Below are 72,089 nucleotides of genomic sequence, written 5' to 3' on the forward strand. Positions count from 1 at the left end.
AGCATCGTCTTTGTTTTGGTCTTCTGTCGCCGGACCTTTCTCGACGCCGGAGAGCTTGTGGACCGCCATTCGGCGCTCTGCCTCTTTGTTTGAGGATCGTATTGAAAACACCATGTTTCGTCTTCAACAATGATGCTGTCGACCAATGCAGCATCCTTCTCTGCCTCAGAGAGCAAATCAGCGCTCGCTGACGCCCGTGTGTCCTTCTGGTCCTGTGTGAGGGAGTGCGGCTCAAGTCTGGCATTCAGCTTTCGTTTCACCAAGTTCTCACGCAAAGTCTGTTGATTTTGATAGTGCGAGGCTTTTCTTGTCTTCAGTCAAAGAAAACTGCCTATATCTGGCTGCAGTGATATACGCAGTTGCCGGCAGCACAGATATCGCCGGACCCTTTAAAGAAGCTCGTGCTAAACAATCAGCTATTTCATTAAGTTTGATGTCTTGGTGGCCTGGTAACCATACTAAATGAACTAACTTTAAGTGGGGAGGAGCTAATGTATAAAACGTGTTTAAAGCTGTCAAATTAGTAGATGCGTTAAGCGTGCTGCATACAGAAAGTGAATCTGTGTCAATAATAACTTGGCTGCTTGTCTGGAAGGTTGTTTTCTGATTAAAGTTCGCTTTCTTCCTCTGTTTTGAACCAGTTTTCGAGACTGTGCTTCGTGGTAATGCTCTAAATCTTTCATCTTACCCGGTGTCAGAGCTATGTTCTGAAGTCTATGGCTAAAACTTTCCAGTTGTTGTTCGCAGTGTTCCTTGAGTATATTGGATACGTTCGTATTGCGTGTTTCTTGTGGACGATGCGCACGGGCGCCCCGACGAAGAAGACGAACTGCTTCTCGCTCTCGAGCTGTCTGGTGTTCTGATTACTAAATTGCACATTAAACGTAGTTTCAGAATGCATATCTAAAAGTTCAGATGCTCAATTCTTGGCCAATCCACCGAAGTGGGTACGAGCCATGTGCTGAGGACATCATCATCATCATCATCATGTCGAGCTGTCGGCTGAACTGGCCAGCGCTGCAGTTATCCTTTATAAATATGTTTTATAAATAGTCTCCAGATCTTAATCCTTCGTTCGCGCAACATTTTAGTGGAGAGTGCCGTTCCCCGTCCTCGACACGGAGCTCCGAAGCAGCCGCACCGTCTTCCTTTCCGCCATGGTTCCCGGTGACGACACCTCGTCTGCTTCTACTCCTGCGACCCCGACTACAGCAAACGTCACGGTTATCAATCCCCGCGATCCTGGCATACTCTCTGGCGAAGATAATGTCGACGTTGAGGATTGGCTCAGCTTGTATGAGCGTGTTAGCCGAAACAACCACTGGGACTCTACCATTATGCTAGCGAATGTCCTATTCTACTTGGGTGGAAGCCCTCGTGTCTCGTTCCAGACAAACGAGGACGAGATCTCTAGCTGGGATGCTTTCAAAGAGACGCTCAGCTACCTCTTCGGAAATCCGACCGGTCGGCAGCTGGCTGCTAGAAAAGAGCTTGCTACCCGAATTTAGTCTTCTACTGAGTCGTATGTCTCGTACATACTAGACGTGCTCGCTCTTTGCCGTGAAGTCGACGAGAAAATGGCCGAGGTTGACAAAGTCGGCCACGTACTCAAAGCGATCGCGGACGACACGTTCAACTTGTTAGTCTTCAACAATGTTCCAACTATCGACGTCATTGTCAAGGAATGCCGCCACTTTGAGATCGCCAAAAGTCACCGCGTCATTCTACAGTTCTCCCGACTCCTTAACACGACTGCGACGCCATCTTGCGTCGCCCTTACCGCTTCACCACCCTAAATGACATCGTCACAAGTATAGTTAACCGCGAGCTCAAGGTTACGAGTCCTGCCCCGTTCCATCAACGCCCACTTGACCCCACCATTGACCAACCAGCCCCAGCGATCACCCTATTCAGGAAGTTATGCGGCAAGAATTTGCCAACCTAGCTTTTCCTGCTGCCTGCTCCGTCTGCCGACTTGACGCCCGAATGGTGCCGATAGCTGCGCGTCGTAACGATCTGTACTCCCCTCCCAGATACTGCAACCCTACATAGGGAAGAACCCCGGACGACAAGCCCATTTGCTTCCGTTGCCTCCATGGCCATGTCACTCGCCACTGCCGCACTTCCTGGACATCGCCATATTCGAGCTACTTTTCCCCGACCCCTCGGCCATATGCCGACCCCCGCCGCTACTCGCCTCGCCGTATGCCTCCTACCTCTGACGTATCTGTTGATGACAGTCGTCCCGCTGGCTCGCCGTCACCTCAGCGCCGTCGGTCCCCGTCGCCCCAGCCACGCCGCTATTCTTCGGCGACCAATTATGGACCCTCCCTGACTGAAAACTAGACCATGCAGCTCCTGGGGGCAGTGCTGCATTATCTTCGTCATGTGGAAATATTCCACTGATGCTCCCAACGAACCAGGACTTACTTGATGTACGCGTCGACGGTGTCCCCTTGGACACCGTCGTCAATTTTGGCTTGACAAAGGAAGTTCTACCCCAAGGCATATCGGTTGCAACGCAGCGTGCTATAGGAGATGACCACCTCGCGACGTTTTGAGTAGATGTCTGCTACGATCCTTCACCATGTCCACAGGATACTATTATCCCTGACGCAACATTTCGTGTAATGATTGCTGCGGACCTATTGCCTGAACGAGCAGCAGCTCTGTGTCGCCTTTTGGGTTCCTACCACGACATCTTCGACCTCAACAATCGACAATTGGGCCAGACTTTAATTGTAAAGCATAACATAAATACTGGTGATGCCAGTCCTATTCATCGCCGGCCATATCGAGTTTCTGCTTCAGAGCGTAAGGTTATTCAAGAGGAAGTGAACAAGACGCTCGCCAAAGGCACTGTTGAACCCTCGTCGAGCCCTTCGGCGTCGCCCGACGGCCTTGAGCGTCGCCCGACATACGCCCCGACGGCTAAGTAATAAGCACGTGCTTAGTGCCCGAAGCTGGCAGGCCACTTCGTTTACTGGGTCGACGTTGAAATTCAGAGAGATAGATAGGTTGTCTCGAAATGGCCGACATAGGCAAATAATGTTAATCACAGTAATAGATAGGTAGCCTCAAAACGGCTGAAATAGGCAAGGCATGCTAACCGCACTAAAGCTCAGATTAAATATTGAAGAAATGTGTGTAATCCAGTAGCAGCTTCCTCGCGTGGCGCGTCGCGCCAATATATTACCCCCGCATATTATTAGACCACGATCCCAGGAACTCAAACACCACGCTTGAGTTCCTCGGCGAGCCCCTGATATGTGTTAAGACGTCGAAACAACGTGCTGATGCGGGCACAATGCGCGCATCAACTCGCAACACTACAGCCTTTTTACTTTGGGTAATATTTGGGAAAGGAAAAATGATGAAAATACCTTTCCGCAATTTACCATAGGAAATGCCAAATTAAGGAGAACTTTTGCAAAGAAGCGCACCAAATTTGACTGTTGCCATGTGCAGTACCTGGCACACGCGCAAGATATCAGGCAAAGAAAACTAATAAATGGTGGTTTATTCATCATCATCATCATCAGACTAATTTTAGGGCCACTGCGGGACGAAGACCTCTCCCTGCGATGTCCAATTACCCCTGTCTTGCGCCAGCTGATTCTAACTTGCGCTGCAAATTTCCTAACTTCATTACCCCACCTAGTTTTCTGCCATCCTCGGCAGAAATGAAATTATTTCTAATGAATGTCAGAAATATTTGGTTTTTCTGAAATAATAAAAAACGCGCCATATTCCTAGAGAAGCAATGAGCGGGGTCTCTTTTTCTCACTTTGATGTGGTTTGCCCAAAAGTGCTTCCTCTACACGTACTTACGCGTGCAGCTGCTCCAAAAGGTACATTTCGTGAGTTCCCACATGCATAGCAGGCTAATTGCGATCTAACATTTGTCTTATCGCGCATCGTCCATCGTCACTACGTAGCCATTTGGAGCGTCGCACAGATGCCTTTTATCAGTCTTTCATTCCTAGGACTTCGCAAGAATTGAACCCCATCCAGGCTCGGCTGTCGGTATTGAAGAAAATGCCAAATTTCGTATGGCCACAGTAGATCGGTCAAGTAGATTGGTCAAGGGCACGTATGATCCTTATTCTGCCCTTTCTGCGGCGCTTGTAACAAATTTTCTGTTCTTAGTCACTCCCCTGAGTAATACCTACGGCCTTCAGGGTACATTAAAATTAAAGAACAATAAGAAACAATATTATAAAGGAAGCCAGCGCGTCATTTACACTTGGCCACGCTCGTCTAACCAGAATTGAACGGTACCATCATCATTGTCAGTGGGTGAATGTCGGGGGCACGTGACCGTGCCTGCGATGAGAAAGAAGACTCGATCCTTTCCTTCGGTGAGGCTGCCGTTCTCGCCTCGTTTTAGGTTCACGTTTCTCACCGGAAACAGGCTTTTCTAAAAGCAGGGATCTAGAAGAAAGCAAGAGACCCTTTGCAGGACCAAGCTACAAAACACTCGCGCTTAGCGCAAGGCGTCGATACCTTTACCGAACGTCAGCCGTCCAAAGTGTGCAGCACGACATGTCGCAACACAGCGGGGACCACTTGGCTGATGAAGACCAGCGTCCACCGATGCCCCGTCCGCTGCTGACCACCCTGATGGGCTGCTGGGTTGGAACGCTGTGCATGGGCACCGTGCTGGGCTACTCGTCCCCGGCCAAGTACAGCCTGGAGCACACCTTCAAGGACGGGCTGCACGGGTTCGACCTCAGCGCCAACGACTGGTGAGGGAGAGGCGCTTACCTCTGTAGACATACCGCATTAGCCTCACATACATAAAGCAACGGCGTTGTGAAGCTTTTCACACAATTTTTCATGCAGAGACTTGCGTTAATCACAAAATAATTTTGTGATTACCGCTGTCTGTTCTTGCTCAACCTTTGCAGAGAGGCCGCATTTTAAGGTTCCAATCGTTCAGTAGGACATTTGACACCGTTAATTGCCGGTACTGTCAAGAAAAAGCTATGAATTTGATTTCGCCTGCGCCTCGCGGATGCAACCCCGAACGATTCATGGAAACCAATTTAAGCAACCATACTTTGCCGTACTGCAGAGGCCGGAAGCGACAAAGCTGCTATGTGTCAAACATTACTTACTCTGAGGGGTGCACACGAAAGGAAATTCGTAGTTTTTTTTTTTAAAACAAGGTCTGACTTCATGCTAGTTAGCTTACGTCACCCTGGTTTGGCGTATCTGGGAACTGGGTATCTAATGACCGCTTCCAGAGCGTCGGAGCACGTCGGAAATGGTATCTAAATGTAGATCGGAACGAGAGAAACAGAGATTATTAGTCGAATATTAGGCATAATTTAAGGTCTGGCTTAAGTAGAGCTAGTATAGTCTAAAATTACCCCATTGGACTAAATATTGGTAATGGTTGCACCGCCGTAGATACAGACAGGTTGAGGACATGTCACCGTACAGCGCAGTTTTGGAAAATGGAGCAAATCCGCTTTGACTACACACAGCTTGGCCAAGGCAACGGCATCTAGAAGGCGGCGTCGCCTGTGCCCATAAGAAGCGAGACTTAATTGTAGAGTAGGCAAAATTTACAGTACCGGCATTTTAATACTATTATAGTTGAAAATTAGCTATCTTGCGCCGTAAGCTGCACAATATCAGGTGTCTGCTCACTTGTCTTCTTCTCAAGAAAAAAAAAATGAGTGCAGCTTGCACTAGTGGTGCAACGCGTAGATGGGGATCGGCCAAGGTTTACGAAGTTTTGCAAATTTTTTTCTATGTATTACTATGTTATGCCAATGTTTTACCGAGTTTTGCTATTTATTGCTATATTATGCTAAGATTTTACCGGGCTTTTGCTACGTATTGCTATGCTATGCTGAGATTTTAACGAAGTTTTGATATGTAATGCTACGTTATGCCAATATTTTTGCAAACCTTCATTTCTCCGGGGTCGTTTTCTGCGGCAAACACTTCGGGCAACACTTGCACGGTGATATTGCGCTTCTAAATGTCTCGAACCGAGTTCATAGTAGACAGGTTGACGTCAAACCACCGCCGATCGCAGACGCGGCAGGCGTGACCAAACTCGACATTCGAGAAATCTCGCTGAAATCGGCCGTTCGCGCCACCCATGGACTTTTACGTTTTACGCAGGAAGTTACTCATGACACGGTAGCCCGGATCAATTTCTCGGCGCTTGCGATCACACATACAACAGCATTCTCTGCGAAGGCGAGGTACTCGGAATCTTCCGCTCTTCGCTGTCGCTTTGACGAAGATTCACCAGCATGGTATTACGGGTTTGATCGCAGCTGTTGCAATCGTTCGCGAGCAGCGGTGCGAATGGCTTCCCGTCGAGCATTTTCTTCCTCGGGGGTTACGTATTTCTTCGGCCGACCCATGTTTTTTTTAGGCGGCGCAGACGATGTGCTCGGCGCAGAGACACTAGGCAATGTGCCGCCGTCGCCGCGTCACGGAGCTTTATACGAAGGTCGCGAAGGAAGCGGTGCGCAGTGACGTCATAGCTTTTTTATTTCGCCGCATGCACGGCTGTGGAAGCTTAGCGATGTACGTGAAGTGGCGGTGCAGCGTGACGCGGCTATGCGCAGACATGCCAGGTGGTTACTAGGTGACGCATAGTGACGTCAGAGCTAGGCGCAGCGTGAGCAAGGCGGAGCTAGGCCATGTGGTTGCTAAGCAACGCAGTGACGTCATAGCTCGGCGGAGTTTCTGCAAACAATTTGTAGCCGAACCTTGAGCTTAAACAGCTACGCTTTTAAAAAAGTAGGGTCAACCGGGCGTCAACGCTAAAGAAGACAAAACCCGCCGTGGTTGCTCAGTGGCTATGGTGTTAGGCTGCTGAGCAGGAGGTCGCGAGGTCGAATCCCGGCCACGGCGCCCGCATTTCGATGGGGGCGAAATGCGAAAACACCCGCGAACTTAGATTTAGGTGCGCGTTAAAGAACCCCAGGTGGTCTAAATTTCCGGAGTCCTCCACTACGGCGTGCCTCATAATCAGATCCTTGTTTTAGGCACGCAAAACCGCATAATTTTTTTTCTAAAGAAGACAAAGTCGACGTAATTATGCGTTAAGTACGATACAAATAAGACCGCATAAGTGAATTATCATGAGAAAGAGACACAAGGACACAGCCTAGAGACATATAATGAACATTGAATGGAATAATTATTCCAATCGCAATGTGCGTCGACCTCGCCTTTTTTTAGGGTCGATACTTGTTTGACCATTTGTTTATTAAAAAAATGTCTGCGAAGTAACAGTTCCAAGTGGTAAACTCTGTGATCCGAATCAAAAATGCTATCTTTCGCTAAATTCAGCAAGTATAAAGCAGCGGTCAACACGAAATATTTCTTTTAACGATTTTCAGAGGGAAGCGCTCATACCTGTACAAAAAAAGGGATAAAAAAGAAGTCGTTGAGTACGTGGTGGCTATGACGCGTTTCCGGCTCCTTCAACTCTGGATATTCCTTTCCGCTACTCCAAGGGAGCGCTCCGGTCGCTGATGCTGCGGTTTGTGCACCATCATAACAAAGATGTTAGTTGGAAGATTCACGTGGCAAGTACATCAACCAACAGAACAGGCTGGATTTAGGAAGGGATATTAGACAATGGATCCCATTCATGTAATCAATCAGGTAATTGAAAACATATACAAGTACAAACAAGTATAGCGAGCGTTTCTTTATGGCTTTTATAGATTACGAAACGGCGTTCGGTTCAGTAGAAATACCAGGAATTGTGGCGTTATTGACTCCTACAATTAACCCACGGCCCTCAGTTCCCAGCGGCTGCGGAGCACCTGACCAAAGCGGCGGTCAGACCTGCGACGCGGCAGAGGGTGCTAAGAATCTCTGGATCCGGACAGGCCGCCACTGGAAAGTGAACTTGGCAACGTTAAACAGGCGCACCCTGTCGTGTTAGGCTAGCTTAGCAGGGCTATTTGAGGAATAATCGGGCATTGCCTGGGATATTATTGGCCTTAGTGAGGTTAGAAGAACTGGTGAGGCTTATGCAGTGCTGACTAACGGCCACATGCTCTGCTACAGAGGTCTTCCAGATAATAGAGAATTCGGGGTAAGATTTATAATCCATAAGGACATAGCGGGCAACATTCATGAATTGTACAGCATTAATGCGAGGGTAGCGGTCGTCGTAATAAAGCTTAATAAGAGGCATAGAATGAAGGTAGTGCAAGCCTACGCCCCAACTTCCAGTCACGATGATGAATAGAACAGTTTTATGAAGATGTTGATTTAGCAATGACAAAGGTGCAAACTCAGTATACTGTAGTCATGGGCGACTTCAATGCAAAAGGGGGGGGGGGGGGGGTGGACGCAGGCTGTTGAGCAAGCAATTGGCAACTACCGCATCGACTCTAGGAACGCTAGAGGAGAGACGTTGGTAGAATTCGCGGAAAGGAATACGCTCTGGATAATGAATACCTTCTTCAGGAAGCACATAAACAGGAAGTTGACCTGGACAAACCTTCATGGAGAAACAAGGAATGAAATATATTTTATACTCTCTGCCGATCCCAGCATAGTGCAGGATGTAGAAGTGTTAGGTAGGGTAAAGTGCAGTGATGATAGGTAAGTGAGGTCTAGGGTTTCTCTCAAATTGAAGAGAGAGTTTAAACTTAGTCACGAAGAAACACGCCAACCTAGACGCAGTAAGGGTAAAAGCAGACCAGTTCAGGCTGGTGCTCGCAAACAAATATGCAGCTTTCGAACGGGACCATGAAGACAACATAGATGTAATGAATGAAACCGTAACTAGGCTGATCTCAGAAGCAGCAATTGCAGTGGGAGGTAAAGCACCAATGCAACCAGTAGGTAAGCGCTCCCAAGTAACAAAGGATCTAATAAAGAAACGAAAAAACATGAAATTGGCAAGGTCGAGAGATTAGATAGAATTCGCTCAACTGTCATAACTCATGAACAAGAAGAAAGTAATGGATATTCGAAATTATAACGTGGAAAAGAATAAGGAAGCAGTAAAATATGGAGCAGCATGAAATAAGGGAAAATAAAATAGTAAAAGCAGTGGAAGAATTCTCTACTGACCTGTACGACGCCCAGAGCAGCCAACCTACTTTCATTCGAAGTAGTGATGAACAGGATACAGAGGCTCCTTCTATAACTAGCCATGAAATTACAAGGGCCTTGTAAGACATGACCAGGGGAAACGCTGCCGGAGAAGATGGAATAACAGTTGATTTATTCAAATATGGAGGAGATATCAATCTTGAAAAGCTTGCGGCCCTTATCCCATCTTTTTTTCGGCACTTATTAGCAATAATTATTGAGCCATCAATACTTATTAAACACTTAACAACTAGACACACCCACCACCACCAACCCCACACTTTAAACACATACTTTGCACCAACTGAGGTGTTCAAATATTCTTTTTTTCCACGAACTATTAATGACTGGAACTTGATGCCGTCCCCAATTGTACCTACTACTGATTGACATGTGCTCTTTTTTTCTTGTGTTTATTCAAATGCTTAAGTACACACCCTGCTTGGACCTGTGCAAGGTCTGCAGTATTGTATAAACAAAAAAATAAAAAATACGCAATGCCTCACGACTTTATATTATATTATTCCATAACATTATATTATTCCATAAGAAGGGAGACGTTAAAGAATTAAAGAATAATAGACCCATTAGCTTGCTTTCTGTATTGTACAATATATTCACCAATGTTTTTTTTTTCAAATATAATCAGGGCAACATTTCACTTCAGCCAACCAAGAGAACAGGCTGGCTTCGGGAAGGGATATTATGCGATGGATCATATCCCTGTCATCAATCAGGTAATAGAGAAATCTGCGTAGTACAATCGACCGCTGTAAATGGCTTTGATAGATTATGAAAAGGCATTTGATTCAGTAGAAATACCAGCAGTCATAGAGGCATTGCGTAATCAAGGAGTACATGAGGCATACGTGAATATCTTGGCAAATATCTACAAGGATTCCACAGCCGCCTTGGTTCTCCACAAGAAAAGTAGAAAGTTACCTTTAAAGAAAGGGGTCAGACAAGGAGACATAATCTCTCCAATGCTATTCACTGCATGCTTAGAAGTATTCAAGCTCTTGGACTGGGAAGTCTTAGGAGTGAGGATCAACGGCGAATATTTCAGCAACCTTCGGTTAGCAGATGACATTGGCCTACTCAGCAACAATGGAGACGAATTACAAAAAACGAATTACAAAAATGAGTGGGGTTGAAGATTAATATGCAGAAGCCACAGATAATGTTCAATATCCTGGCAAGAGATTAAGAATTCAGGACCGCCAGTTAGCCTCTAGAATCTGTAAAGGAGTATTTTTGTCGAGCTCAATTACTCACAGGGGTCCCTCATCATGAGATGGTTATTTACAGAAGAATAAAAATGGGTTAGAGTGCATACGGCAGGTTTTGCCAAACCCTGACTGGGAGCTTACCACTGTCGTTGAAAAGAAAAGTATACAATTAATATATTCTACTGGTGCTAACATATGGGGCAGAAACTTGGAGGTTAACAAAGAAGCTCGAGAACAAGTTAAGGACCGCACAAAGAGCCATGGAACGAAAACTGTTAGGCCTAACGTTAAGAGACAGGAAGATAGCGGTGTGGCTCAGAGAGCAAACGCGAATAGGTGATATTCTTATTACCATTAAGAAAATAAAATGGAGCTGGGTAGGCCACGCAATGCCTAGGATGGATAATCGGTGGGCCATTAGAGAGACGGAATGGATACCAACAGAAGGGAAGCGCTGTCGAGGACGGCAGAAAACTAGGTGCGGTGATGAAGTTAGGAAATGTGCAGGGTCAAATTGGAATCAGTTGGCGCAAGACAGGGGTAATTGGAGATCGCATGGAGAGGCCTTCGTCCTACAGTGGAAAGAAACATAGGCTGATGATGGTGATGATGATGGCGTTATTCCGTAGTCAAGTAGCAGATGAAGCCTGTGTGAATGTCTTAGACAAAGCTTATAATGATTCACAGCTACTTTAGGTCTTCAGAAGATTTGCGGAAAGATAACATTGAAGACTGGAGTCAGGCAAGGAGACACAATCTGTCCAAGGCTATTCATTGCATGCTTAGAAATATTAGGACTGAAGATCAAAAGCGCATATCTCAGCAATCGGCGGCTTAAAATGGCTATGTTCTATTCAGCAACATCGAAGATGACTTGCAAGAAATTATTGGGGACTTTAGACGACAGTGCGGAAAAGTACCGTTGCAAACGTATATGCAAAAGAAATCCTGGGGTTTTACGCGCCAAAACAACGATCTGATAATGCAGAAGAGAAAGGTAACCCACAGTATTCTGTCAAGAGAACGAGAATTCGTGACTAGCAGTCAGCCTCTGGAATCTGTGGAAGAGAGATTATCTAGGCCAATTATTACACGGCAACCCGATCAAGCGAAGGAAGTTACAGAATAAAAATAGGCTGGAGCACATATGCGAAACATTGCCAAGTCATGGCCGGCAGCTTACCGCTATTCTATCTCTGCTAACATATGAGGCCGAAACTTGCAGGCAAACATCGAAATTGAGAAGAAACTAAGCACCGTGCAACGAGTGATGGAACAAAAAGTCAAAGGCCTACGCGGCACACACGGCACAGTCAGAGCGTAAGCTGGTGGAGTGGCTCAAGAGTAGCTTCAATTACGGCACCACGCACCAGCAGGGTCTTCGCGGCAAAGTCTTTTCGCCTCGTTTTGACGAGAACGATCTGAACTGTCCGTCTGGCGTCGACGGCGAGCTGCGGGTTGTAATGCTCTCTGCACAGCAGTCTGCTGAGCCCGATGATATCTGGTTTTAGCCGCGCACGTAGTTCTACGTTTGCAGGTACCTTAACTAGGTGCGCCAAGTGCGCCTGCCTGTTTTAAGGCATTTGCCGCTACCTGATAGTAAGCGCTTGCATGGCTCAGTGGTAGAGTATTTGACTCCCGCGTAGCGGAACGGGGTTCGATCCCGGCGGGAGCCGGGTACTTTTTTTCGCGTTTCCGGCGATAGCGTTTACGGTCGCCGGACACCATTGGTGGAGGCGGCGGAGGCGGCGGCGGACACCATCGCGAACCGAAACTGCTATTTGAATGAGCCCATAACAGCTTACGCTGTAAAAATAAGGTCATAAGACGACAGCTTTGTGGATTGGAGAGAAAACGGGGGTAGCCAATATTGCAGTTGACATTAAACAGAAAATGTAGCTGAGCAGGCCATGGTCGGTAAGGCGGATAAACGTTGGTCTATTATAGTTACAGAATGGGTCCCAGGAAAAGATGATGTAGTGGAGCATGGCAGAAAAGTATGTGGTGGGATGAAATTAGGAAATTTGCAGGCATTAGACAGAATCAGCTGGCGCAAGACAGGCATAATTGGAGATCTCTGGGAGAGGCCTTCGTCCAGCAGTTGCTGAAGCCTTATGATGATATCAATGATGAGGATTATAGTGATACCGGAATATACACTGGCTAGCTGTGCTGCGACTGGCTCTCGTTGATTGTACATTGTAGACTATAAGTGCTCCGTTTTGGAGCACAAAACTTAAAAAAGGGGTCTACAGAAGTGCACTCCCGTTAGTGTACTGTACGTTTCCCAATCCAGAAGGCATGGTTAATATCTCCAAATCTGTGGCGAGAGTGCGCGTGCACCGCTAGCATTAGATGAACTGGTTTTTGTTCTTTTGGCCGCCGTTACCGCCTCCCCCCTTTATTTGTTTTGTAAAATGTATTTAAAGGCTGCATGGAACCCATTCCATTCGGTCTAGGTTGCAACCACCAAGTTAGGTTGTAATGACTATCAGTACGACTCCGAGCGACATATCGCTAGTCTGGGCCGTAACCACTTAGTGGTCCAACAATAAAACTTAATTTTGTCGGTATCTAGTGACAGTTATGCGTGGCTCTAACTCGAGAAAAGCAGAAGAGTAAGGCGCTTGGTACTTGGTTGATTATCGTCTGTGATGTTTAGCAAGCTCGGAATATGACATTATAAATATTTTTACTTCAATATATAATCAAGTTTCTCATCTCCAACCTGCCGCTTGATTCATCAACGTCGATTAACAACTTGAAGACACTTGGTCAACATCAAAGAAGAACGAACAAACTTTACTTACGCTTTATACTGCCCATACAAACAGCAACCTTACTTCGTGTAATCTTCTAATACACTGCAATCGCTATCAATGCCTCACCCTTAGGGCGAAAGTGCGAATTTTGTTTTACATATGCTGCCCGGCTGGCTTGCTCGTGGCGTGCAGGTACGACCCCCTGATGACCATCGGTGCCGTTCTGGGTGCAATAGTGAGTGGCAGCGTGGCTGCAGGCGCTGGGCCGCAAGAGCATGCTGACGGTCATCTCCCTCGGCTTCATGTGTGGATGGACGGTGACGTACCTGTCACGCGGAAACACCTTTCACATCTATACCGGGCGCTTCCTCACCGGCTTCTCTATGGGTCTCGTTTCGCTCGTGGCACCTTGTTACGTCGCCGAGGTCACGCTGCCCCACAACCGCGGCACCATGGTAAGTACGGGAAGGGGGCATGGTCGAGATTCTGCCACCGCGGTTGCGTTCCGGCTGTCGTACCATTGCGTGAAATACTTCGTACATGTTATGGTGGGACGCTCTTTCGACATTACGTATTGCTACAAAATTCTGAACGGTAAGGCGAATTTGTCCGTTTCGATTTAGATTCAGCATTTCTTTTCTTGGGGCAGGAAAACTCGATTGGTATGTATGGAGCAAGTCAGCGTTCTTTACAGATTTGTAACAATTCCCTCACTGGTGGATCCTTCTTTCTTGCACCACCGTCGAGGCTGGAATTCAACCTGAGATACAAGTGCGGGTGTACTAACATGAGCCCGTGGAGAGGCCAAACTCGCCCAGTTTCAGCAATACACTCAAGCGTCAGCATGCGTGCGTTTTTGTTAGAATAATGTACTGCGCATAAAAACAACCGAACAAAGCGATATTGACAGGAGGAGCGGAATATTGTACTGCGTTCTTCCTGTCACTATGATCTTGTGTGGTTGTGTTTTGCCCGCAGACGAGTATGCTAACATATATGCACCAACTAGCCCACCAAGCAGATCGAGCATTTCTTTATTTTCCCGCCATGTGTCTTTAATAATCCAGCGAGAATCGTTCGCTGGGCATTGAAACAGGCAGAGCTAGAACATTATTGATGCTGCTTCGATGATCTTGATGCTTTGGTAACTAACGGCTGACAAGGCAATTTGTGCCCACAGCGTGGAACCCAAATGGCTTTGCAGTCCGCAAGAGTATGAAATCAATCCCAACAGCTCTTGATTACGAACGAAAAGTCATAGTCACTGAGCCACCACACCACCAAGACTTCGCAGGCTCGCAGCTGTAGTGAATGGCCGCGCGTTTTGGCTTACGCGAGTGGTTGCATGGACGTATTCCTTATCTGCGCAAATGCGTGACCGGCGTGGCCAACGATTGCAGGGTGGCATGCTGCAGATGACCATCACAGTGGGCATCTTTTACGCCTACTTGTTGGGTCGCTTCCTCGCCTGGGATTATCTTGCCCTGGCCTGCATGATACCGGCGGCCCTGCTCTGCATCTGCTCAATGTTCTGCGTGGAGTCGCCGCGCTGGCACCTGCTGTCGGGTAGGAAGGTCAGCGAACACCAACTTTATTTGCTTTCGAAATTGAAGGATAATTGATCAGATAGTGCTACCTGATAATTATTAAAAAGGCGGCTGCGGCTTAGCGCCGCTAACCCTGGATATGCAAACTGAAAGCTTGGTTTAGCCTGGTTAAGTCTTGGTTTCACATGCTTAACCTTTGATTTAGCTGTAATTATTATAATTAGGTATACACTCACCGTTAAGCCAGGTAAAAATTATAAGCCGACAAGTGCAAGCGTTTTGTGAGCCGAACGGCTCGCTCTTCCTCAGTCTCCGACGCTAGCTTCTCGCGCTTGGCATTCCGGACCCTTTCCAGTGCAGCAGATCGCCGGGCAATATTGACGGGGTTGTCAGACGCCACTTACGGACGACGGCTCAAAGCCTCCTGCTCCCGAGCAACGCTCAGAGACGTAGGCCCGGCCTCGGTCTCATCCTGCTCCCGCGTTCGTGAGGGATTCGAAATCCCTCTCGCTTAGAGCACTGCACGGGCTCGGGCTTACCCGAAAGCCCGGGCCGGGCCGGTTAGAGGAGTTTTTTCACGGGCTCGGGCCGGGCTCGGGTTTTTTGACGCGGGCCCGGGCCGGGCTCGGGCTTTCTGCGAGTTATTCTCGGGCTTCTCAACTCTGAAAAAGATGTATCTTTTGGTCTCGGGCCGGGTTCGGGCCGGTTTCGAGTCGGGCTCGGGCTGGGCTCGGACTTAAGATAAAGGGGTGGCGGGCCGGGCCGGGCGGGTAACGTAGAATATTTCCGGGCCCGAGCCGGGCCCGGGTCTCGTCATAAATGTTTTGATCGGGCTCGGGCGGGCCGCCCAATCTAAAAACGGGCCAGGGCCGGGCCCGGGCTGCAAAAATCGGCCCGTGCAGTGCTCTACTCTCGCTAGAATCGGCACGTCGACGACGAGCACTTTCCCAAGTGCGTTCGCGGCGGCGTTGCTCAAACGCGTTAGGAAACGTCGTCAGTTGCACATGAATGGCTCATACCCCCTTATGCAATGGCTCAAACCCCAGTAAAAGCTGCCTCCCCATTACGACGACAGAAAAGTGAAATTATACGCTGGAATGATCAGCGGCAACGCAGCCAGCTGTGCAAGCAGACGACGACGACGAACGCGAGTGCAGGACACGGTGTAAGAATAAGGAGAGGTGTTGACACTCTCCCCCCAACGCGCGCGAAAGCGCCGCTCGCTCGCGTCCAGATTATGTTCGGCTTGGTTGCAGCTGGTTCGGCGCCGTCGTAGAGGGCGCTGCGGTATGCGGTCCCAGCCTCGGCGGGAAGGCGCGTGTTTCGCTGTCTGTGTACGCTTTGTGCTTGCATGTGCGGCCGTGCTGTTTTGAAGGCACACTTTTTGTTCACGCGCCTTTCATCATCTTGTGCTTGTGTATTGTCGCCACGGGCCCTCGACCAAGGTGGAAGCGTCCTTCTGAGAGCTTGAAATGGGTAGAAAGTGCTTCGTCACGAACTGCAATTCTGGATACCGAACTTGTGCGATGCGTGTGCCTCTATTCAAAGTGCCGTCCGACAGCGGTCGTCTAGAGCAGTGGCGCCGTGTAAATCTGAGGGCAGACCGAACTCTAATGCCTACCGACCATGTTTGCGCCAAGCATTTTTCAGAGGATATGATATCGACGGCATATTACGCGGAGCTCGATAAAATGGTGCTACTTGACGCGCCAAAGAGCCCTGTTCTGTCTGCAAATACAGTTCCCACCTTATTTCCGAACTGTCCAAAGAACCTCACACGGTCAATTAAACCTCGAAAGCCGCTGCGGAAGAGAGAACCACCTGTGTGCCACGAAAACTGCTGTGTGCCACAGCAGTCTGTGTAAATTTTGCTGCATGATAAGATATATACTGGGTGTCTTAACTATCATGCACCAAGATTTAAAAATATGAAAATGTCGCATAGCTGGACAGAACCAAGGCAATGTTGTCTGTCGTCTCTTGGAGATACTCAGATTATTTTTTGCATTCCGTCTTATTACATAATTATTTTCATAACTTATTAATCAACTTTTCTAATGCTATAATTAGATAAAAAAGTGTGAACGAGAGAATTGCACAGCAACATGAAAGATTCCCGATACAGCTTTTTGTTGCTCAATACGTGATACATAAAAGTGTTTTCCGAGCGTGAAAGAAACCCGCCAATAGACTCAAAATTGCCTCGAGGCACCTTGCTTGTATTCGTGGGCTTCTTTCACGCTCGGAAAAATACTTCTACGTAGCGTGTATTGAGTAATAGAAAGCTGTATCGGGAGTCTTTCATGTTGCTCTGCAATTTTCGCATTGAAACTTTTAATATAATTATAATATTTGAGAAGTTGAATAATTAATTAAGACTAATCATGTAAGTAGGCCAAATGTAAAAAATAATCTCAGTATCTCCAAGGGACGGAAAACAACATTACCTTGGTTCTGTTCAGCTACGTGACATTTACATGTGTTTAAATCTTTGTGCACCCTGTATAATACTGCTGTTTTCTGTGCAGATGTGTGCCTGATTTTCAAATTTGTGCCATCTTGGATACTGAATGTTTTTTACAATGCGCGTGCGGTGTATATTACACGCTTGCATGTTTTTATTCAACATTTTTGCGTTGTGGGAGTGTATGAGAGCGTAAGCTTCTGGGAAGGCTATCCTCTATTCAAATTATCGAGCTGCTTCATGCACAATTTTTTAATTATTCTGTCTTTCCAAAATAAATAATAAAAAGTCTATGAGATTATTGTGTGCTGGGTATAAGTGTATTTGTGGACAGGCTGTAGCATGCATTGTCAAATACGCTTACATTGGCACATTCTCATATGCAATTTAAGAAAAAATAAAGTCACCTCTTAGATCCTGCAAGAGTCACTCGCTCCCCAAACGACGAAAGCCAAATGAATAATATACACAGTCTATGTTGAAATAAAAAAGATTTTCACAAGTAAACTGTATTAGTGATATTGTAGTCCAAGATAAAACGCCTGCCTTCGTCCCGCCTGATAAATTATCTTTTGAAAGATTTCTTTACATAGCTATGTGCTTTCTCATCATAGGTTCTAGCCATGAACACCCACTTTGCTCTAGTGCGTTGCATATCGCAAGCTTGCGCCGTTTCATTTCTTAAATTATATCGCGCCCACACTGAATTCGCGTGACGATGCTTGAACGGTTTTCTGACTTTGAATTTTCCGATGCAGTCACTATTTTCTTCTGATCGAGGGGTAGCACGCGGGCTTACGCTTTCATTTTTTTTGTGGTTGTATGCATGGCTTCATTGGCCGCAACAAAATGTGCGCGCGAGCGGAATGTGAGTGGGCGTTGAGTGCTGCCCGATCGATCCGTGTTCACGTCATCCACGCCCTGCACAATATACGTTCATATTAGCAAAGCATTCAGCCTGGTACACTTATCACCTTAATCTGAAATAACGAATTTCCTTCGCGCTTTGAGTTTTACTGGCGCCACTATGAACGAAAATTTAGCGGAGACAGAGGAATGCCAAGCCGCCGGCGCCGCTAAGCTGGGACCGCTGGCCACGGCGCCATCTATCTGCTCGCAGCAGAGCTACTCGGTGCGCCCGCGCGCGGCCGAACATAATCTGGACGCTCGCTCGCGCGCAGTGTCAACACCTAAATATTCTTCCACCGTGGTGCAGGACGAGAGCGAGCGCGGCGCTCCTCTTAGCCAGGCGCGCGGAGAGTCACGTGGTCAGGCACAAGGAGGTTTAAAGAAAAAATTTGCCGCGTATCTGCGTGCTTCGCTGCAAATGTCGTCGAAAGACGATAGTCTTCTGCCGGCCGTACTACATGAGTGCTGGTCTGATCCGCGGCCACCCGTGATGCTGTTCTCGTACCATTTCCGTCCTGGCATGAAGGTTTGTTTGACCAGATTTTATTTTACCGTATTATTTCATCAAGCGGCCATTTATGTTTTGCCCTGCCTCAGACAGCGCTTCCTTTATGTTGAATCGGCCGCATCTGGCTGGCATTGATAAAATTGAGGAGGCGCTGCGTGAGACATGGACGCCATCTGGCAATACATCGGGAAACATGAGCTTGTGCAGAGGGTTTCCTTCCTCCATGGCAGAGGGCGCTCGTCGGCGCGCAGTCGGGGAACGTCGTTCGTCGGCGCGCATAGCATGGCATTTTCAGCGCAGCTTAAGAAACTAGGGTCTTTAGAGTTACGTATCTATGTATTTTCTACTAAAGGAACACACCTCCTAATACTTACCTAGTGATGTTGCGCCTCAGATATGCGTAATATTTACTTTGTGATCGATAACGTTCACAAGTATGAACAGCCGTACCAGTTTAAGTAGTGTGGGCGGTAAGCAAGTGGTCCAACTTTGGCCGGGTGGCTGAATCGGGTGACAGACAGACAAACAGACAGACAGACAGACCAAATTTTCAGCGTTTAAGTTCCCCAAGAAAGACTATCGTCTTTAATATCTTGAGTGGCAGCCCCCGCAGTTACTTACCAGCACAGGTGAAGCCGCAGTTTGCCTATACTTCTACTCTGAAAGAGGGCTTTGACAGATGAAATCTGCTAGCAGCTCACGTCCTTTTGGTCGGTTATTGCAAATGCTAGGCTAATTTGAAATTAAAAGCTCGAACCTTTCGCTTAAAATATTACCTTTAGCTGTGTATTATTATCATGATGTGCCATAAAATTTGAAAATAACTTAAGGCTTTCTTCTGAAACCACTGACAGAAAGGAAGACGTCCAACGATGTCTGCACGGCTAAATTGTCCACCTAAAAACAGCACGGAGTGGGAAGAAAGTGCTTCGTATATTCCCCGCTATTTGCTAACGTTATTGCTTGCCTATGGTAAGATGGCGGCGGTCCGGCTTCACTTTTGAGGCGGCAACTCCACTCCAGTATTTTTTTTAAACCTCCTTGGTCAGGCAGCGCTGCGGATAGCGCATGCGCTAGCTGGCGGCTGCGGCTAGAAGATAAAATTTCACGTGATGCGTTGCCAAGGCTACGGCGCAGCTGCAGTCAAATTAAGGTCAAATTGCTGGCGATGGCAAATCTCGGCTCGACTAGGTTAGTAAAGCTTTCGCTTTAAAATTGCCAACCCCACTCTCACGATGATTGCCAACGATAAAAGTTGCGAGCATTAAATAGATATAGTGACGCACCGTAATGCCACCGTCGAAACGAGTTATGTATGAGGCGTGTACTGCAGCTGGACTACTTTCACGCTTCCCTACGAACACCCGGTGCCACCTAGCGCTGCCGCCACGAAGCCTGCGCTTGCATACGAAATGTATGGCGCGCCGGTGCGCGGGCGAATGCTCAGAAACGGGTCATGCGACAACCAGGCTACTCATTCACACTGTTTTCTGGACTCGCAGCGCTGTCTAGTGGCACTGCTGAGAAGCCCGCGCGTGGCCTCCGAGACAAGAAGTCCGGCGTGCCGGTGCGTGCGAACGCTGAGAATTGTTCCCTCGCTTGTCGCGCACTCAGTGGCACATACTGAGTGACCGAAGTTGACCAGAGCTTCATTGAAGAGCGACACCTAACCATTGTATTCATGGCGCAGCCCACAAAAACGTTGGCGTCAAAGGTCTTCATTAAAAAGCTACACGCAAAACAAAAAAATAAAAGGTTTGGGTAAATTGCGAGTTTTGCAAAGACAATGCACATGAAGTTTCTGCTGGCAAAAAAAAATGTGGCACGTCTGCTGCAATGTGGGCACCATATAAAATTCTCGAACACGAGCTAGGTATTTGGTGAAACTGCCCGCGGTATATCGAGGTGCAACTAGGGACACCTGTTCTGCAAGAAAGTGCTGCTTGACCATTCCTGAAGCCATTCACTGGAGAAGCAGCAGGCAAAGATGAGTCGGCTCGTAATGAAACTGTAATTGCCATCAGTCGGGTGAAGTTGGTCTTGAACTAACATTTCTTTGGCTACGGGCTCGCTCGTTTCCGCTTAGCGCAGCGGTGGCATGTTTCCAAACGCGTACTCTACCACCAGCGCTGCCAAAAACAGTGTACGTATGCAGCGACAATTGAACAATTATGTCAGCCTTCGTTTCCTTGTTCGATGTAGCTGATGAGGTTTTGAGAATGTACTTAGGTTCCGAGCAAACTAATCCATCGCGCGGAAATGACCAATAAGGAAATAGCTGGTGCAGAGCTGTCGATGTTTGTGGCGAAAGAGGTTAGTGGAAGAAAGAAGGGGATAACATAAAGATCACCAACTCTCAAGTAATCGCATTTCGTGAAAAACGGCGCGGGCATGTATAGGTTGCTTGGATGCACCGATTCAATGAAAGCAAGCAAACATTAGTGTGCGCTACCCAAGACTCTATTGTACAGCCGTATTAAGAAACTGAAACTCCGCCTTGTAAAGTGAAACAGCTAGAATGTACGCTGATGAATCAGTCGCATCGCTTGACTTACTATGCTTCCATTAGCTTTCGTGCCGTCATATCACGGCTTCTTCCGAGAATGGGCATGCCAAAGAAACTGCGGTACACAGCCACATGAGCCACAGTGGAAGCGCAGGTGTGAGCCAGTTTCATTCTTAAGCGAGTGCTCGCTCATTAACGGCAGGCTTAAGCAAAATACTTCATCAGTGTAGACTAATAAAGTATTGTTGGAAAGCTTGCGATAACAGGTTGATTATGATAACAGAAAATGAAGGTCGAACTCCATTTTTTAAATGTCGCGCGGCAACCACACAGGCACATCAGTGGGGCGTCAAGTTCTCAAAAATTACTTTTCCGTATTCTGACCCTGTTGGCACAGTGCAAGTTCCCGAAACTTGCCATGTTAAATTCTTGCCTCCTCTAGAAGACGATGTAGTCAATGTTTGCCCAAAAAGAATTAAGTGGGCCCTAGCAGATGAGGTCAAAATCCATGACATCACCGCGTGCTGGCGCAGGAACTTCAAGATGGCGTCGCCACCCATGTTTCCTTTTTGAGTCATTTCGGTCTTAACGAAGCACCATCACGTGGTACCAATGGTGTTTTTGCTATCGCAGAAGGGTAGTGTACTAATACAGAAGAAATAATGTTTCTCTTTAGGCTCCCTTAAACACGGAGCTGGTTAGCCAATGTATACCTTCTCTCATTCTTTTTTCGCTAACCCTAATTTTGCGCCACAACATTGCCCTCAAATAAGCAGTCATTGCGGATAGAACAAAAATGGTCAGCTGGGTAATTCACGGTAAGCATCGTGACATCCTTACTTAGATGCTTTTCACTAAGCTCCTGGGGGCGCCGCCATTTTTGATCACGTGTTTACGCGTCCGTCCCTTCCCTCAACCGGCCTCCGCTGCCACGGGAGCGCACGACACCCGCGTGGTGCAGGAAGCCGTTGTTTAGGCGTTTGTCGCCGTCAGTGACTGCTTTAACGTCGCAACGTTTTGGCCAACGTTTCAGAAAAGAAGTAAACGTCATATATTTATCCTTCCGAGCTCACTACGCGTTGTCAAAATAGCGCGAGCACGTCAGTGTGGTGCGCGTACCAGAAGGCAGCGCTAGAAATTATTTTTCATGACGCGTAGTTTCAGCGGCTGTATTAAATCAGCAATACGGACATTCACTCATCATTTCTCCCCCTTCTATATATTGCCAAAGGTTCAGGTTTTCGTGCGAAGTCATTACATTATTTGTGCGTAATTACTCGTGAATGCATTAATTACTCGTGAATGCATAAATAGCACTAGATTTGTTTGTGTCGCGCTCCGAGCTTGAAATATCCCCGTATGGATATTGTCACGTAGTAGTGACGGTAGAGAAAACAGTCACAGAACTGTGTATGACGAAACTGGTTGTTTATTGGGCGAACCTGTGCCCACAAAAGCAAGCTACACTCAAAGCACAACGATAGCGGCGAACACAGTCGGCGATCGTCGAAAATCTGATCAGCGGCGAAACGCGTCGGCTTTTATACCTGAGTCATCGAAGGTTCCAGATTAATCCCTGATGCCCGCGTGTCTTCCAGAAAGTTCTAGACAATTCGCGTCGCTCATACAATCAGATTACATGGGCGTCGGTGACCACAGACGACGGATAGAAGCATTTATAACGTCCGAGAAGCTTCCAATGCTGGCGCGTCCTGCGCCGAGCGATAACGTTTAACATTTGTCAGCCAATGTTGAAAGCGGCTACCGGTGAAAGATAAACATGTGTACGTGTCAATACCCTCCCCTTAAAAAGCATCGTCCCGATGCTACAAACAAACACGAAAGCGAAAACAAAACCATGCGTAATAAACAAAATAAAAAAGCAATAACACAGTAACAAAGTACCTAAGTTTGTCAGCGGGCGTAGAAAGGCTTAAGACGCACCACGTGGATGACTTCAGGTCGTGCCCGGCGCCGCTGTGATTGCGAAATGCCGTCTGGCACGACCTCATAGTCCAGTGCGCCAATACGTCGGGTGATCTTATATGGTCCGAAATAGCGACGTAACAGCTTCTCGCTAAGTCCTCGTCGGCGTATCGGAGTCCAGACCCAAACACGGTCACCGGGCTGGTACTCGACGTAGCGTCGTCGAAGGTTGTAGTGTCGGCTGTCGGTCCTCTGCTGGTTCTTGATGCGCAGGCGGGCGAGCTGTCGACCTTCTTCGGCACGCTGCAAATAGGTGGCAACGTCGAGATTTTCTTCGTCGGTGACGTCCGGTAGCATGGCGTCAAGCGTCGTTGCCGGGTTCCTTCCGTAGACCAGGTTGAACGGCGCCATGTGCGTCGTTTCTTGCACGGCCGTGTTGTATGCGAAGGTCACGTACGGAAGGATGGCATCCCACGTCTTGTGTTCGACGTCGACGTACATTGCCAGCATGTCGGCGATGGTCTTATTTAGGCGCTCGGTGAGGCCATTCGTCTGCGGGTGGTAGGCGGTGGTCCGGTGATGGCTTGTGTGGCTGTATCGCAGGATGGCTTGAGTTAGTTCTGCCGTAAAGGCAGTACCTCTGTCGGTGATGAGGACTTCTGGGGCACCGTGACGCAGGAGGATGTTCTCAACGAAGAATCGGGCTACCTCGGCAGCACTGCCTTTGGGCAAGGCTTTTGTTTCGGCGTAGCGGGTGAGGTAGTCCGTAGCTACGACGATCCATTTATTCCCGGACGTCGACGTCGGAAAAGGCCCCAGTAAGTCCATCCCAATCTGCTGGAACGGTCGGCGAGGTGGCTCGATCGGCTGTAGAAGTCCGGCTGGCCTTGTCGGCGGTGTTTTGCGTCGCTGACAGTCTCGGCATGTCCTTACGTAATGGGCGACGTCGGCAGAGAGGCGAGGCCAGTAGTATTTTTCTTGTATCCTTTCGAGCGTGCGGGAAAAACCGAGGTGTCCAGCCGGGTCGTCATGGAGAGCTTGCAGAACCTCTGGACGCAATGCTGAGGGTACCACGAGGAGGTAGTTGGCTCGGAGAGGCGAGAAGTTCTTCTTTAGGAGAATGTCGTTTTGCAAGAAAAACGACGCCAATCCTCGCCTGAACACCTTCGGCACAGTGACGGTCTTGCCTTCCAGGTAATCTACAAGGTTCCTTAGTTCCGGGTCGGCTCGCTGTTGTTCGGCGAATTCGTCGGCACTGATGGGTCCCAAGAAAGTGTCGTCATCCTGGTCATCCTGTGGCGGCGGTTCGACGGGGGCGCGAGACAAGCAGTCGGCGTCAGAGTGCTTTCGGCCGGACTTGTAAACGACGGTGATGTCGAATTCTTGAAGTCTCAGACTCCATCGTGCGAGGCGACCTGAAGGATCCTTCAAGTTAGCTAGCCAACACAAGGCGTGGTGGTCGCTCACAACTTTAAAGGGCCTGCCATAGAGGTAGGGGCGAAACTTTGATGTAGCCCAAATGATGGCGAGGCACTCCTTTTCTGTTGTGGAATAATTTGCTTTCGCCTTCGATAGCGACCGGCTAGCGTAACTTACAACCCTTTCTAGTCCATCAGTCCTCTGCACAAGCACGGCGCCGAGTCCTACGCCGCTTGCGTCGGTGTGGACTTCGGTATCGGCATTTTCGTCGAAATGCGCAAGGATGGGCGGCGATTGTAGGCGTCGCTTCAGTTCTTCAAATGCTTCGATTTGCGGCATCTCCCACTTGAACTCGACGTCGGCCTTCGTGAGGTACGTCAGTGGCTCGGCGATCCGTGAAAAATCCTTGACGAAGCGCCTGTAATAGGCGCACAGTCCCAGAAATCTACGCACTGCCTTCTTGTCAGCGGGCAGAGGAAAGTTGGAGATGGCCGCAGTTTTCTGAGGGTCGGGGCGCACTCCAGACTTGTTGATGACGTGGCCTAAAACAAGAGCTCCTCATATGCGAAGCGGCACTTTTCTGGCTTTAACGTGAGTCCGGAGGTTTTGATTGCTTGAAGAACTGTTTCAAGGCGCCGCAGGTGTTCTTCGAAGCTTGAGGCAAACACAACGACGTCGTCCAAATAGACGAGGCAAGTCTGCCACTTCAAGCCTGCCAGTACTGTATCCATGACGCGTTGGAAAGTCGCAGGTGCCGAGCAAAGACCAAACGGCATGACCTTGAACTCGAACAGTCCGTCTGGTGTTATAAAGGCCGTCTTCTCCCGGTCCCTCTCGTCGACTTCGATTTGCCAGTAGCCGGTTTTGAGGTCCATCGACGAAAAATACTTTGCGTTGTATAGTCGATCCAAGGCGTCGTCAATCCGTGGAAGGGGGTATACGTCCTTCTTCGTGACCTTGTTGAGGCGACGATAATCGACGCAGAAACGTAGGGTTCCATCCTTCTTCTTCACTAACACCACGGGGGACGCCCACGGACTCTTGGACGGCTGGATGATGTCGTCGCGTAGCATTTCGTCGACTTGTTGCCTTATGGCCTCGCGTTCGCGTGCCGAAACTCGGTACGGGCTCTGACGCAGTGGGCGGACATTTTCGTCGGTTATGATTCGGTGCTTGGCGACAGGGGTTTGTCGAACTTTTGACGACGACGAGAAGCAATCCTTGTATTGCAGGAGCAGAGCTTTTAGTTGTTCTTTCTTATGCCTGGGAAGGTTCTGATTAACGTTGAAAGTTGCTTCAGGTATTATAGTCGTCGTTGCGGGTGCACTGGAATTCGTGAAGGCGAAAGCACTGCTGGCTTGTACTATTTCGTCGATGTAGGCAACCGTGGTGTCTTTGTTAATGTGCTTGTATTCGGGGCTGAAGTTCGTGAGCATCACCGTTGCTTTCCCTGCACGTAGCTCAGCTATGCCTCTAGCGACGCAAATTTCACGGTACAGCAGTAAGTGATGATCGCCCTCGATGACGCCCTCCATGTCTGCAGGCACTTCCGTACCGACGGAAATCATTACGCTGGAGTGAGGCGGAACGGTGACTTGTTCTTCAAGCACATTCAAGGCATGGTAACTGATGCATGTATCCGGTGGTATCGCTTTGTGTGTTGAAAGCGTTATCGACTTGGACCTTAAGTCGATGACTGCACCATGTTGGTGTAGAAAGTCCATGCCTAGGATGACGTCCCTGGAGCAGTGCTGCAGGATTACGAAGCTCGCCGGGTAAGTGCGGTTGTTTACCGTGACTCGCGCTGTGCAGATTCCAGCCGGCGTTATTAGGTGACCTCCCGCTGTCCGTATATCGGGTCCTTGCCAGGCCGTCTGCACCTTCTTTAACTTGGCGGCGAACGCGCCACTGAAAACTGAATAGTCGGCGCCAGTGTCGACGAGAGCGGTGACGTTATGACCATCGATGAGCACGTCTAGATCGGTAGACCGGCGTCTGGCGTTGCGGTTAATTCGTGGCGTCGGATCACGGCTGCGTCGGCTTGCTCTGCTGCTGCTACGTCGCGTCGGAAGGTCTTCGTTCGGCGGCGATGTGCTGTCAAGGCTGTTGCTAGGCGGCGTGCTGATATCTCGTCGTGATGATTCGCGAATCGTCGTCGTCGGCGGCGGCGGAGGATCTTCGGCATTGCGTCGTACAGCAACCGCACCTCCATCGGTTGCTGCTTTTAGTTTCCCGGGTATGGGCTGGGAGATCGGCCCCGGGTTGGGCTGGCATACAGGCGGCGATGCGGCGAGATGTAGCGGCCTGGTGACGGCGAGCGTGAGGGCCGTCGTGGTTGCCACTGGGCTCCGGCAAGGTAGTCGGCGATGTCACGTGGTCGCTCGCCAAGCTGTGGACGTGGCGCGTTGACGGCGAACCCTCGTAGGCCCATCTCGCGGTATGGGCATCGGCGGTAGACATGGCCGGCTTCCCCGCAGTGATAGCAGAGCGGGCGGTGGTCGGGGGTGCGCCAAATGTCCGTCTTCCGCTGGGAGCTGCGCTGGGCGACGGGCGGGCGTGCTGGCGGCGGCGGCGGTGGACGACGGAACTGCGGCGTTACGGGGCCCTGGCGCGAGCGCGGAGGGGGGCCTTGACGACGGGCGACGGCGGCGTAGGTCATCGCTTGCGGCTGTGGTTGAGGCGATACCGGAACTTCTGGCACTTCTAGTGATCGCTGAACCTCTTCTTTAACTATGTCAGCGATTGAAGTCACCTGAGGATGCGATCTTGGGAATAATTTCTGTAGTTCTTCCCGTACAACCGCTCTGATCGTCTCGTGCAGGTCGTCGGCGCCTAGAGCTTGAGCTTCGGCGTAGTTTGTCAGTGCACGGCGGTTGTATTGCCTGGCTCGCATTTCAAGGGTCTTCTCGATGGTTGTGGCCTCCGAAACAAATTCTGCCACAGTCTTGGGCGGGTTGCGCATCAATCCAGTGAATAGATGCTCTTTGACGCCCCGCATCAAGAACCGAACTTTCTTTTCCTCTGACATATCGTGGTCGGCGTGGCGGAAGAGGCGAGTCATCTCCTCCGTGAAGATTGCGATGTTCTCGTTCGGCAATTGCACTCTGGTTTCTAATAAAACTTCGGCCCTTTCTTTTCGCACGACATTCGTGAAAGTCCTCATGAAGTTCTCACGAAATAGGTCCCACGTCACCAGGGTGGTCTCTCTGTTCTCAAACCAGGTCCGAGCAGCATCATCTAATGAAAAATACACATGGCGCAGCTTGTCGTCGTCGCTCCATTTGTTGAACGTCGCGGTCCTCTCGTATGTCTCCAGCCAGGTTTCAGGGTCTTCAGCCGATGATCCACGAAAAGTCGGTGGCTCCCGAGGTTGCTGCAGCAGGATGGGGGACGCTGGTGCTGCCATTTTGGTCGTTGACTTGGCCTTGATTGCAGTGGTCTTTTCGGGAAGAAGTCCGAACTCCGGCACAAGTCCTTGCTGCCTACGGCTAGCTCGCTGGTCCTTGGCGACGTTGGTCTCGTTCTCCGGTTTCGGGCTTGGGTCGCGGCTTTGCGGGGGGCGTTCGGTGCATGAACGAACTAGCACCTCCACCAGATGTCACGTAGTAGTGACGGTAGAGAAAACAGTCACAGAACTGTGTATGACGAAACTGGTTGTTTATTGGGCGAACCTGTGCCCACAAAAGCAAGCTACACTCAAAGCACAACGATAGCGGCGAACACAGTCGGCGATCGTCGAAAATCTGATCAGCGGCGAAACGCGTCGGCTTTTATACCTGAGTCATCGAAGGTTCCAGATTAATCCCTGATGCCCGCGTGTCTTCCAGAAAGTTCTAGACAATTCGCGTCGCTCATACAATCAGATTACATGGGCGTCGGTGACCACAGACGACGGATAGAAGCATTTATAACGTCCGAGAAGCTTCCAATGCTGGCGCGTCCTGCGCCGAGCGATAACGCTTAACATTTGTCAGCCAATGTTGAAAGCGGCTACCGGTGAAAGATAAACATGTGTACGTGTCAATATTTTGTGTCGGCTTGCAGAAAAGGCATAATATCGGTCGGCATTCGTTTGCGTTGTGGCTCGTGACGCAACTGTAGCCCCTCCCCTGCCACCCCCCCCCCATTTTATGTGTGTGTAAAGGCTCCGGCGGTATCTCAAGGAACGAATAAATGAAAAGAAACTGAAACGCAATTCAAGGTTAGCTGATGACCTCTTAGTGAAAATATACACGTGAGAGTGCAACATTTATAAATGCACTGAACAGAAAGCCGCCTTGCTTAACTGCGTACGCGTATAGCATATTTAACAGATTAAATTTTTAAAATGTTGCGTTTATCTTCCTTATGCTTCACAGTAGGTTATGACGCACACGGAACTGGAAAGGTTCCGGATTCATTTAGATCATCTTGGGCTCATTAACCTGCACCAAAATCGAAGTACCGGAGCGTTTTTGCAATGTACCCCTCTCGGAACGCGCCCATCGCGACAGGCAATCGAATCACCACGGAGGCGACGCTGCAGGACTTGGGAAAACAAATTTCCAGGCGAAGCGCAAGCGCTATATACTGAGCCAACTAGCCAATGAAAAGGGTCCCTCAGTTAGCCGTGGCGCCACTAGAGTAACTGCGGCAGCCTTCATCATAATCTCCCATGGCAAACTAGCAGAAAATATATTTGGAGGGCCTGCGTGGTTGGGGATGATTTTCTCGGCCGCGGGCGGCAATGCTGACGCCGACGCTGAATTTTCTGTGACACGGGGCCCTAAACGCTATCGCGTTAATACATGGCCCGAAAGTCACGGCCACCATGCCCCAATCCTGGCTAAGCGTTCTTCCCCGAATTTACACAGTGCTCGCTGCCGACCCGCAAGAACACGTTCTTCCCTAATGACCCTTCACCACATGCTACCGCGGTTCTCCGCTGATTCTAAATTTAGAAGCCCTGAATCTACCACAAATATCACTGTCTTTAGGGGTGTGCGATAGTCGAAACTTTGCATACGACTCGAATGGTCTTCACTTCTCGATCCATAATCGATTCGAAAATCCACTATTCGAAGGTGTAGAATACTCGTTCTGTACGAATACTATCGAAGACAGCGACAATTATTGCTGTCTACAGTGAGTAAGGCTTATGCATATCGAGACTCATATCTGAATGGTTCGGGTGAAGGAGAACTGGTGGTCGTTGCGAAGACGATCCAGTTGCTGAATAAACACACGGAGGATGCCACTTACGAACAATAGTCACCGGCCGCTGCGCAAGCATTGCTCACTTTAGGTAGCCTACGGATTCGCTGTCTCTAATTAGACAGACCAATCTATTATTTGATCGATCTCACCATGTCTGGATTGCTTCAGAACAATGCAGTATTGCCCTTAGGTTCTTCAACGAGCACTGCACTATGTTGCCCTTAGGTCCTTCAGCGAGCACTGCGCTCTATGTATGCATCTGGGATGTGTTATTCCTTTTTTTATTAATATGGACGTCATGGTGCAGCATATATGATTGTACTTTCCTTTGTTTCTCATTTACAAACTTCTCAGCTGACCTGTCATCCAGTTGTTAACGGCAGTACATGTGTCAACGTGAACAAGCTGTTTGTTGTCAAACGAACTCCATTGACCTCATTTCACAGTTTTTAGAAATTTTCAATACTCGGTATTTGAGTCGATATTAATGGGATAGAGTTGAGGGCCCCGTCTCGCACAGAATCTGGTTTCGGTGTCGGCTTGCGGCGTCCGCGGCCAAGAAAATTATGCCGAACCACCCCGACCACGCAGGCCCTCCACGTGGCACAGAGGCGCTTGTGAACTAATTGAATTTGTCAAAGTAAAATGCGTCAGAAAATTCGTAAAGTACGACTTAGCCACAACCTGGACATGCATGATAGCGCCGGATTGTAATTTGAATATACAAGAAAACTTAATTCTGTTCGGTGGGAACTCAAACGCAAACACCCTTTTCCAGCATTTCGTTGTCCTTGCAAAAACGACATCTAGATGGGGCTCACCTCGTCGGCGGAAAAATGCAGTTGCCGGGAAGCCTGACACAAAACAGTGAGGGATCTTTCAATGCTATCGCGTTCCACTCTTACAGACGAAGCTCAAGCGTCGTCCTCCCAATTTTTCGAATGAGTTTTCTCTCGAATATTTGTATTCAAACCGATTCGAAGATTTCGCTATTCGAACACCCCTAGCTGTGCTACGTCGACCACATTCACGACGCCTCGGTTTTTAACAAACCACATGATGATATTCACCCGAACGCCGAATGCCAACGTTAAAACACATAGTGCACTTGCAATCATAGCAAATTGCCAGAGCCGGTTTTTTTTTTTCGGTGAGGGAGGGGACGGGGTGGTAGGTTCAAGACAACACGGCTACAATAATGTTTCTGAATGACTGAACGACGGTTGCTTTACTAAACTGGTAAAAATGTGATTGGAACCTTCCTACAAATTTAAAGGAGTAGAGTAAAAAATTAATAGCGCCACAAGTGGGCGCCTCATTGCCTCACTGCACGCACTTTCCAGCTACATAACATGCTCCTTGTATTCTGTCGCGTCAATTGAACTGTCATGGTAAGGTGGCTAGAACACTTCACGCGCCACCAAACAGTTATAAACACAGCACAATGCGTTGGCTGGCTACGTGCAAATCCACAATTACTTTGTTTAGCGCAAAACAACGGACACAAGAAAGACGACAGGACAAGGCACTACTCTCAAATGACATCATTTTATTGCGTCACTCCTTTATAGAGAGCAGAATCTAGAAGAACATGCGCAGTGAGCACCACAACATCCGATGACCAGAGCGCACTCATGTGACAGAATCCAAAAAAGCATTATTCAGCGCTATACTACAAGGTTACATAAGGCACACTAATGCACTGCGGACCCAGTGACTATGAAAAAAGCTTCCGATGGTATCACTGCTATTTTTCAATAATCGTAGTATCATGAAACATAGCTTTGCACTTGCAGAATTTACTATGTAGAGCTGAATGGAAACCTGTACCTGTCGGTATAGATCGCTCGTGTTCTCTAAGGCGCTCGTTAACACAGCTGCCTGACTGCCCTACATACACTTTGCCACATGACAGCGGAATCTTATATACCACACCGACGCTGCAATCTACAACCTTCACGTGGTTCATTTCACAATGTGGTTTTTTACTTGTTTTCTAAATACGGCTGCACAATATTGACAGTTTCTGAGGAGCAGAAAACACTACTGGGATTTTGTATCTAGTGGCGGCATTCTTTAGATTGTGAGCCACTCTAAGGCAATAAGGCATAACTTCAGGCCTCTTTTGTGTAACACAGTTACTTTTGTGATGCTTTTCTTTCAATTTCTGAAGCAATACCTCAGAGACTGACGTCACCACCACATTTGGGTAACCCGCAGCCTGTTGCCTATTTAACTGTTCACTGAAACTCTGGTTCGCCGTGTGTTGACACATGTTGCGGCTCGAGGTGGCATTTGGGCCAAGAATCCACCAAGACCATCCATGAAGACATTGGGTAGTAGGAATGCAGGAAAAATGATTTAATATACATTATTTACACTGCCCCCCCCCCCCCTGGTACGGAAGCACACTCCATCAGAAGCATATTAAACGTCTGAGCTCACATCAGGCCACGTCAGAACCACTACGACTGCACCAGACGTCTTCACATTTAATACCGTCGCCTTCCCTATAGTAGACTGAACTGGGGAATGTGCTGTCGGTAGCTCGGCCAATTCCAATCGTTGAATCGGTACCAACACCCCTCCCATGTTGACGCACCGTTCCGTCGGGCCCGCCTCCAATGACGCACCCCCACCGCAGCATTCCTGAATTTGCGTGGCCATCTGGGAAACTAAGCTTGAAGCTGTTCCCACGGTTTTGGACGACGATGGCCCCTTTCATCAATTAGCGCGCTCTACGGGACAGCCCTCTTGTCGGGATTAGGTAGAGATCTTCACGGTAATTACCGTATCCATGGATGGTGGTGGTTGTTGTTAATTCGATGCGAGCTCCTTTGCTAACGCGTCACAGTCTATGACACGCCCGGCCGCTGTCGGTGCTTGAGCTGATGAATTGACCGCCTCGTTGTAAACATCCAGTATATGTGCTTGTCCAGGTTGAGGCGTAACACGTGATTTCATTAACGAAGATTCTAGACGCATCAAAGCAATGGCGCATTTCAAAATCTTTGAGTGCGCGGACGCATAAGGTAATAGTTTGAATAAGTGCACTGGCGAGTACATCCAACAGGCGTGACTTGTTTGTAAGGATAGCTACAAATCTCGAAACTGCAATTTACAGTTCGTAGACATCTCATGTGGGAAAGTTAAAACTTTGCTATTGTCAGTGAACAGAGTTAAAATATCAGCTACCGTAACGAGGCATTCGTTGTTAGTCTGTTTTATCACAAGAAGAAAATTGTCAAGATATCTAAAAATTTGAACCAAGTCATTGTCTAAAGCACTCCTAAGAGCGCGGTCGACAAACGATAAAAAAAATCTTACAGAGAGCAGGCGCTACACATGAACCATTATACAGACCATTTTTTGACTAAATAGCTTATTTTGGAACCAGATAAAAGTTGCACTTAGATAAAATTAGAGAATGGACAAGAAATTTTCCGAGGACAACCAGGTTGCATTGCGAAAATATACTTCGCCACTTTGTTCCATGCACGTCATCGCACTACGAAATAGCGCATCGTGCGGTATTGAGTAATAAAGATCTGCGACGTCCACTGAAAAAATGTCGGCTACTGATTGGTTGTCTTCCAGAAAGGAAACAACATCAAAAAAATTCTTTATGCCATGAGGGTCCTCAATAGTTAAATACTTCAACTGCTTTGCAATAAACGGCTAACGAAAACCTGCCAACAGTTGTTATGACTGAATATTCTACGGAATGGCACATCCTGTTTGTGCGTTTTTCCAGTAAAAAAAACCCTCTAAAGCAAGCAACTTAGATTGTTTGACAGCTTTCACAATCTTGGTGAGGCCTATATTTCCCAACATAGAAGCGGCTTAACGTGGAAGCTTGGGCGAGTTGGTGATTCATTGAAAAATCACGAAACCAATCTCCTTGTCAATCAGTAACAACCGAAGTTCATTGCCTCTAAAGAAAAATACTACTCTCTTCATCACAGCTGTCGAAGTGGTGCGTTCTTGTTGACGGTCCTACGAAGGCAATCCACTCCATCCAGGAGACACCGTTCTTGGCCTTCTAGTTCTGCTTTCCTTGCGATGCTCCTGTTTAAGGCCAGCAGTTGATGTGCAGGAATTATTGGTTCCATGCTAAACTTCGGCCCATTCTTTAGCAATTCTGCAACTTTATCAGGAAGCCTGACGTCATCGAGTACCTGAAATTCAGAGGTGACAGGTTGTGTTTTTTTTTTCGTTTCTGCGCAGGGTCGGAACCAGAGGAGTAACAACAACTGTGTCCACCAGATTTTTGTCGTCTGAGCTGATAGACGTCTGTAGAAACAAAAATTGCTCTCGGCCACAATAGAAGCGTCCCGCGAGTAGCACATGGCCTTCGACCAGTCGTACAGAAGACGTACCTGACACCAGATTTCAGAATAGAATCTGACACTTTCGCCGTTCGTGACCAACGGAAGGCTTTACTCTCCCGAACAGAACAGCCACTTCTTGAGGAACGTGTCCATTCTTCATTCAGAACGAAAGCATTCTTGCACGGAACACAGCAAACGCTATGTGACTGCCCAGAACAGCAGGTTCAGGAGATGACACACACACAAAGATCAGGGCCCACAGTAGAAGAAAGATAGTTCAGCACAATGCATTGGTGGGCTAGTTAGTGCGAATTAATATTCCATGTGTCTAGAATCTTCGTTAATGAAATCGTGTCATCACACTGCGAACCAGAGTTTTATTGCACAGTTAAATAGGCTGAAGGCTGCGGGTTACCCAAGTGTGGTGGTGATGTCAGGCTCTAAGGTATTTCTTCAGAAACTGAAAGGAAAGCGTCACAAAAGTAACTGTGTTACACAAACGAAGAGGCCTGAAGTTATGCCGTATTGTTATAGAGTGGCTCACAATCTAAAGAATGCCGCCACTAGATACAAAATTCCAGTACTGTTTTCTGCTCCTCAGAAACTGTCAATGTTGTGCAGCTATAAAACAAGTAAAAAACCAGATTGTGAAACGAACCAGGTGAGGCTTGTAGACTGCAGCGTCGGTGTGGTATATAAGATTCCGCTGTCATGTGGCAAAGTGTATGTAGGGCAGTCAGGCAGCTGTGTTAACGAGCGCCTTAGAGAACATGAGCCATCCATACCAACAGGTACAGGTTCCCATTTAGCTCAAGATTGTAAAATATGCAAGTGCAAAGCTATGTTTCATGATACTACGATTATTGAAAAATAGCCGTGCTACCACCGCCCGAGAATTATCGGAAGCTTTTTTCATACAGTCACTGGGTTCACAGTGCATTAGTGTGCCTTCTTTACCCTAGTACAGCGCTTAATAGTGTTTTCTGGATTCTGTCACATGAGTGCGCTCTGGTGACCGGATGTTGTCGTGGATGCTGGGCATGTTCTTCTGAATTTGCTGTCTATAAAGGAGTGACGCAATAAAGTGATGTCAGTTGAGAGTAGCACCTTGTCCTGTCGTCTTTCTTGCGCCCGTTGTTTTGCGCTAAACAAAGTAATAATGGAGTTATAAGCACAATCGCCCCGCCTCTATGCGTGTCAGCCAAGGTAGATATACCTGGTAGCGAAGCTTCCATAGAAGCCCATACGTTCAGAACATGGTTGCTTACCGGCGGTTCATGGGGCTTAGCGCCATCTGTGTGAGGAGGGAACACTTCCGGCGGAAGAAAAAATAATTAGACGTCATATCCGTCAAAAACAGAAGTGACGTCATTTTGTTCTCATAGGCGCGAAATTTGTTTTCGGAGGCCTGCCATTAGAGCTGTATATTCGAATGCCCCGCCATTCGACTTCATGGGCGTTCCGAGTTTTCAGCGCGAAAAGTGATGCCGGAAAAGATCAGCCGTACGGGTGTCGAAATCGCATCGCTGCACAGAACATACTTTCTTAGGAGGCCGACGAACACTTTGGGCGTAGATTGCGTTGAGTGCTCGTCCTTTCGTCGGACGCCAAGCCCGTCGGCCAGCGCTGTTGCGCGAAAACAACTAAGTAAACAAGTATCTGACGGTCGCTACTATTACTTTTGACTGCACAGGTTAAGAAACAATAAAACTACCCGCGTCACCTAATTCAGGCAAACGTCGACATGCAACACAACACATGTGAGGGGGGCGTATTGTAACAGGTGAACTTTACGAGCGCGCCTTTCCACGCACTCCAAGAGTTGCATGGCATTGCAAGTGATAGCGGCGTCAACGCCCACCGCTATCGATGGGCGCTCTCACGGTGGGCCCTGAAAAAAGGTATATATTGATAATGATCTAGTAAAATACCGTTGTATCTTTTCTCGCCATGCATATATAAAATGAATTAGGAATTTTATTTTCGTTGAATGAATCTAACTGCGTCTCGCTTTAATTTAAAAACGCTTTTTTTCTTTCCCAGTGTTTATTCCCCCCAAACATAGTCGCGCTTCAATCGCTGCTCCCATAACCACCCTTGCTGATGTCGGTGACAATTGGTTCTGAACCGCTTTTCGCCCGAAGCTTCGCGACCTATGTGGATCGACCTTGTGTCAGCTTCGGCTGTTGCGCGGCTGCGCGAGATGCATTTCGGTAGCTGTGAGGTGCGCTAGCGGTCACCACAGGGGCAGGCATTGTACGACGAACGACTACGCAGGCCGACGCGCTCGAGTGCCTATTTCAACTTCGAGGAGCCCGAGCCGAAGAGGAGTGCATGGCGATCGAGATGGTGTACGTGACAGCGCCACTCCCGCCGGCGCACGTACTGCTAGCCGCGCAAGTCAACTTCCTGCAGCAGTTCTCAGGAATCAACATGATCATCTTCTACACGTTCAACCTGTTCGCCGACGCCGGCTTGAGCATTAAGGAGGCGGATTGCTCAATTCTCATTGCCACTCTGCAGGTGAGTGTGACTGACAAGAATGTAGAGGTCACCAGCATAATCAATCGCTTGCCGCTGCGATAGGACCGCAGGGCCGGCAAGATACCGGATTCCCAGAGCTCTTGAAGGTAGTGCTACGGCTTGGCACGCGCTCCCAATGTAGTTAATGATGCCAGGACACCTGATGCATGGCTCTCTCTTATCATGTGAGCAAAAAAGCCGCAGATTCGCCCGAAAGATGAAGCATCGATTGCGAAAGCAAATTAGTAGACAGCTATACGAAGTGAGGATAGTAGCTTTATCGGCTGTATAAACGTGGAACTATTCGCTTACTAACTAAATTAACAAGCATGCTATCAATGCGCACTGGCAAACACGAACACATCACGCTCGATGATCGCGGACACTCGCTATCAAAACGCTGGTGTCAGGAGGCGCGGCAGCAGCAGCGAGATAAATGACCTTCGTGCTCTGTATCGCTTCAACGTAAACTGAACGACGAGAACGCCGCGCGCACAAACATATGTGCCGCCTACAGATCTCTTTCAAAATAACGCGCACGCGACCACGCGCGGCTGTGCAAAGTACACAGTTGGTGCCCGAGTAAACAACGCCCCCGCTTCCCTCCCTGCGCGCGCGACATTGAGCCGCGATGGTCGGCTCCCGATGCGCGCGGTCGCGAAATACGCAGTTGCTGTCGGAGAACAACGCCGCCCCCGCACCCTCTCCCACGGTCCCATACCCCCACGGCATTTCGCGCAACGGAAGGCGGCGCGTTTCCTTTCATCTTTACTCTCTTGCACGCTGAACTGAGCAGCGATCGCCGGCTCCCCTCGCGCGCTTTCACTCGCACATGCAGCATACGGGGCGCAGCGACGGTGTTATCGGCCATGGACTTTGTGCGGAACATCACAGTGACGGCATAAATGCGCTTGGAGTGTCCATATAATTGCTATTGCAATACAAGGCACGTTGAATAGCCTGGACAAGTTTGAGATTCACCACTCACATGTCACATATCGTGCCAACACAGTAACAGCAGCCGTTTGTGGCCGGTACACCCTCGCCAATAGCCTTCTTCCACGTGGTATCGACGCCGGCTGTGGCGTTCCACCATCATCCTTAAGTCTTATTATCTTGTTCATGGAGATCAGCGTTGAAGAAACGGCGACTGAATTGTACTATATTGCTTCCGCAGCGCTCGTTCAAGGGTCCACTCTCGTAACGTTCCAATCTTCTCGAACGAGTCGCACTGCGCATCACAATGGCGCCAGTTCTCCCATTCTACCCACAAAAATAAACTATGCTTATCCCATGCACGGTAGGAATTGACGTTAAGCGAAGTATTTTGCAGGTAGCTGGCTAAACAGCATCGTTTGGTGTTGTGCAAAGCGTTACCAGGTAGAGCAGAATGTTCATGTAAAGCAGCAACTGCCGGTTTTAGGGGAGCGTTTTTGTGGCGATATCAGCAAGGCGACTGCTGATTTATTGAACTCCGTGGAAGAAATGTTATAACCTGCTTCGTGACAACCTGGACCGATCCTGTAAAGACGGTACAATATGCGGGAAATTGGCGCTCTCGCCCTTATAATGCAACTGATGTTATGCGATAGAATGCACGCGGACGACAGTTTCTTTTTTCGGCGCTTGCCGTTTCTTCGCTTATGGCGCGTGTGCGCATGAGGCCTTGTTTTCTTTTTTTCAGCATATTGTTGCTAAGCGACGTGTCCAATAGTCTCAAAGTGCCTGTTGGCATCGGCACTAGAGGAGTATGCATGATTCTGGTGGCCTGATATAGCATTGTCCGGGTGCTGTGTTGCCTGATCGATCCTCGTACGGTCTTGCCATATAGCACAGGTAGCACAAGATGCCTGAAGCGAAGCAAGACAGGAACCAACTTACTGCAAAGCTGCCTTGAAAGAGACTAAAGATGCTTCGCAGTTAAAGGCGACACTCGCGACGAGGTTATGGCACCAGCGGCGGACATGTTGGTCGAGTAGAACACCCTGCGGCGCGCTGCTTGTGAGTGCAACAAGCAAAAGGCTATCACATTTACTTATCTCGTTGCATTGATGTTTTCTTTCTTTTTCGGTTTCGGTAATAGAGTAAACTTACGGGGCGACCCCGATCGGCGCGCAGGTGTTCGCTACCATGGTGGCCGTTGCCATGATGGACATGGTGACCCGCAGGCGTCTGCTGCTTGTGTCATCGCACATGTGCGTGTTTGCGCTGATAGCAATGGGCGCCGTGGCTCACGTAAGCACGGAGAGCGAAGACCGCGAACGCGATGTGCTCGACCGGATACCCGTGCTCCTCGTTGCCTTCTACATGGTCGGTAAGTGCGGACCGCGGCTCACCTCACCACCTTTCTTTTGACGCGTGATGTATGACCAGTTACGTGTCCTCTGAAGTGACTTTCAGGGAACAGCTAAGCCAAAAAGAAGCTGTGCAGCGTGAAGGACGGTTGTCGAGCGACCGGCTATGAAATAGGGACGAGTATTATGGCCGAGGTGCATGCGAAGTTTAATGTGTATGGATGAATTAGACTTCGCAAAACATGTCTTCTGAAAGTACTCGAAAGTGTTAGGTAGCCGTTATCTGCAATTTTTGGTATTGTAACGGGAGAACTCTAGGTTCGACTGAGTTTACCTTTGGGTAAAGAACGGGGGGAATGTTCAAGGACTACTGTCAAATTTTGTCTCCTTCTCATTGCTTTATTGGAAAGCCATCCAGCCAGGAATAACGTTATGTGGCCTTGATTTCCCGAGAGTGCAACTAGTGTGTTACCTGTTAATAGGGGCAGTCCAACACACGGAACCAGAGCAGCGCGGCTTCGGAAGTGGAAAGGAAGACATATCATGTCACCGAAACTTTACGTGGTGGTCGCGTGGTACCATGACGCGTAGACGCACATTACAACTGCGCTGACAAAAAAAAAAACGAAAAAAATCTGAGTCCATTCAATACACCAAAGGACAAGAGGGGAGGGCGGGTCTCCCTGCGTTTCCAAGAAAAGCGAACAATTGGGAGGGCCAATTAAGCAGCTTTCGGTACTGGCACAGCGGGGTGACTTGCGGGCTCTTGAGTTGTCTGTGATCACCACGCTGACCACCACTTCCCCTTACGGTGATCTGAGGAAACTCCTCCTTCAGGTCCGAAGCGCCGCTGCGCTTGACCAATGTCTCGAACGGATCGTCTCAATAGTGCCGTAATTAATTATCAATGACGCTCTCTCTTGGAAATTAGGTTTGGTACCGCAATTACAAAACAGAGAGCTACCTAATTAAAAGAAAAGGCGGGTAATGGCACATTTGTGTCAGCATTTATATAAGAGCAATACGCGGTGAAACTTTACCATTTCTAGGTATGCGCCTTCACTGTAACTATGGGCCCTTCCTTCCTATTTTCATGCATAATACGAGGTTCGTAATATAATTTGCTGCGGTCCTCGGTGAAGCTAAAGAGATACCCTGTTTATATTTGGTGACACTAAGGGGAAGTTTGAAGTTTATGCCTAGGCATAGTTTAAAGACTGGGTTAATTACGGCTTTCCCAATATGTGGACGCGCACCATTGCGTAATAAGTATTTTACGAGCGACGGAGAATTTAACCCGCTGTTATCTGACAACTGTTCCTGCCATGAAGGCGAAATTTAGGGATAGTGAATAATGAAAAAAAAGGGAAGAGGGAGCATGAAGGCAAAGCCTTCTATATAGTACAAGGTCTCAACACTGCTTTATGACGTCATGCTAATAAGGCCAACTGTCATAGAATCTAATGGGAATGCTGCCGAGTAAGCCATGGTGACTTTCACGTCACGCTGGGCTTGGTAATAAAAATTTTGGCCGTATTAGCATGACGCCATAAAGCAGGTTGTACAGACTTTCTGATATCTAGGTGGCTTTGATTATGGGCGATGTGCAAGTGAAGTTAATTGTACGCGTGTGTTTATGTGGCGTGTGTGTGTGTGTGCACGCACGCATAGTGCACCGTGGTTGGTTATTATTTTTGTTAGTCGCAAAATACGGAGTAACAGACAGTGAATCCAGAGAAATCAGACCAAATTAATTGCAATGTTTAATTGAAATGTAGAAATAACAACGTAGAGAAAATTATAGTGGACGAAAAGGTAACTTAACGCAGGTGGAATGTTTGAATTCCATGCCTCGGCCATTTGCGGGGTTGCGCAACACAGTCATGGTTAATCTTGTACATATACGCGCAAATACTCAAGAAAATGGATGGGTGGATAGTCCCGGGGAAGCTTAATCCTATAGAACCTTGTGCGTAATTCGAATCCTGTGGGTTCGGCTCCAACCTGCGACAGGTTAACTTTTCGCTGACTGTCATTTTGATTTAGATTAGTATTGCGATGACAATTATACGGACACTCGAAGCGCAAGAAGGCTATTTTGTTCTAGTTCAATGGCGCGTGCGTGGCTCTGGCGAGGACGGCGACCGGGAATCCAGAGACGCGTTTTTTTCTGCAACATGAGAGTTTCTCACAATATTAGCTAGAGGGAAATCTCACGCTGCTGCGCTGTTGTATGTAGAGCCCAAGTTCCATGGAGGAAGGAAAAAGTAGGAGGGAGCGTCACGTGAGAATCTTGAAGCCGAGTCATAAAGGTTTAGAGGAATGGGATGATGTGTAATAGGCACTCACGTGATAGGCAAGCGGTAGATTTAGTCGGCTCGCTTTGGTTTCGTCTGCTACGGGGGTTTCAGACTATGCGCACATAGTAGGCGTGGCAAACGCATGCCGAGGTTGAGTGAAGGAATTGAAGTGTGTGAAGCAGTCGAGTCTGTGTTATAAGAGTCCGGCAACGCACCGAACCACCACGCGGCTCGCCGCTTAAGCAGCTTAGCAGACATGCGCCAAGGCTGTAACGAACGAAGGCGTCGGGTAATTGACTGGCATTGTGCCCAACAACCTGCGAAGGCCTCCTTAAGGACGACTGGTCGTGTTTCGGGGCGGTTTCAGGGAAACGAGGAAACCTTGTGGATATCGCAGCTACCTAGGTTCTCCACAAGAAAAGTAGGAAGTTACCTATCAAGCAACAACAGCAGCAGCAGTAGAGATACCGATGCCATTCAAATAAGACCTGTGAAATATGTCGCAGACCTAATTGCCCCAGTTCTTGCGAATACATTTAATATCTGTCTGACTACATCAAAATTTCCAATAAAAATGGAAATTGCCAAATTAGTAGTGCTCTATAAAAAAAGGGAATCGAAATGACTTAAGTAATTACCGACCGGTATCAATTTTGCCATTTTTTTCAAATGCTCTCGAGAGAAATAATTTACTGTAGGGTCTTGAACTTCGTTGAAAGCTCCAATGTAATAATACCTCACAAATTCGGGTTCCGGAAGAACGTGTGAACGTAATTAGCCTTGTATCATTACAATTTGAGATAAGGTGATCGATGTTACCACCAGAAAAAATATGGTAGTGTCATCTGCATGTATAACAAATTTGGCATTCTGACTAATATTAATAATGTTATTTTATATACGGTAAATAGCAAGGGCCCCAATATGCTGCCTGTTGGGACACCACAAAAGGAATATTTCTTAACACAATTTGAAAGCAAGAAAATAGTCATTGGCTCATTTCTCGACTTCTCCAAGGCTTTTGACAGTGAATCATGAAGTTCTGCGAGATAAGTTGTATATTTATGGTATACGTGGGTGTGGGTTACATTTATTGCGTTCATATTTATCCCATCGGTGACAAGTTGTCCAAATCAATAACTCACGATCACAAGTTCTTCCACTGCTTTGTGGTGTCCCACCAGGTAGCATATTGGGGCCCTTGCTATTTACCCTATATAAAATGACATTGTTAATATTAGTCAGAATTCCAAATTTATTATACATGCAGATGACAGTACCATATTTTTTCTGTTGGTAACATCGATCACCTTATCTCAAATTCTAATGATACTATAGTTCAGCTACAACATTGGTCCTCATGTGACTCTATGAAGATCAACGAAAATAAAACAAAAGCAGTTATCTTTCGGGCCAAAAATAAGTCAGTCCTTCCTCATGCCGATAATTTTGTCACGAGCGGCGATCCTGTGGTCGGTGCTTGGACGATGACGACGACGATGGCGTGGCAGCCGTATTGGGAAGTCGGTTGAAGCGGTGGGTGATACGTTGACTTTTGGCCTGCTCAAAACGACGACATTCAGCGATGACCGACTCCACTGTAGAGCAGTTCTTACACAGTAGCAGAATGAATGCGTCATCGGCTATGCCTTTCAGTGCGTGTCCCACTTTGTCCGCTTCAGGCACTCCGCGACGAAAAAGAAAAGGGCAGAACAGACGCTACTGCAACGCGCGCAAGTGCCAGGCGAAACCTGCACGACCTACATTGTTGCCGTAATAAAACTGTGTAGGATGGTAGATTCTGGAATGTCTGAGGAATACGAAGTCAGGCACATCGTAAAAGAAATTGCTGAGGATGCTTACAGTTTCTTCATCGCAAATATCGCTTCATCGCTTCCGTCGCCGACATCATTCGGCACTGTCGCGCTTTCGAGCAACTGAAAACGAGGCGCATCACGTCGAAGTTTGACAGGCTAGCCAATGTGACGACAGTTGCAAGCGTAGAGAGCAACCAGCCCCTCAATCTTGCATCAACGATCCGAGAAATAGTTCGGGAAGAGCTCAGCCTGCACGCGCAAGTGACACACCCAGGCACTCACAGCTTCCTCCTACCACCAGATTTCGAGCCAAACGTGGCATCCTTCTCCCCATATCCTGCGATGAGGGGCATTGAGGATTATGAGCTCGCGCCCCGACAGAAGCCACGTCTCTACGACAGAGGCCCTACTTATGACGCTCAGCCACAACGAGAACAGCCGCGTTTTTACCCCCGAAGCCCTGTGACTTCTGTCAGGCCGCGACAAGAACAGCACCCGCCCTACTACCACGACGTGACTTATGACCGATATAACGGATTTCAGCGAGCAGCAGAGACGCATTATCCACATGACAACGAACTTTCTCGCCGCCCGCAGCAGCCTAGCATTCACTTCCAGGAAGACGCTTTCAACCGCGACCCTCCCGTGTGCTACAACTGCGGTTCAACAGGCCATATAGCTCGGTGTTGTCGCCAAGGCGGTCAATCCCGAAGGACACCACCGATGTTCTCTCCACCCGGAACCCGTACTTCATATGACTTGCGGACGACCGATTTGTTTCCAATGGACCGCTTCTCGCACGCGACCAGACGCAGCGATTCGCCAGCATCTGAGCGCAGTGTGACGCCACCAAATAACCGTCCCCGTCGCTCTCCATCCCCTCGGCGCCGTTCTTCCTCACCACCGTCGGGAAACTAGCATCCGCAGCCAATGGAGGTGAGGTCGCCAGACGGTCTCTGCAAGAAATACCTCTGCCTGTTGTGAGGCACAAAAACACAGTGAATGTGTTGACTGACGGAATACCGACCATGGCGTTAGTTTATACTGGGGCAGGTGTGTCTGCGATGAGCCTCGCTTCAAAAACCGTCTAGGCCATAAAGTTATGTTTTCTTGGAACGATGGTATTACCTTTCGTGGAGTAGGCGGCGAGTGGCTTCATCCCCTTGGTGTTTGTGCTGTGAGTGTTTTGTTGGCTGGGAAAGTGTTTGTGTCGGAATTCCTTGTTCTTTCTGGTTGTTCGCACGATGTTATTCTTGGTATCGATTTTCTTGAACAATGCGGTGCTTCCGTGGACTGTGGTTGTGGCAAAATATCGTTGAACAAGTTATTTATATCCGCACATCCCGAACAAAGCTCGCGTGGTGAAGACAGGGACACTGACACACTCAACGTTTTTGATGAAGTGATTCCACCATCGTGGTGCCTGACGCCCGTTCGTGTTTCTGCAACTACTGTTGACGCTGATTGTGTTGACCTTGTATTTAGGCCTCTCCGCATAAACTGTGCTAAAAGAAGTATACTTGTGCCCTGCTCTGTCGTGTGCATGACAAAAGCAGTCGCCACATTGTGGGCGCTGAACTGTTCTTCCACGCCGGTTGTCCTCCCTTGCGGTATGAAAATTGCTCTCTTCGATGAAGCCGCATGTAGCTGAATAACAGCACTAACTGCGGACGTCTCTACAGCTTGCTATCCTTGCGATAATCGCCATTCTGAAGAGCTAATGCTTGGCATGATCAGCCAGGCTCTCTGTACATCGGAACGGCAAGCACTGGTACAGGTTCTTGCCAGGCATGAGGCTGCATTCGCCTTCATGCATGGAGATGCACCCCTTCATTTACCGTCGTCCCGCGCTCGTCACAGAATAGATACCGGCTCAGAACACCCCATCCGCCAAAAGCCCTACCAAGTGTCATCCTCCGAGCGCAAAGTTATTGCAGAGCAAGTCAAGGAGATGATGAACAAAGGTGTCGTTCAAGAGTCGTCTATTCCATGGGCAGCCCCAGTAATCCAGGTGCGAAAAAAATGGCTCCTGGAGATTCTGCGTGATTACAGACGTCTAAACGCAGTGACAAAGAAGGATGTCTATCCGTTACCGCGAATCGATGACGTCATTGATTGCCTACACGATGCTTCGTACTTCTCAACACTTAATTTGCGATCTGGGTATTGGCAAATACCTATGGATCCTGCCGACAAGGAAGAGACCGCTTTCGTGACTCTAGATGGCCTATTCGAATTTAATGTTATGCCTTTTGGCCTTTGCAATGTTCCTGCCACCTTCTAAAGATTCATGGACGTGGTCTAAAGTGGGAGATATGCATCTGTTACCTCGATGATGTTGTAATCTTTGGCCGCACGTTTGAAGAACATAACGAACGCCTCAGCCTTGTTCACGACTGCATCGAAAAAGCTGGACTGGTTCTAAATTTTTTAAAATGTCGGTTTGATGAACGCCAAACACTGGTCCTGGGCCACTTAGTCGACAATGATGGAGTCAGACCCGATCCTCGTAAGATTGAAGCGGTGAGCCCCTTCAAGCCACCGCAGTCAGCACGAGAACTTCGCTCATTCATTGGCCTATGTTCGTATTTCCGTCGTTTTGTTCCCCGGTTTGCCGACATCGTTTACCCATTGACAAGTATTTTGCGACAAGATGCGGCCTTCAATTGGACACCAGTGTGTGCCGCATCATTCTCTCAATTGAAGTTTATACTAACGTCAGCACCCCTCTTGCGTCACTTCGATCCATCTTGCCTGACTGAAGTTCACACTGATGCTAGCGGAATCGGGATAGGAGCTGTGCTTGTACAACGTCACAGTGGCGCAGAACATGTCGCATATGCCAGCCGTTGCCTGAGGAAATCTGAACGCAATTATATCTTTATGGAACAGGAATGCCTGGCAGCTGTTTTCGCCGTGCAGAAGTTTCGGTGTTATATTTACGGTAGATCATTCAAGATTATCAGCGACCATCATTCTTTATACTGGCTGGTCGGTTTGCGTGATCCCTCTGGTCGCCTCGCACGTTGGGCGCTGCGCCTCCAGGAATACGACTTCGTGGTATCGTACAAGAGTGGCCGTCGTCACGCTGACGCAGACTGCCTCTCTCGAATTCCTCTTGCAACTACCGACTGCGATGCTGAGAATTTTGACGACTCTCTCGCTGCTGTTACTTGTACGTTGCCTGTCGCGGCAGACTTTCAGCGAGAACAACGAAATGATCTTACCCTCGATCCGCTTTTTGTTGCCGCCCGTAGTTCTCAAGGCAGCGGTCGTTTTACTGTTCGTGATTAGTTGCTCTACAAAACTAATTACTCCGGGCCTGGAGCGCGTTTTCTGCTGGTTGTCCCCGAGAGTCTCCGCTCCGACGTTCTACGCGTCATGCATGACGATGCGACATCCGGCCATTTCGGCTTCGTACGAATGCTACACCGCATGGGGCTCTTTTACTGGCCCAAGATCTACGAAACAACCAAGCGCTATGGCGCTAGTTGTGAAACGTGCCAACGTCACAAGCGACCGACCACCGCAGCCCCGGGTCCCCTTCGACCATTGACACCGCCTAGTACGCCATTCGAGCAAGTAGGTATTGACCTTTTGAGTTCATTCCCCTTATCCAACAACAAGAACCGTTGTATAATTGCCTGCGTAGACCATCTTACACGGTATGCAGATACTGCAGCCATACCTTCTTCCACCACTGCTTGTGCGGCGGTCTTCCTACTGCGTTCCGCTGGTCCTTCGTCATGGCCCACCGCGTGTCATAATCAGCGACCGTGGTCGCCAATTCACTGCTGATGTCATTGAAGAGTTACTTCGTTTGTGCACTTCACAGTTCCGTCATTCCACGCCGTATCATCCACAGATCAATGGCCTCGTTGAAAAGACAGAACGCTGACCAACATGCTTGCCATGTACGTCTCCTCCAATCATAAGAACTGGGACGACGTGCTGCCCTTCATCACTTACGCATACAACACGGCAAAACACGGAACCACGAACTATATCCCATTTTATCTCCTGCATATAAGATTACCGCGAAGCGCTCTGGACACTTTCTTACCCTTCGTTCTGCACAATGAGGATTCTGTATCGAAGACATTGTGTCTCACCGAAGAAGCCCTTCTAATAGCTCGTCTTCGTACTCTGGCCTCGGGAAGTCGTTCGAAAGAACGATACAACGAGCATCACGTACAAGTATCGTTCGAAAAAGGTGACTTGGTCCTTCTTTGGACACCGCAACGCAAGCGTGGATTGTGCCAGAAGCTTTTGTCACAATATTCAGGTCCATTTGTAGCTGTGGACCGCCTGAGCGAACTCACTTACGTAATAGCTCGCCTCCTGTGCAATGGTCGGCGATCAAGCAGAACTCAGCTAACTCATCTTGCTCGCCTGAAGCCTTTCTACCCTGCTTTTCTATCCTGACTCGCCCCACGGGCTTCGTCTGCTTGCGGGGAAATGTAACGGATACGAAAGGCAGGTACAAAAAGAGAGAATACGAAGAGAACGAACAGCTTGAGAGGCCGGACTGCGCTACGATCACGCTCCGATCATCGTCCATCTCCTGTAAATAAAACTATTTCTTCACAACTCTTCGTAACAATATATTATGCAGTCATCTGCAAAAATACTTATGGAACACTGCATGTTGGTCGATATATCATTTATGTAGAAGAAAAATAACAGCGGTCCCAAAACTGATCCTTGTTGGACTCCCGACTTCACATGCGTGTGGTGAGATACGTAGTCATTGATTTTAACAGTCTGAAGTTAGTCAGTAAGAAAGCCCTTAATCCACATAAATGTTTTGTCATCTAGCTGTAGGCTACGTAGTTTTGTTAGTAGACGTTGGTGAGGAACGCGATCGAATGCTTTAGAGAAGTCAATAAAATTGCATCGATGAAAAATGAACCATTGATGCAGTTGTGTAAATCGGTTACTCGCTCAAACAACTGGGTGTAACAGGATCTGTTTTTCTGAAAGCCGTGTTTGTTTTCAAAAAGTAATTTATTAGATTCAATGGGAGATATTGTGTGAGTGTAAATGATATGTTCAAGAAGCTTGCAGGAAACGCACGTAAGAGATATAGGACGGTAATTGTTAGCTAAGTGCTTGTCTCCAGATTTAAAGCAAGGGATGACACGCGCAATCTTCCAGTCATCAGGAAGACACCCAGTGTCCAGTGACTGCTGGAATATTAGTGATAAAATGTAAGACTGAATTATCTGATGTTGGCTTCAAGCGTTTTCCGCTGATACCACCCGGTCCAGGGCACGTTTTGCATGGGAGCCTCTCTAGGCTCTATTGCGCGGGCTACGCCTGTTTCTGTTATCGAGGTAGTTGCAAAATCGTGCTAAATTGCTTGCACTTCAAACATCGTAGGTTGTAGCGGCGCTCTTCTGAGAAAACTGAAGCAAAATGCTGTATAAAATTTTCGACAGATTCTTCTATCGACAGTAGGTGACCATTTTCCCATTTGAGTTATACACTGGTTCGCTTTTCTTTCGGGTTTATTACCCGCCAAAATGTTGCAGGGTCGGTAATCATCAGATTGGGAAGAGTATATAGTTAAAGTATTTGTTTTTAGCTTCATTTATGGAGGTCACTGTAAATTTTTAGCCTTTTGTAGTTTTCCCAGTATAGATTTGTATTTGATGTCGAAGTTTTTCTAAACGCCCGTTTTTTCATGCTAAGAGTTCTCTTCACATCACGTGTGAACCAAGGATCGTATGCTTTGAACGGGAGAGTTAATTTTGGTACGCAGCAATCAACTTTTTTAAGGTTGTCTCTATACAACGACCTGTAGTGGTTCACTGATCGACTAGCGAAGTTGAGTAAGTATTCCGCCACAAAAGCCATGAACATGCGATTCATTTTGGCGATACCTGCGCGAGCACGATCAAGTATTGTTTTCATTGCTATTGGTTTCTTTGGGCGTGGTACCTCCAGAGTACAGTGAACGGCCCTAGGGTCACGTATTTCCTCGAGAACAAGAGCGGTTCCGTATTCAGGATGGTTAGTAAATATTAGCTCTAGAATATTTTCGCCTCGTGTAGGGTTTTTTACCAATTGGGAAATACTCTGAAGGTGTACAGTATGCAGAAAGTGAAGGTATGCGTGGCGATTATTATTACCCAGAACAGAAGTTGTCAAGCAGTCTATTGCAGGATAATTAAAATCACCGGCCAAAACAAGTATGACATTCGGGAACTTATTTGTGTCCTGTTCCATATCATCGTTAAAAAGATCCATAAAATCGGGCTGCCTATCAGGAGGTCGGTAGCACGAACCAATAACACAGTGCACATGACAATGACGCGTAACAATCCAAATCATTTGAAGCGACGAGTTTATAGGAATAAGAGACAGCTGGAAATTCCTTTTTGACAGCAATTATTCCGCCACCAACCCGCGAACCTTTTCGGTCTGTGCGAAAGACAACAAATGACTTCGGCAACGATAGTTCATTATCAGCAATATGCCCGGTCAGCCACGTTTCTGTACCGATGATGATATCGGCATCACATGTAAGTGTCTGTGTTTTTAAGATATAAACTTTCTTAAGTAGGCTTCGGAAGTTTGCCAGGAGCAATGTAACGTTATGCGCAGTTGGTTTGTAGTGAACTACTGCGGCTGGTCATTCATGCAAGGCTTGGCTTTGTTTAGCCACTAGAACGACAGACTTAGACAACGAGTCGTACCAATGGGTGCCATCCTCCATGTGCACTGCTTGAAACGGAGCCTAAAACGCTCGTTTTCCTTGCGGTTTTCCTTGGAAAAGTCTCGAAGATTTTACGTGCCAGCTGGGTCTTAGGCGAGAAGTCTTCTTCCAGCCATACTTTGGGTGAGACAAGATTCTTTAGTTAGAAGGCGTTGCGCTGTGCATCTGTTTTTGATTTGAAGTTGAGAAACTTAATGATAACATGACGATTTAAACCACACTGGCGTTGGCCAATCCTATGGGCACGCTCTATGTCTCCGAGAGTTAGTTTAAGGTGAGCCGAAAAGAATGCTTTGACCATACTGTTTTATAGCGTAAGCTGTTATGGGCTCATTCCAATAGCCGCTTCGGGTCGCGATGATGCCGCCGCCCGCGTCGTCCGCCTCGAAACCGCTATAGCTGGAAATACGAAAAAGTACCCGATTCCCGCCGGGATCGACCCCGCGCCCGCTGCGTGGGAGCCGGATACTTTACCACTGAGACACGCAAGCGCTTGCTATCGGGCCGCGGAAAATACCCTATAAGGCAAACGCAGGGGGAGACGACTCGAGGCTCCGCCAGTATGGTGGCGCCATCTAGGTAAGATGCCTGCAAACACAGCGTCCGCAGGCGCAGAGACGACATGCGATTCAGACGAGGCGCGCAATCAACGCGCTCCCGAGCTGCCGAGCCTCCGCCAGTATCGTGGCGCCATCTAGTTAAGGTGCCTGCAAACACGGCGCGCCCGACATGTAAGCTGCAGTTGTAAGGCTTGAGCGGGCTCAGCAGACTGCTGTGCAGAGAACATTACAAGCCGCAGCTCGCCGTCGACGCCGGGCGGACAGTTAAGATCGTTCTCGTCAAAACAAGGCGAACAGACTGCTGCGAAGACCCTGTTGTGCGTGGTGCGCAAATTGTAGCTACTCTTGAGCCGCTCAACGAATTTACGCTGTGACTGTGCTGTGTTTGCCGCGCAGTCCTGTGACTTTTTTGCGTAGTTTTCATTTTCTGTTTCAGGAAGGCCCTTGACAAGCAGGTTGTTCTTCGCATTCTGTTATTCATGTCATCAACAACATCACCGAGCTCTTCATTTGCTCTGGCTATGCTCCTCTCCGTTTCTTTTACTGAGTCATTATTGACCTCGCAGTTCGTTTCTATTTGATGTATACCACCCAACGTGCCCTCAATGACTGTTACCCTAGTTTCAATGCCAGTGATGTTTTGTTGAATTTTCTTTAGTATTTCCATAGTTTCAGTGGGGCATTAATTGACATTGGAGAGAACGTCATGAATCTTGGGACCAGGGTTAGACTCCACATCTCCGGCACAAAGCAAGAGCAAACAAGAAACGAGGATAGTAACAGGCAAGGTTTAGGGCAAACAGAGCGTACAAAGTTTGCTTTAGAGCTGAAGTAACTGTTTTCGGCCCTTACTCGCTGACTGTGAGCGAGAAAAGTGCCGATCCGCGCGCGATACGTGGACACATAAACACCCATCTCGCATCAAGGAACAACAAACTACGAACACAGAAAGTAGGGTATCAGTGGCCAAAAACTACAAAAAATGTAAACTACATATAGAATCCGAATGCCTACCTACTCGTATAACGAAAAAGTCACACGCCATGCGCGGCACACGCAGCACAGTCACAGCGTAAGGTGGTGGAGCGGCTTAAGAGTAGCAATTTCGGCACCACGCACAACAGGTTCTTCGCGGCAGTCTCTTCGCCTCGTTTTCACGAGTACGATGTCCACTGTCCGCCCGGCGTCGACGGCGAGCTGCGGTTTGTAATGCTCTCTGCACAGCAGTCTGCTGAGCCCGATGATGCTTGGTTGTAGCCGCGCACGGAGCTCTGCGATTCGCTTCTTCAGCAGCGGTTCGTACCTTGCGAGGAGACGCCATAACGTGTACTGAAGAGGTACCGAGAATACGTAGCGCACATCTCACATCGGGATCGCGTTTATTGCGCGCCTCGTCAGAATCGCATCTTGTCGTCTGCGCCTGTGCATGCAGCTTTTTCAGCCGCCATAACTAGATGGCGCCACCATACTGCTTGAGGCTTGGGTCATCTGCGCCTGCGCGCATGCCTAGTGCGCGTTTATAGGGTCTTCTTGTGATGCTGATAGCAAGCGCTTGCGTGGCTCAGTGGTAAAGTATCCGACTCTGACGCAGTGGGCCTGGGTTTGATCCCGGCGGAGACCGGGTACTTTTTTTCGCATTTCGGGCGATAGCGGTCACGCGGCGGCGGCGGACAACAACGCGAACCGAAACTGCTATTAGAATGAGTCGGTAACAGCTTACGCTCTAAAACAAGCGACGATTCAGCCACTGCAGATGGTGGCTGCACATCGCAAGCCGGTGGTGTTTGATGATCCGTTATAAAGGCCACGGTGGCTCTCAGGTCGTGGTGACGTCGGTGTGAGCCACCGCTGTCCCGTGGGGCCTTGATGGACGACAGATAGGGTGAAAGCAGCGTTGAGCTTCTTGTGATAGTCAGCAGCCAGGCAGTAGCAGCAAACGGCACGAGGCAATGCTATTGTTCGACACATTGCTGAAAAAGTGTTGTTCGACACTTTGCTGAAAATTCGCTCTGGAGTGAAGGGTAATGTTGGAACATTGGAGCTCCGTACGGGGAAATAATTCGAACAGAATACAGGAACTATCCTACGTGAATGGAAAATATTTTACTAAACACGCCATATATGAGCGTTCTGACGTGGTGGCGCTGGTTCCGCATGAAAATGGAGAATGCAGTGCCGCGTTTGCCTGCTTGAACATGTGCATCCACGTGACTGCTGTGTGGTACCACTGCAGGCGTTGTATGCTGTGGTTTTCACTAAATTCAAGTGCCTAAGCTTGTGTCGCCTGTTATAGCTGGCCTCGTCAATAAAGTAAACTTGTCATGACCGAAAAAGTAACTGAATTACAGGGCGCGTTACAGAGTAAACATTTTAGTTCAGCAATTACTAAGCTAACAAGAAATGCAATGATTACAAGTAATTCATTACGTGTAATCCGTTACTTGCGATTATCGTTAGAATCCTACGTTACAACATGTTCAAATTTGATGCGAAAAACGGGCGCGTTATGGGGCACTCAATGGGGCACGTTATGTTATGGGGTATGTTATGAGTGATGTTATGGGTCATGTTATGTTATGGGGTATGTTATGAGTGATGTTCAGACAAAGTTTAAAGTGTGTGAAATAATTGCTGCCTTTGTAATTAATTGCGTGATCAAGCACTGGGGAGCGTTATAATTGTTTTACAAACGAAGTAGAATTTAGCCTGCTGACCTGTGACATCAATAAATGGCACCAAGGTCACATTTATCAAAAAGTGGGAGAACATAATGTCAAATCTTTATGCGAAGTCAAATGTGTGTGGATCGAATACAGCGTTTGTAAAAAAATCCTTTAATAACTGTTCAGAAGCGTTCAATGGCCATATTACGCTATGTTTGCCAGCTTCGCCAGTGAACTCCGTCATCGAGGTCACATTTCGCGGAAATAGTGGACGTCTTACATGCGACAGGTGACGAAGCTTTTACGTTTCTGGATTAACTAGGAGCGTTGCATATAACTACTGAACTGTAGTCTTGTCCCTATTTTCATGCATTATACACGAGCTTCGTAGTAGGTTTTCTAGGTGTCCTTGGTGATTTGAGTCATGCGCCTTTTTATATTTCGTGAAATAATGAGGCAGGTTGTGGATGATATGTAGGCAAAGTTCGAAGAATATGGGTCAGTTGAGCACTTTTCAAAAAAAATTACTCAAGCAAGCATTTCATTACACGCGTGTTTTAATGAACGGCTTATAATTTCGCCACCTACCACGGGGGAATCAATTACACTAAGATCAAATTCAATAAAAACGGGGGGGGGGGGGATATGGTCAATGTTCTCGGGAAGAGTAGTCCGTGATGATTAATTACTACCTTCGTACAATATTCCTAAAATTCTTGAAAACATTATACAGGGTGTCCCAGCTATCACGCAGCACGATTTAAAAAAAGAGGAACGGCGTTACGCGAAGCCAACCTAGTGCGTATTGTATCCAGTACAGTGGAGTAGCCGCCAGTAATTTTTTCATTACTAAGATTTAATTATTTAATTGTAAGTAATTATCTAACTCGAGAAGTACTCTCCTAATTATCAAAGTGTCAGTGAGAAAGTTGTAGAGCAACCTGAAAAACTCCCGATACAGCTTTCTGTTGCTCAATACGTGCTACATAAATGTGTTTTTCCGAGCGTAAATGAAGCCCACAAATACAGGAAGAATTGCCGCGTGACTAGCCGCTCGAGGCACTTTGCGTGTATACGCGGGCTTCTTTCATGCTCGGAAAAACACTTTTATGAAGCACGTATTGAGCAACTGAAAGCTGTATCGGGAGTTTTGCATGTTGCTGTACAACTCTCTCATTGACACATTGATAATTAGGACAATACTTCTGAAGTTAGATAATTAATTACAAATAAATAATTAAATCTCGGTAACTAAAAACATACTGGCGGCTACTCCACTGTACTGGAAGCAATATGGACTATAGGTTTGCTTCGCGTAACGCCGTTCCTCTATTTTTAAATCGTGCTGCGTGAAAGCCGGGACACTCTGTATATAGGCGATGATTTAACCGGGTGAACCATATGCCGGAAATGGTTTAAAATACGTTGTTAAGTTACAGGCTACTGAAATTATTATTGCAATGCTCGGAAGAATCAGTGTTGCTTGAAATTGGGTTGTGATTTGGCAAGGTCGCACAAGTATGCTGCCTTTCTTTTTATTGCGATAGCATTTATATGGACACTTCAAGCGGATATCTGCCGTCGCCGTCGCCGTGAGGTTCCGTATAAAGTCCAAGGGCGATAAAATCGTCGCCGCGTGCGGCGGGCAAGCGCTATCACGGAGAGCGAATGCACGGTGGAGAGCAAACGCGACTTCCGTCGCGCGAAAGGCCGTGGGGGTATGGGAGAGAGGGAGGGGGCGACGCTGTGCTTCGGCACTAAATGCGTATCTTGGAACCGGGCTCAAGGGGAACTGGCGACACAATCTCCCACGCGAAATGAGCAAAGCGGGAAGGCAGCGCGGGAGGGAGGGGAGGGGGCTTCTACGCTGCCCACAAATGCGTTCTTGTACTTTGCGCCGGTACGGGCTGTCGGTGTTGTCGCACGCACCGTATCTTGCAAGCGATCTCCACACGGCTCTCACCTTTGTATGCGCTGTGCTTACGCCGCACAGTTTCGGTTGAAGAGACAGACCGCACGAACCATCGCTCGCTGCGGTAGCCGCGCTTCCCCACGCCAGCGTTTTGACAGTGGTTGTCTGCGGTCATCGAGTGTGATCTATTCATGTTTGCTTGTGCGCGCTGACAGCACGCTTGGTAATTCAGTTAGTAAGCGAATGTGTCAAGTTTATGCAGCCGATAATACTACTATCCCTACTCCTTATAGATCTCTACAAATTTGCTATTGCAGTTGATGCTCCGCCTTTCGATTGAAACTGCGACATTTCTTAAACACCATTGTTCCGTTTATTATAAACAAGATGATATTCTGTATGCAAAGTGCTGGAGGCATTACCCACGCAGAAATTGATCTTTGTCTGTTGAACGTTGCCGCTGGGCTTAGGCCGGAAATAAAAGATTGAGTCCAGCATACAAGGGTTGTAGTCACACATAGCGCCAACGTGGATGTCTGTGCGAGTGCCTTAACTTAGCGAAGGATGTGCCCTGAAACGCATGGGCTAACCCCGTATATTGGATCGGAATGAAGTGGGCACCAGAAAGACACGACCGACCTACAGAGCTTACTTTCAACGGGTTGTTCAAAGTAAGCACTGTGTGTCTGTCGTTCCTTTCTCGAGACCATCTCCTCTTGTTGCGCTAGACCTCATGCCACTTCACTATGGCCGACCAAGACCACACGTCGCGATCATCGCGGAGAGCCACGGCTGAGGGATATCCCTGCATATAATGGCGCATCTGCCCGCTTGCAGGCTTTTCGGTGGGCCTGGGCCCCGTCGTGTGGCTGCTGAACGCCGAGCTGGTGCCGTGTCGTGGCAGCGGCTCCCTGCTCGCCATGGTGACCGCGTTCAACTGGACGTGCGCCGCCGGCGTGACCGCTTTCTTCGAGCAGGTGCGCGACTCGCTGCGGCTATCCGGACTGGGCTTCTTCTTCAGCGCCATCACGTTCATCGGGGCGATTCTCGTCACTTTCCTCCTCCCCGAGACCGGGCGCATCACGCTTGAAGAGCTGCTGCAGGAGAACCTCTTCTACGCCGTCGAGGCACAGCCGACGGGGGGCCGCAAGAGCGGCAAGCGGTGAACGGGCGCCACGTGCATCGTGGTTCCCGAAGACCTCGCATGTTAAATTCATCGCGAACGCGTTATTTTTACTTGTAATACGCGCGCGAGTCAATGTTTTTCTACAGAACTTGATACATTACTCGATAAATATATGATTACGTATAACTAAGCCACTGTTGTCCTTTTTTTGCACAATATTCAAATATATGGCTTATTATTGGACGGAATCACCTAGTAAACTTAAATAATGCAAGATTTGCGCCTAATATTTGAAAATCACTATGTATTTGTACATACTGTCTAAATTCTGTGCGTACTACTGCTTTCGCCACGGGCTTTACTGTTACTAAACTGCACTACAGTTAGACATTGTATTAGCTGCCTTATTACTGCTCATTTGTTGTTTTGAAGAGCATTCTTAATGCTGACCATTCTTTGTATGTATAGTACTCTCCACCTGGCTTGGTCTCACCTAAAAGTAGCACTATTGAAAACAAATAGATATGTTATAACGTGCTAAATGCCTATAACTGGTATCAACTATGGGCAACAGACTGTCTGGTTTGCTGTTTGAAAGCTGCTGAAGGAACCTCTGGATAATAAACGGTTGCAGTCTCTTACTTTCTTCAAGGGTCTTACTTTCTCTTACTTTCTTTTTAGATATATGCAATATAGGTAATACGAGTTCATGCGTCATTTCTCTGTATTGCTTTTACAGCGAAGCTGTATACCTCTCGCGAAAATTGTTTAACTGCGCGAGCAAACGGACCACAGAGAGAGCATGGAACAAGGACGGGCGCCGACTTGCAAATGACCACATATCAGTACACCCCAGACATACACCACTGCGCGTGCGCGAATTAAAAAAAACACCTTGTTTATGCAAAACGCAACCTACCTACGCTCGTCAATAAACCTTGTCTCACTGTTGTGCAGACAAACTGAGGTGTCGCTACACAATTGTCCCTTTTTCTTATATGGTAAGCCTCGACTAGCTGTCTCGCTCGGCTATCTCGGCAGCGACACAAAATCTTTGCCTTTTTTCAAGATCGGCTTACACAGGCATACCAAGCAGTGGACAGGAAAGTGCCCATTTGCTTTATTCCTAATTGACAATTCATGCTCACGCAAACGTACATTCACGAACCTTCCTGTTTGTCCTACGTAGACTTTGCTCCATGACAGAGGTATCTGATACACTACTCCAACACTGCAATCTATGTAGGAATTGTGTGCTTTGTTCCGCACCCTTGGAATCTATCTGTACTACTTCATATGCGCGAGCATATTCCAGCGTGCTTGCCGGGAGCCGAGAACGCTCTTGTGTACCTAAGGCACAACTTTACGTTTCTTATCTTTGCGCTCCCTTGCGTCTTCAGTAATAGTTTTCCGTCTTTATCTTCTTAAGCACTGCCTCTGCTACTGCTGAAATGACTGATTGCGGAAAACCTGCTTCTTCTAACCTTAAAATGTGCCTGTCAAAGCTTTCCTGTATTTTGTGTGTGCATGACTTTCTTAAGGCTGACATGATACACTGGGTGGCTATTGCCCGCTTCACCGTTTTCGCATGAGCCAAACTGTAGGGCAACAATTTCTTATGGGACCTTGGGTTATATTTCCAGCACACATGATTGTCACAAAAGGGTATAGCGTTGTCTAAAAACTGGATAATATTATCCTTTGTTAGTTCATGGGTGAATGTCAAACCTTTGCCAAGATGCTGAAAGATGTGTACTACACCTGCGATTTATTTATTTTGTAGTGAAGACGAATGCTCGGCGCTGCAGCCACATCGCCAGTCATCCGGGAAGCGCGAGCTCTAGATTGCCTGAGCCGCTCTGGTTGAGACACGCTGCCAACGCTACCCGCTGCTCTCTTGTACTGTGTTCACATTAGATTCTGGTGGAGGTGCTGCGGTTTCCCCCAACCTGGAATTACGCACCCGAACTCTGCCGTCCGTCATGCCTGACGACCCCAGCCCGACATCCCCACCGGTTAATCCAGCCATCGTATGTGCCGGTGCCCAGCGTCAGCGGGATCCTGACATCTTCTGCGGCACCGATGAGAAAGACGTTGAAGATTGGCTGGAATCGTATGAACGCGCCAGCAACACTAACAAATGGGACGACACCCAGAAGCTCAACAACGCGATGTTCTATCTGTCGGGCGTCGCCAAGCTGTGGTTTCGAAACCACGAAGCCGATCTCCGCACATGGGCTCGCTTCAAAACCAGCATTGCAGACGTTTTCGGCCGCCCTGGCGTGCGCAAGCTTCGCGCTGAACAACGCCTGCGCAGCCGATATCACGAGCTGTGGCAGCAGGCAGAGCGGCTGTTTCTGCGTATCGCGTCAAGTTGTCGATGGCGACGACTATCCAGCGGTTTCCGGAAGCCGTGCTCGGAAGGGGTCCATACAGGTCAATCCCAATGCGATCGAAGGGCCTGGCAGGACACGGGATTGGCTGTAGTGGACCAGAGACATGCTGAGAAGGAACCTTGCGGCGTTGGCACTGAGGGCACGACCGAATGTACTTGCACACAAAGGTGTACATGCCACGCCAATAAAACCTGGAGCGAAGCCGGGTGTACGTCTTGAAGACACCCGCGTGTGCACACTGCGGGTCAGTGTGGAAGGCAGAACATATTTCACCACGAAGATGTCGCGGTATGACGAGCAACCACTTGCTGACGTCGGAGACGTAATTCCGGCGATAGAGAAGTCCATCCCGCATTTCGAAGTGCGAAGCTTGACGGCGCAAAGCTCGAGAAGGTGGAGGAACAGTCGACGGGTTAGAAAGGAAGCGGATAAGAGCACTAATCCAGGCATCCTTGCGTTGCTCCGAAGCCATGTCGCAGCCTACTGGGAACGAAAGTACGTGGTCAACGGCAGAGAGGCAGGCATCGCTTACGGTTGACACGGGCGAACGGGAAAGCGCGTCGGCGTCGGTGTGGCGGCGGCCAGACCTGTAGACAACGCACACGTCGAAATCTTGCAACCGCAAAGCCCAGCGAGCTAATCGACCTGATGGGTCCTTCAATGTGGACAGCCAACAAAGTGCATGGTGGTCTGTAATTACGTCAAAGGGGCGGCCATAATGGTAGGGTCGAAATTTACCAAGTGCCCAGATTATGGCCAAACATTCTTTCTCCGTAACGGAATAATTTGTCTCTGCTTTGGTGAGGGTGCGGCTTGCGTATGCAACGACGTACTCGTCGAACCCAGATTTGCGCTACGCGAGCACAGCGCCGAGCCCAACACCGCTGGCGTCAGTGTGTACTTCGATCGGAGCACTCGGGTCGAAGTGACGCAGGATAGGCGGCGATGTTAATAGACGACGCGACTCTTGGAAGGCATCGTCACAGGCAGGGGACCAGGCGTAATTGTTCAAGTCGCTCCGTAGAAGCTGATTCAAGGGAGCGGTGATGGACGCAAAATTCCGAATGAAGCGGCGAAAGTAAGAGCAGAGGCCAAGGAAGCTGCGAAGTTCTCGTACGGAGGAAGGTTTGGGAAAATCAGCAACTGCACGGAGCTTGGCGGCGTCAGGAAGAATACCGTGTTTAGATACGACATGGCCAAGGATGGTGAGCTGACTTGCGCCAACGTGGCATTTCTTCAGGTTGAGCTGAAGGCCGGTGGCAGTTAGGCACTGTAACACTTCCTCCAGCCGACAGAGGTGGGTGGGAAAAACGGGCGAAAAAATAACCACATCATCTAAGTAGCACAGGCACGTTTTCCACTTGAGACCACGCAACAGGTTGTCCATCATACGCTCAAATGTGGCTGGGGCGTTGCAAAGCCCGAAAGGCATGACACGGAATTCATATAGGCCATCTGGTGTTACAAAGGCCGTTTTAGGTTGGTCTTCGGGTGCCATGGGGACTTGCCAATAGCCGCTACGTAAGTCGATAGAAGAGAAGAACTCCGCGCCTTGGAGACAGTCAAGGGCGTCGTCAATTCTCGGAAGAGGGTAAACATCTTTACGAGTTATTTTGTTAAGACGACGGTAATCGACACAGAATCCAATCGATCCGTCCTTCTTCTTAACAATAACAACGGGAGAGGCCCAGGGGCAATCCGAAGGCTGAATGACGCCGCGCTTCAGCATGTCAGCTACTTGGTCATCGATGACACGGCGCTCTGTCGCGGACACACGATAGGGTCTTTGTCGCAGTGGCGCACTAGTACCCGTGTCGATGCGATGACAAACAGTTGACGTGCGGCCCAAGGGAACATGCTGGCAATCGAAAGACGAACGGAACTTGTCGAGAAGGCGTAGAAGCTGGGCGCGTTGGGAAACAGTCAACGTGTCGGCGATGGAGCTATGGAGAACATCGGGCGAAGTCGGCTCCTGCGCGGGGTTACAATTTATTTATTTATCACAATACCCACAGCGCCCGTAGGCATTACAGCGGGGGGGAGAAGGAAACAAAGAACCAATCAATAAAGCAGGCAAAACAAAACATGTACCCGGAACACTTTCATACTCGCACATACACACAAAAACACTATCTTACTTCAGTGGGCGTATACAGTTTGAAATTGAGTCGTCATACGTGGAACTTTTTAAAAGTACAAGAAAATCGTCAACATAACGAAGCACGGTAATAACTTGGTCACTATCGATCCCTTCGTTTACCGCTCTGTCAAATCTCGATAAGAAAACATTGCAAAGATAGGAGCAACGCAAGAGCCTATGCATATGCCTTGTTTCTGCACGTAAAAGTTTTCCTTAAACTGAATGAAGGTAGAGTTGAGGTAAAACTCAAGCAATGCCAAAAACCTATCAACAGTCATCCCGGCAGGATTCTGAAAATACAGTTCGCCATTAACTTCAATACATTTCCGAACAGCCTGAACAATGCAACGTGAGGGACAGAATAAAACAATTTTTCTATGTCAATAGAAAAAGCAGGACCAATGTCGTCATTCGACTATATAAACCTAGTAACAGCTTCTGAGTTCTTTGTTTCAAACGCGTCGTTCACTTTCAGGTGGGATTAACACTTCTGCAAAAACTTGCTTACTTCGTTCTGCCAAGTTCCTCTTTCACTCACGATAGACCGGAAAGAGATATCCTCTTTATGCGTCTTGGCCGTAAAAAACACGATCAATCCATCACCTTTGCTTTTGTTGATTGAGGTAGCCAGTTTGTGCAGTTGCATCTCCTTGCACATGGAAACAGCCTTCGCCTTTATCATTGCGGCTTTCACTTGCACAGGTTTGAAGTTCTTTTTCACAGCAGCCGTCGCCTTGTCGTAAAAAATCCCCGACGGCATTACGACAAACCCTCCTTCTTTACCCTGTTGAAGCAGTCTGAGGTCGTTCTGTCTAAAAAACCGGACGATACCTGACGTTGGGTCCGTCCGCTTCGGCCTTTCTTCAGTCTTCTTGACTGTGTTGATTAGGCTGTCCACGCCATCTAATAAACACCTTTCTTGATCCGCTGCCTGCGCTTGCTTGACCAGGCTCCGTTTAGGGTCAGCCTTTCATGCGCGTCCAGTGAAGTTTTCATGCTATACTTGGGCCCTTTCCTGAGGGTGGCCATCATTTTCTCGGGCACAACAGCTCCTCCGAGCAGCATAACATTCCCCAAAGCTTGTGGTTTGGTGTTATTCATCTTTGCTAAGGCATCTCAGAGGCAACCACGCCACCAACGTTCCGTCGTTTACGCTTCTAGCTGTTTTGTCTCACGCATTTTGATGGCAGCCAGCCATGCAGGATAATGCGCAAAGAAGAGGAGTCGTAGCATGTCTTCAAACCTCCGCGTCTGCTCCTTCAGCTCGTCGCGTATATTCCTACATACTTGTTTTCCATGTTTCAAGGAAGGGTTTGCATGCCCGTACAATCGGAGTACATCTTCAGGAACCACATTCTTCCTTATGTAGAAACCATACAGGCGCGCGCGGCACTTCGAAGTGACGATGTCGGCGATGATCTCCGGAACACGACTTACAGGAGAGGGAACACAAAAACCATAGCCCGCGGTAGAACATATGTAGTTTAGAAGAACTTGTTGTTGGGCGAGTTGGTACATATAAGTGAACATTGTTTAACTGCGCGAGCAAACCGACCACAGAGTCAGCATATAACAAGGACGGGCGTACCTTGCAACTAATGTTTATTCCACAAGGACCACATATAAGTACACCCAGACATACACCACTGAACGTGCGCGAATAAAAAAATAAACACCTTGTTTATGCAAAATGCAACCTACCTAGGTACGCTTGTCAATAAACCTCGTCTCACTGTTGTGCTGATAAACTGAGGTGTCACTGACACAATATTGTCCCTTCTTTCTCATATGGTACGCCTCGAGTAGCTCTCTCGCTCGACTATCTCGGCAGAGACACAAAATCTTTACTTTTTTCATGATCGGCTTACACGGGTATGCCAAGCAGTGGACAGGAAGGTGCCCATTCGCTTTATTCCTAATTGGCAATTCATGCTCACGCAAGCGTACAGTCACGCATCTTTCTGTTTGGCCTACGTAGAATTTGCCGCATACCACATGCCAGGCAGATTGTAAGGTTAGAAGAAGCAGATTGCCCGCAATCAGTCGTATCAGCAGTAGTGGAGGCAGTGCTTAAGAAGATAAAGACGGAAAACAATATTACTGAAGACGCAAGGGAGCGCAAATATAAGAAACGTAAAGTTGTGCCTTATGTACTCAAGGCTTCCCACAACTTAAAAAAGGTTGTGAAACGACATGTAGTTGAGGGTAGCGTTATCGCCTCCAGGCAAGCTCGCTGGATTATGCTCGCGCATAGGAAGAAGTACAGATAGATTCCAAGGGTACGGAACAAAGCACACCATTTCCCACGTATATTGCAGTGTTGGAGTACTATATCAGATACCTCTGTCATGCGGCAAAATCTACGTAGGCCAAACCGAAAGATGCGTGAATGTACGCTTGCGTGAGCATGAATTGTCAATTAGGAATAAAGCGAATGGGTACCTCCCTGTCCACTGCTTGGCATGCCCGTGTAAGCCGATCATGAAAAAAGTAAAGATTTGGTGTCGCTGCCGAAATAGCCGAGCGAGAGCTACTCAAGGCGTACCATATGAGAAAGATGGGACAATATTGTGTCAGTGACGCCTCAGTTTATCTGCCCAACAGTGAGATGAGGTTTGTTGACGAGCGTAGTTAGGTTGCATTTTGCTTAAACAAGGTGTTTTTTGTTTATTTATTCATTTCTTTCTTTCTTTTATTCGCGCACGTGCAGTGGTGTATATCTGCGGTATTCTTATACGTGCTCCTTGTGTAATAAAACTTTAGTTGCAAGTCTGCGCCCGTTCTTGTTCCATGCTGTCTCTGTGGTCTGTTTGCTCGCGCAGTTAATGTTCGCTAATATGCACCAACTCACCCAACAACAAGGTCTTCTATACTGTATACCTCTCGTTGGTCGGAAAATTTTGTGGCGTAAACACACAACTCCAGGTTAACAATTCAAGTCAAAACGGCATATATTTCTTTGCAACCAGGCATACAGCATCTATCTATGTATATACTTGGTGACCTCACCAGGCTTTCATATATAAAAGGGAGACCCGTCTAGCAACTCATTGAGTTCAGAATGGTGGCTTGCTGGGCTAGTTGGTTGAGTTCATTCTAGAACTGCCGTGGTTGACCACGGAAATTAGACACCATGCAGAAGAACAGCGTGAATACAATGCTCGACCTTGTGTGTTGTTGATACAGTTTCGCTGGATCCCATTCATGTTGACATTTTTTTTCTTTCGCTCCACTTTTTCTTTTAATTATTGTGCTACACAGGAGATTGTTACTGCAACTGCGTGTGTGGTCTAATATTCCTACTTTTTGTGTATTTGGTAACTAGATGTCCCAAGTCAGCGTTAAGCTCTGGGGCCTCTTTCTCTGTAATATTCTAGAATTTAATTATGCACATACAACAAATAAATCCTGATTACTACTCTACGCGTCGAAGTCATCAAGGAGTGCAGAGTTTCCCAATCTGCCAAGTGGCTCATTTGAATTGTACATGACAATTTATACATGACTATTTGCACATAACAGGTATTTCCAAATCCTCACTGGGAGATTACCACTGTCGTTGAGAAGAAAAGTGTATAATCATTGCATTCTACCGGTGCTGACATATGGGGCAGAAACTTGGAGGTTAACAAAGAAGCTCGCGAACAAGTTAAGGACCGCACAAAGAGCGATGGAACGAAAAATGTTAGGCCCAACATTAAGAGACAGGAATAGCGGTGTGGATCAGAGAGAAAACGGGGATATCCGATATTCTAGTTGACATTAAGAGGAAAAAATGGAGCTGGGCAGGTCACTTATTGCGTAAAATGGTAACCGGTAGACCATTAAAGTTACAGAACGGATACCAAGAGAAGGGAAGCGCAGTCAAGGACGGCAGAAAACTAGGTGGGGTGATGAAGTTAGGACATTTGCAGGCGTAAGTTGGAATCAGCGCAAGACAGGTGTAATTGGAGGTCGCAGGGAGAGGCCTTCGTCCTGCAGTGGACATGGATGTAGGCTGATGATGATGATGTTTTTTTGTTTAAAAAACCTACCGGTGAAGATACCGGTATGTGTATCGTTTTCCGCAAACGTTGAGTCGCTTTTTTTTCCTCAGTGGTGTTGACGCTTGCCTTTTTTTAATGTGTATTGTGTAGGGTTGCAGTGATAATGCATGATACGCCAACCTTTACAACATGTCACGAGCCCCGCATTGACTCCTCTCCACATTTTTCTTCTGCTGCATTTTCTTTCTGCGGCAAATTTTCGGGTGGCTGCGAGTTCCCCGTTCCACGCAAATTCGGCGTTGCTGTTGCTGACTATATGCATGCCCATTTTCCGGTTTCCGTGCTACGGGAGAGCAGCGACGCAGTCTTTGCTGCCGAGAAGACTGGCTGCTGTGAGAGTACGGGCGTCTGGTTTTTGTAGCGTTAGCTACACTGGCCTAGCCAAGCCCGTTTTGCGCGGCACATCAAGAGCCGTGCTGCGCATGCGCAAGGATCAGTGATGTCACACGGCTTGCGCACCGGAGCCACCGGAGCCGGCACCTCTCGCGCACTCCGCCGCCGCCGCGCGCGACTCACCGCCGCCGGTCTGCGCATTCCAGAGGAGTGACGTCGTAGCCGTGGTAGACGCACTGGCGCAGGCGCGCGCTCGCTGTGCAGTCGCCGTCTGACACTCCGCTGGAGCCGCTGCGCTTCTGACTGGCGTTTGCCATGGAGAAGGAGAGCGCAAATGCTGCTCAACAGCGCAGAAGAACGGAGAAGCTTGACTCATCGGATCCCGAAGTAGTTGCCTGGCAATTAGCGGTTGAGCGTAGGAGGAATGAACAGAAGACGGCTAAACGTGCTGCGGAGACACTGGAGCAAAGGGACGAACGTCTAGCAAAGCGGCGTCGCCAGGAGGCTGAGTGACGTGCCCGACCACCCCTGCAGCAACAACAAAACGCCGTCGATGGCGTCAAGGCTCGCCGATCGACTGAATATACTGTGAAACTCAGCGAAAGCGCCAGTGCGACTCGGACCTTCAGCTGAACCTTTGCTAACGCTACGTATATCCTGGCATACCCGAGCTAAGCCACTGCAGCTATTTTTTTGTTTTAATGTTCTGCAGTTTTCGTAGTGTAATTAAGCGTAATATTTTGCCATCGCCGCAGCTATCGCGTTGTCTACACGTTAGGCTTGTTTGTTTGTTTGCAGTGATGATTTAAGAGGCCTGGTGCCACGCTCTTTGAGAGCCTCTGCATTGAGTACGCTTATTGCGCGTGCTTCCGCGCTCAATGGGCTAAATTTTTAATGCATGCGCTTCAAAAGACGCACATTTATTGCTTGCGGCTTTGCTTGCCATGGGTTGTTGTTCATTTGCGGGTAACAAAGAAAACGCCGGAAAAAAATAATTTCGGGTAAACGCGTTTGGCAGGAGCTTCACTTTTTCACAAAGGTCCCTTGGTTGATTGCGAAGCTCCTTATAAAGCTCGTGCATATAGTTTTATTATCGTTCTGACGGCATGATGATCATTTCTTGTTTCAGTTGGGGCACATTGCCGTGGAATGCGGTAATAATGGCTTCTCGCTGTTAAACGATGACATTAGTCGCGGAAACGTTCAACTGCACGAACGCTTTTTAATACGTTAGCATATGTTGTCTACTCCGCGCACTTTTCGGGGGCTGTGTATGTATCTGTATAGATATCGATGTTTGTATATAACCACCTGGGTCACGGGTAGTCAGAAGTGTAATGGTTAGCGCATCGTGCTGCTGCGCGGAGGTAACAGGTTTTGAAACCAACCATCGGACCAACTTGTGTCACTGAGTATGTGGCGATGTGTACATACATGCCGCTATTCAACAAACGTCTTTCAAGGTGGCATGGACCACTGTAGACGCGGGATTGAGTAGGTACCGCTGTTCGAACAGACTCTTCGACGCCGGCTTGGAGAACTGGGCTTGTGTCACTTGATCTGTGTTGGCCTTCAATAAACCTCTCTGATGCCAACTTGAGGCGTGTGCCACCATTCAATGAACATATTTGACGTAAACTTCGGTAACCAAGTACGTGCCACTGGGAATGTGGTGCTCTACAGTGAAGAAAGAGGTCCCTTAATTTTCTCCGATGCTGAGTGGAATCAAAGCCACGTCACAAGGGTTCCTCAAGGACAGCAACCTGACGTTGCGCCGGCGCACGCTGCGCCGGAAAGGCACTGGGTATGTGGCGCCTTTCAATGAACGCCTTTCTGGCCAGTGATTTAGCGAGCTGCGCCATGAATGCACCGAACGTGTGCCGCTCTCCAATGAACCTGTCGCCAACTTGGGTCACTGAGCATATGTGCCACTCAGTGTGCGGCATGTGAGGGAGCAATTCTCAGCGCGCCCTACTTCTAGTCTCAGAGGCCATGCGAGGACTTCTCGGCATTGCCCCTAGATGGCGCAGCGAGTCCATAAAGAAGCGCGAGAGAGGAGCCCGGTTGCTGCATGATGACTCGTTTCTCGGCGTCCGCACGCACCGACACGCCATGAGTTTCGGAGGCCACGCGCAGGCTTCGCTGCGGCAGGGCTTCATGGCAGTCCCGCTCCAGTACACGCCTCATGCATTACTCGTTTCGACGGTGGCAATATGTTGTGTAGCTATATTGATTCCTTTACCAGTCATCGTGAGAACGGTTCTGCCACAATTTTTTCCGTATAATTTTTGTTCTACGAACCCCGAAATTTGCGCTTTGAGCTGCTCTTAATTTTACTCGTCTTTGTACTGGCGCAGAGAAAATGTCAGAAAACCGCCAGTACAGTCTTGCACCAGGCATGTGACGTTTGGCATCACATCACCCGCTTTTTGCCATAAATGATGCCGAAAGAGGGAAACGCTGGCGTTTGTTTGAATGCAGAAGTTTAATAAATTTAGCAATAACAGACACCTAACATCAATTCATAAGATACCTAATTTATTCATTATGCATAGCATATGCATGATTATGAAAAGAAGGCTGAAAATATTAGCAGCGCAATATTTCTAGACAGCATCTGCTAACGCATCATTCCCATAAGCGGTGATGTCAACCTCAGTTGTTTTGTTGTATTTGTTGCCTCAAAACATGGCTCGTACCCACGAGGGGGATTGTCCACACTGGATTGGTTTCAATTCTTTCACTGTTTTCCTTCAACCATGCCTTTCTTCAACCACGCCTCTGTTTATCGCCCCGAATATCTATTCATAATTTACACAGGAGAACGGGAAACGCCTTTGCGTGTGTCAGCAACTGACTTCTTTGATTGGTCGAACCCCTCTCCGCTTCTTGATTTCAATGTGAGACCTAAAAGGCGCCAGTGTTCCTCCAGCCATAACAAAAGGTCTCGCAAATACAGCTTCCTTGCAAGAGGGTGCATACAAAGGTCACCGTGATTTCAATTATAAACCTCTTAAAGAAAAAAATAAAAGAAAGATGACACAGATTCAGACACCTAGCAATATGCAGGTTCAGACTTGCATAATGCTGACAAACCTGTGCTTCAGTCAGCCGACGCAGGTGTGCTATGCAGGATGCGCCGAGTTTGGCGAAACTCGGGATCTTCATGAGCTCTGGCAACGCGCCAAGATGAAAGAACTAATGGTAACAAGACAAAGTTTGTCCGTCGGCACGCCTCAAGTTTCATTGGTTTATCGAGATTTACTCTGGGTGGCTATCATCCCTTGGGCGTTCGGCAAACTGGGGATCAACTGATCATACGGTCGGTGTATGGTCGTGCCTTCTTTCACTTGTTTGTCGTTCCACCGAGTGCATCACAGGCACAAGCAGTTTATAAAATAAATGCATCTGGTACAATAATATTAGTCACAGTAACGTGGGTTATAAGCATTTTAAAGATTACAAGGTGTACACTGAATGTGTATTAGTCTAATTCGTAGTTTAATACGTTTCGTGTAATACCACGAGGGGACGCTCGCCCTCTTTTTTTTCCTCTGGATTGGATTGGCGCGGCTCGCTACGTGCTTGCACTAGCATTTCCGCGCACAGATTGGTGTGCGCCTGGTTTTCACACTAGGGTTTAAACAGATCGCTCGTTGCTCGCGCCAAAGTAAGGCTGCGAGACGAAGTGAACGTCGGCTAGCGCAGAAGTGGTTTGCCGTGCGCTTACCGTGTAAGCACTCAGCAATGCCGGAAAGCACTCATACAAGGGTCAGAAAAATGCGCTTTATTTTCTTTTACTTTATGATGCACCTTCATACTGGATAGCGCCGGGCGATGGCTTCTAACAACCGCAGGAAAGAAAGAATTTTTATACTGGGTAGCCCGAGCGATCCGTGGCTTCTAACAAACGCAAGAAAGGGTCTTTGCAGCGCACATGACCGTTGAGTGCCACCACATCCATCACAGGTGGGACTCCAGCATCGGTGCAGTAGCCGTGTACCCACCGCTGACGAGGTAGCGCTTCACTTTTTTTTTTACAATAACTTTCTATTCTTTGCCTGTGAACGCCCGTCATGGGGTCCACAAAGTTCACGCTGTGGTTGACTGTCTCCTAATGCAGATTGATGCATAGCCCCATTAACATTCACTAAATTTGGGATACAGTTGTATGCGGCCAATTCGACAATATTAATGGTCCCCGGTTGAACATTGGCTGCAATAATGGCGCCTAATGTCGCCGCCTTTCGTTGTTCGACCTTGAAAAGTCGCAGCACCCCTTTGGTCGCGCAGAACATGCCGAAGACCCATCGACCACCATCTTTAACACCGCCGTAATTTTGGCGGCTCGGAGTAACGTTGTCGCCCGTCATTACGCGGCCTCCATTGGACTTTTGCTCACCGCGAAGAAGGCGCTCGTCAATTTGCGCCATCTTCCCGGGGCCACTGAGTGGAGGTCGCGCCAGTAGCTCGTCTCTCGCGGCCTCACGGGTGTAGTTCCTCCAGTCGGCGATGGCGTCTTCCGGTAGAGGAAACAAGTCGCCGGTCATCTCCTTCAACAGCCATATGTCTATGCTTTTGCTCACGTAGTACGTGAGCCAAATAATTTGTCGCCTGGAGAGGTGGTCGTTCGGACGGCCGAGGCGGTCCTTGTTGGCGAAGTAACTTCCTTCACCTCTCTGCCAGTGCCATGCAGCGGTACCGTGCTTTCGGCACGGTACCGCTGCACTGCTTTCGGCACCTGTTTCACCGGAAGGCAGCCCGTTGTCCATTCTGAGTCTTCCTATATAATGTGACCAGTTCGCGTTCGCAGGTTGCTTGGTCCGGGTTGAACCCCAGGTGCTCGCAGGTGCCCCAGTACTCGTATGACGCCGCCGGACCTGGCCTGGGGCTGGGGCGTGGTGGACGAACAGCGCTTGCAGCTGGAGAGAGCCGAAGCGATCGCACGAACTTTTCCTCCGTAGCCTAGTCGCACCAGTCTGTGCTCGGAAACCATATGCGAAGACGAGGGCCTTCGCCTAACTCGTCACACAGCCACCGCACTGACGTTTTGGAAAGGCGAAAATGACGCTGAAATTCCACGTCGGTCATGTAGGTGAACGGGTCCAGACGGTCATATTGACGCTTGCTGCCGCTGGATGCGATGACACAAGCTGCTGCTGCCGCCGCCATGTTCCCGAGTTCAACTCGAGGGGGTTTTCGCGATGTACAAGTTTCGCACGAGTTCGCCTGTCAATCAAAACGATAGATCATTCCCCACGCGAGGCATGTAACTTGTGCGCGCGCCCACCACGTTTGGGCCACGCCCAACTTATTTTCCGGCAACAGCGACGTGGTGCGGAACGGAGAGGCATGAACAATCTTGACCGCCGAAATAACACACGCAAAACGCACTGTTATCGGTGATGTACTGAGCACCACTATCAAAACAAAGCGTCGACTTTCGCTGGCTTATGCATATATCTTCTTGCGCTGTCATGGTCCCACAACACTGCTTCATTGCTTGCATTGTGGCGATGTAGCGCATAGGAAATAATTATCGGCACGCCACTGTAATTGCTTGCAAGGCGTCGATGCGCCGTGGTGGACGACGATGCTGAGCAGTGCGTAGTGTTTTCCAACGACAACGTATCGCAGCTGTCGTTTGATATGGCTGCTCTTTCATCGGTGATGTATCAGGGCCGCAGTGTCGCAAACACGGTCAGCATCGAGAAACGCTCGCTTTTCTAGACCCTGTGCGATGGCATTTCTTCGTCACAAGTTGGGCACACTAAACAGTTGCAATATCTTCCTGCGTTGGAAGTCTAATTTCCTAACTCCACACAACAGCCCTCACCCGCCAAAATGCGACTGCTGCGCTGTCATTGCGATATCCATCTGCGATCTCTGTTAGCTCAGCAGCAGAGGCAATCGGCAAGCACATTGGAGTCAACAAAACACTCAAATTCTGCGTACATGCGCACGGAGGCACCTTCACTGGGCAAGCGATAACAAGCAATGTATTGTGTCGCAGGGCAGCACTCTCTTCATCGCAATGCATCGCGGAGGCTTCGCGCACGCAGATAAACTGGCGCATTTTCACTGTGCTGCGTCACTACGGACCCTAGAATACCGCACAGCCATTTTGAAGCGACAGGCTACAGCCGTTGCTCCCGTCTCTATGGCTAAAGTGTCGTTTCACTTGGTAAAGCGGCGGCCTTAATAGCCGCCTCAGTGAAGCACCTGCGGTGAACAGTCATGCCGCAGCGCTGCGTTGCCATTCCCCTAATAGACAGAGAATGGACAGATCATTGTCATGACTGAATTAATCGGATGGATGGATGGATGGATGGATGAGGCTGAACCCTTTAAATCGGGCGGTGGCATACGCCACCTAGCCATGGCTATTAACATAATTTGTACGTTGTGGTGGGTGGGTGAAATTTCACCCCTGCCTTAATTTTATCCACCAATCAGATAACCTCTGTTTGGATATTTCTACCCGCTTAAAGTCTATTTTGCCTTCACTGTCCCTAAACCCCAATGCTTTGAAAAAATCAGCCCCGTTGCCTTGCACTGTAGGGTTAAGCCCCTTACAGAAAAGTATGAGGTGTTCAGCCGTTTCCTCTTCTTCTCCACATGCACAGCACAACGTGTCTATACCTTGGTACTTGACTCGGTACATCTTAGTCCGCCATACTCCCGTCCTGGCTTCAAACAACAAAGAGCTTCCCCTAGAATTATCGTAGATATTTTCTTTGGCAATTTCTTGCTTGAAAGTTCGGTATGTGCCCAGTGCTGATTTCGTCTGCATCCCTGTTTTCCACAGACCCCTCTCTGTTTCCTTAACCTTTTTCTTAACCGCTGTTTCCTGGTTTGCACCCCTCCTGCAGTCCAAATATTTGATTGACAGTTTTCTGGTCAGCTTCCTCCATTTTGTATCAACATTCCTCATGTACAAATAACTGAAAACTCTCCTTGTCCACCGCTTTTCTGCCATCTCTCTCAATCGCTCCGCAATTCTATCTTGCTGCTGGCTTCCCTGCCCTCGAATGACGTCCATCCCATGTCACCCTGTACCCCCTGATTTGGTGTATTTCCGTGTGCTCCCAGAGCCAGTCTACCTACCCCTCGCTGCTAACTTCCAACCTTGCTCGAACCTCTGATCTCATGCACAGGACCGCATTGCCGAAAGTCAAACTAGGGACCATCACCCCTTTCCAAATCCCTCTCACCACTTTGTACCTATTGTAATTCCACAGTGCCCTATTTTTCATCACAGCTGCATTTCTGCTACCTTTAGCCGTCACATATTTTTCATGTTCCGTTAGGTACTCAGCCCCATTGTTTATCCACACTTCAAGATATTTGTACTTATCCACCACCTCC

At 48.3% G+C, this 72,089-nt stretch overlaps 1 protein-coding gene across 1 annotated transcript; it reads left to right on the top strand.

Annotated features, from left to right (window-relative positions):
- Positions 1-4,545: 4,545 nt before the first annotated feature.
- Positions 4,546-55,846, top strand: LOC119449142 (facilitated trehalose transporter Tret1-like). Its single transcript, XM_037712326.2, is given in 7 exon segments — positions 4,546-4,748; positions 13,277-13,328; positions 13,330-13,539; positions 14,485-14,658; positions 36,168-36,413; positions 38,532-38,727; positions 55,518-55,846. Coding segments are annotated over 7 exon segments (1,410 nt in total).
- The last annotated feature ends 16,243 nt before the right edge of the window (positions 55,847-72,089 follow it).

This window comes from Dermacentor silvarum, chromosome 4, assembly GCF_013339745.2.
Source record: "Dermacentor silvarum isolate Dsil-2018 chromosome 4, BIME_Dsil_1.4, whole genome shotgun sequence".
Classification (NCBI taxonomy): Eukaryota; Metazoa; Arthropoda; class Arachnida; order Ixodida; family Ixodidae; genus Dermacentor; species Dermacentor silvarum.